Raw genomic sequence first — 66,994 nt, 5'->3', positions numbered from 1 at the left:
GTTTTGCACTGAACTGTTAATCAGAAGACGGAAGATCCGGTTTCTCTGTCGCGTCGTAGGTTGCACGTTGAACCAGGGGCTCGTGAGAAAGCCGTGAGATACTCTTCAATTTTGATTTTAATTTATCTTCATTAGGTTGTCTATTTTACACTTTCTGTAGCTGCTTGACGATTAAACTGATTTTTGTGGGTAAAAATTAGGTGAATAGTAGATAGATTCGTATTTATTAGAAAGTTGAGAATTTGCTTTAGTTTTCATGTCTGGATCTTGTTTTGGAATCCCAAGAAGGATGGATTTTTACGCTTTTATTTTTATGTAATTGAAGTAGTTTGAAGTTCTGAAGATGGGTACTGTATTTCCTAGTTAATTTGTTTATACTAGGGTTATTTATATGTCATTTGATTTTGAGTTGGATACCTTGCAGCTGCTGGCGGAAGACCCAATTCTCAAGAAATACAAATCGAATAAAGATGGTGCTCGACGGGTGAAAAGACTTGGGGATGTTCTCACAATTGTTGTTGCAGCAGGTATGCTTGGTGTCTGTTGTATGTCATGGATGAAATGGTTTATGAGTGTAGTTTAGTAAGATAGCATGAATAGTTTCACAACAACCAAGTATATGTCTCTATAATGTGGTTTAATATATTTTTGAATATGGACCGTGTAATGTGTATAACCATTTGTTCTGATTTTGGGGATATGGTTGACATTAGGTGTCTATAAATCTACAGCGTAGAAATAAACAATATTGGGTTATTGAATGGTAAAACAGATTTTAGATTCATTTTCTAATATGTATATAAATTTGAAAGACTTTGATCTTGGATATGTAACACTTTATTTTCGTTTTTTCATGATAGTGCTATTCTTGGATAGTTTAGACCTTGTAATCCTAGGCACTGCTACTAAGTTAATCCTGGGCAATAGAACTTTTTTTGCTTTGTGGAGTTTAATTACATTAGTTTGGTTTGAATAATAGGATATCCAGATAACTAATATACTGACTTTGTGAATAATAAAAGGTTTTGTAATTACAATGTCTACAGTATAATAGATGCTTCCGAGCTTATGTTGCTGAATGTGCTGAAATTGCTGATAATGCCTCTTGAAGTCCATCTTTCTAACCTTGATGAACAGGGGAAAGTTTGGCAATTATATACTCTGATATCTTCTTGGTATTATGTCATTTGTCTGTGTAGAGTTCTTACTCCATACTTCATTGACTCCTAGTTGTCATCTTCTCTGATGCAAAGTGTCTTCTCTAAAACTCTGCAAAGTTGTTTATACTATTTCTCTAGAAAATCTATTTTAGGAATTGATGACCTCAAATTCAAAATAAATTCAAGTCAAATTCTTTTGTTCTTATTTCCCCCCAAAAAGAAGGTAGCTATAAAATCAACCAAGTCAATGGTTTTGGAATTTTGTTGCAGCAGAGGAGATTCTTATTTTGTTACAGTTGGAAAATAGTCTCCACTACAGATTGTAAACTAATGGCTCTGCAGCCCAAGTTGGCTGAAGACAGAAAATATTCCAGTTATTTGTATTTGAGATCTTGGTTGCTTGCAAAGCCTACTAACACATGCATATGTGCATTCATATTCTATGTGATTGATTTCCTGTCTTGAATTAACCCACATCTTATTCTAACTAGAACCTGCTGTAATGCCCATACCATTATTTTGCCAATTCCTGTGCAAGAAAATGCTTTTTAGTGTTTCAGTTGCTTTTGTGTAATTTTGCCTGAAAATTGTATTTCCTCTTGAACTTGAGCTGCTCCGTGTCCTAAGAGCTGTCCAAAAGCAGTTATCTTTCTTCAATCAGATGGGTTATCTATTATTATAATTTTGGATCAATATGTTTTTTAAATAAGACAAGCTTGTTTGCGGGAGCTTTTGTCAACTGTTGTGTGTTTGTTTCAGGATGTTGCTATGAAATTTATGTCAGAGCAGTTATGCGAGAAGAAGCTCGGAAACAGACAGGGACTGGCAACTGAAATTTTGTGATAGTGTGTCTTTGCTGGAGTCGTTTTTTTTTTTTTTTTTTAATTTGGTTGACAACAATCATAGGCCACCTTTGATTTTGGCCTAATTGTTAAAATAAGTTGAACAAATATGTCATAAAAAGCTTGATGTTCTGCTAATCACATCTTGATTCCCACCTTTCATGAAAATAACTTATAATTTCAATTGATGTGTTCAAGCATTCTGCATTGAGGGCCTGGTGCATCTTGTCAAAATTGCCTGGATTTTAAATGTTTTGGGCCATAAATGGCACAAAGGAAGCCCTCTGTATATAATTTTGAATCAAGGTAAAAAAGCCCCATTCCTTCTTTAAATGATGACAAAATTGTCAATATTTGAATTTGTATTTAAATTTCGATATGATTATTCAGGTTGATTTCAGCTGCACCTGAGATAAGAATGTATCAACCACCATGAAAGTGAAACTATGACACTCAATTTTATTGAGAAAATGATCTAATTTATCTCATCAAAGGCCACACTATATTGTAAAATAATGTAACATTGAAAAAGAAACTTCAAATTCTGCATTGTAACAATAAAAATAACATGAAATAATAGAAAGAAAATTAGATGTTAAAGAGCCTTGAAAAGTCCTCAATGCAAAGCTAGTGACGCCTTCTCTGCCAGATCCTGGTTTGTGGATTCATTATCAACAGAGTCAGCATTTTAATGGAGGACAAAATTTATGAATTAAAACCCGTGGGAGTTCATTAACATCACTCTTCATTTATATTCTCTGCCTTTATAATAGCTACATTGCTGGCAGTTGAAGTCAACCACAAGCCTTTCAATATGGGCTCGTGTTTCATTTTAGTGGGTTCGGCACATTAATAGCGCACAGGCAAAGGCTTAACTTGAGTACTAAAAAATTTGAAAATTGAATAAGGACAGCTAAATTCCATTTGGCACAAAATATTTAGACTAAAATTTTGGCCGCCCAACATGAATAAATAAGTGCAATATTCACGACGGCTGCCGGTCCCCATTTCAACGTGCTCTTTTAGGCATTAAATTCAATAAATTTGGTCCAAGTCCAACCAATTGCTGGGTCTCTTTTGTAACTCACTAGACATTAAGAATTAGTTGGGGATTAATTTAAGACCCACTTCAGCTTTGGGGTTCAAAAGTTAGTCACAAAAACACTTGAATGAAAACGTTTTTAAAAGGTATTGATTCTGCTTTAGTCCCACTCTAATCGAATATTTAATATCGTCCTCCATCTGTCAACATTGATTTTCTCCTTTTTTTTTAATTTTACTTGAAAACTCTTCTTCTTTTATTCAGTAATCTTTGTTGAAAATCAAAATTAAAGTATCATTTTGGATTGAGAAGAGCAAAAAGAAAAAGGAGGAAGTTAGCCGGAGGTTTTTTATTTTAAAAAAAATTGAAAAGAGTTGTTGGATGGATCGTGCACGCATTCTATCTGTCAGACAGATTTTTTTTAAATAAAAAATTTCATATAATAAAAAATAAGTAATGACAAAATTATATTCAAAAGGCCAAACGACTATATTCCACCCAAACTAATATGTTCCACCCAAAGTATATTGAATTTTTAAAGTTTCCCTATTAACTATGAAAATATTGTTTATCTACCCATGATCGGTTAAATTTAACAGAATCTTAACTCCTAAAAATTTAATCTCATTTCCCCCCTAAAAGTTTTAAAACTAACATTTCTTCCATAAGTCAAGTTTGAAAAGATCATATTTTCCCCCCTAGGGTTTAGTTTCCAAACCCCTTCACTTTCTCCAGCGCCATTGCCGGCAGTCCTCCCTCTCAACAGTTTCTTTTCCACCGACAACCCTCCTCAACTCCATCCCAACCTATTCGACGTCGTCTCGTCTTCGTCATTTGGGAAGACGATCGTCTTCCCAGATGAAGACGAGTCATTTCGTCTTCGTTTGAGAAAATGATCGTCTTCTTAGACGATGAAGACGAGATTGATTGATCTTGTCTTTGTCATCTGGAAAGATGATTTCTCTTCTCAGACGAAAATGAGACGACATCAGATGGGTTAGAGTGAAGTTGAGGCAGGCCGTCGGTGGAAGAAAAACAGTCGGGAGGGAGAGACGGTCGACGATGGCGCCGGAGAAAGTGAAGGGTTTTGGAAACTAAACCCTAGGGGGGGAGATGTGATCTTTTCAAACTTGGCTTATGGGAGAAAAGTTAGTTTTTTAAATTTGGGGGTGGGGAATGAAATCATATTTAAGTTTATTTTTAATATTAAATATAAAATGATGATTTTACCTTTATTACCATTAATTTTAACTACTCATGGGTGGGTAAACGGTATTTTTATAGTTAATGGGAGAAACTTTGAAAATTCTAGGTGGAACATAGTCGTTTGGCTAATTCAAAATAAAGAACTGTATTACCAAACCCAAGCCATCCCATCCAAAGCTTTACATTAACTTGCTACGGTAATTTTAACGCGACTTTAGGGATTTCAATTCCCTCTAACCCTAATAAAGAATAATTTTTTTAATAAAAACAGGGAAAATGATTAGAATGAGAATGGAAAAAATTTCTTACAATAGGAGACAGGTCGAAGACGAAGATACATGTATTCTCTCGCTGCCCCACCCTGCGTCAGTTCTCGTCTCCTTATATTAATATATTTATTTAAAATACTAACATGTAGTTTTAGATTATTTATATTTTTTTAATTTATTTAGGTTTTTATTGTATATATCAAAATGGTTAATGCATTATATTTATAACATTTGAAATAATGAAATTGTTTTACTTTTACTTAATTTTGTTATTTAATATATTTATGTTGTATTTAAAGAGTATAAGGAGAATATTTTTCTTTGCAGGTACAAAGAAGAAATTTTTCTCTATAGAGACGAGGAAGAGATAGGGATAGGGTTTTTCTTCAAAAGAAGGGGATAAAGAATCATTTTCATCTCTATAACATAAACAAATTAGAAATGGAGATTGATATCCTCTACAGAAACAAAGATAGAGATTGAGATCTCCTCCTTGTCTTTCCTTGTTGTTATCCCTAATACTAACAATCTACATTATTAATCTCTAATTATAATTACATTCAAAAGGTGAAATTAAAATTGGATTTGAGTTTATTTTAAATTTATAATATTTAATTTGATTTTAAGTTTTTTTAATTAATATATAATATTATCATTAAAAAATAAAGTCATTAATAAAATAAATTATAGAGCATATTAGGATAAAACTCAGATGCGAAAAAAAACAGCAATATGTCCGAATCTGTGACTCGTTTCAACTATTTTGGTGAAAAGATATTAATCTACTCCAACAAGTAGGCAACTGACACGTTTCATTGTGGGGCAGCATGGTAATTTCAAACAGCTTAAATGTACCAAAATGTCCCTGGTTGAGACAGCTAGGCGCTTGTGATTGGCCATAGTTTAATTCAACACTGACCACTTCCGGGGCTTCGAAAAACAAAATTTGAAGAGGAGAGTTGTATTGATAAGACGCAGTTGCGCTCCTTCTTATCAGAACATAGTTTTAAAGTGTCTGCGTGTTCATATTTGTTGTCTCGTTAAAAGAGAGAATTTTGTGAGGAAGAAGGAAGATCTGAGATGGCAAGTTTTGGAGGAACAACCCAGAAGTGCAAGGCTTGTGAGAAGACTGTGTATTTGGTTGATCAGCTTACTGCTGATAACAAAGTCTATCACAAGGCTTGTTTTAGATGCCACCACTGTAAGAGTACGCTCAAGGTGATTCAAACTAACTCTCACTCTCTTATAAACTCACATATGGTTTTACATTCGAGGCATTTGAATTTGATGTTGGTTTTGTTTTCTTTCCTTTTGTTTGATCATGTTTACTTATCAGAAAAAAAATATATGTATATCATGTTTTTGTTTCGTTGTTCAGTGTTGGAAGTTTGGATTTTTATATTTATAGATGATGATAATCATGAGTTGAATCCGATGATGATTCACATGGAAATTAAGGCTTGGTTAAACTACGATCTTCTCGTGTTTAAGTGTACAATTACATATATGGTTTGCTTGCTTCAATGGCTTAGATTGAGTAATTTTGATGTGGCCCGCACCTTTGTCGAGATCCTTGGGATATTTCAAATTTTGTGTCCTCTTGGTTGATGATAGACCAATTAAATTAGTCAGAAAATCCTTGACACATTTTCAATTATAAGAGGATTTGATACTCGTTTAATGGTCCTTTTTTATTATATAAATTTAATATATACCTTTTGAACAGCCCTGTGCTTTTTGGCTCAATTGTAGGGCGATGCATATCATATTTCTGCATAAATGATTATGCAAATCAGTTATTTTGTTCTACTTTCTCAAATGTTTCAACACTTCCATTGGATGATAACCATAGGAATAAGTAAACATAGGAGGCGTTTTCACTGTTAAGAATTTGGATTCATTTGTTGACAGGAAATTTTTGAAATTTCCTGAGAATCATGTAAGTTCAGAGTATGGATAGAAATGTAAACAATTTGAGGACTTAAATAAATTCCAAAATTGAATTAGTTCTATCTGCTTTTAATTATTTTGAGCCTTGAGGGAGTGAGGTAGGAGGAAGAGACAAAAGGTAAGAACAAGATATCATGGCTTCCATACAGATAATAATGAGGTACTCACAGGGACTTACAGTAAATTTTTGCAAAATGGTGTTGCTTTTTCAAACTTGAAGGTTTGAGTGTTATTTAACTAGATATTTTAATATTGAGAAGTTTGTGGGAGTTTCATAAACCGAAGGGCTAATGTGTGAATATTCTATAGATGGTATCAATTTTCCCTATTCACCTTCACTTCTCATCTTCTTCTACAACAATGCAGCTGTTCAATTATTCCTCCTTTGAGGGCGTTTTGTATTGCAAGCCTCACTTTGATCAGCTGTTTAAGATGACTGGAAGCTTGGATAAGAGTTTTGAAGGTGCTTAATTGTTACTGATTTTATTGTTTGGGATATTCACCTAATCTATTATCTGCGTGTTTAAGATTATTTACAGGTTTCTTTCTTCCTGTTCTAGGGACTCCAAAAACTAATAGGGTTGAAAGATCTGCTGATCAGGTACCCAGAGAATTCAGTTTTCTGATTCTGCTTTTTTGTTCTTATAAGTTTTATTGGAACTTTGTGTTAATTTTAGTCTATGCCCTGTTAATTAAAATCTATTATGGCCATTGTATGTTGTTCTCGTGGTGAGTGGAAATTTTCAGGTAACAAATAGCAGAGTCTCCAGTATGTTTGCTGGAACTCAGGAGAAATGTTTTGCTTGTAAGAAGACTGTTTACCCAATTGAAAAGGTAAGAGTAGCAACTGTTATAAGAGCCATAGGTAACTTTGTTTGAGCAGTTCACTTTCGTAGTTGATTTTATAATTGGTGTATAAGATACATCCTATTTCCTTTGTATCTTCAGAATGGACTTTTATTTTCTGGACTATTTATATATATTAATTTAAATTTTGTAAGAATATTGTCCTCTCTTAGATTTATGCAAGTAAATTTAGTTATGCTCTCTTGAAATGCATGAACAGAATCACTTAATCTTTCATAAAGAGGATCACTTCTGATTTGAAATTTCTCTGTTAAATTAAATGATTTTGTTATATACTAGTTATTAAAGATTTTGTTTTCACTGCGTTACATACCCGATTACTGCATATTATAGGTGGCAGTCGATGGCATATCATACCACAAAGCCTGTTTCAGGTGTACCCATGGTGGCTGTGTGATTAGTCCTTCAAATTATGTCGCACATGAGCATCGGCTTTATTGTAGGCATCACCACAATCAACTCTTCAAGCAGAAGGGTAACTTCAGCCAACTTGACAACCATGAACAGGTTAAAGGGGTGACTGAGAACGCAACAGCCTAGTGATACTGTGAAATTTTCTTGTTTTAATGTGAGAATCTGTATTTGGTTGGATAGTGAGTTTCCAAGCAAGAGTCGGGTTCAACTGTTTAAGCGTACAAGAACAGCTATGCTATTTTATTTTTTTAAATATATTTATATATGTCATATGTCATTGCAAACAAATGTTTGGTAGAGGAGTTTTGTTTTTTTACTGCAATTTTGTGTGGTGAGCTCAGAATTGACAAATGTTTAAAGGAGTTGGTTGTTCAGTTTTTAACATGAATAATGTGGATAGCCATAACATGGTTTCTGTGTGCTTAAATGTTTCAAGCATGATCTGGTTATTATTATTATTATTTTTTTTTTAAAATAGAGTCATCTTTGTTCATTGTTAGCCATATTTTTCATCCTTGGTGCCTTTCTTACAGTTAAGATGCTGCTTGCCTTTCTCACTTTTCTTTTATCTCCTTCAGTTAGTAGTTGTATTGTGTGTCAAGATTCTTAGTTGTCCATATCTTTCTGAAAGCATCAACAGTCCTTTCATTTATATCAACTAAAAAAATTTCATCTGCTACGGCATATTTTGCACATGCTTGAGAGCCAAGCCCAATGTAAGTCAGCTCAGAAGGCCAAAATTTTGTGGGTCGACCTGATCATACCTACAGTAGCCGTGGAGTTATATGTCGAAATGTTTGGACATCATTGTATGGAACTTGTTGATCAATCCATTTATAAAGATATATGCATACACTTTTTAAGTATATAAATAATATGTTATTATACAATTAAATAATTTTGAATAAAAAAAAATATAACACCCAATTATATATCGAAAAGTGTTATCACATAACAATTCTCTTTTCTATTGATGAATCAAGATGTTACATATTGTTTAATGGTTTGTATTGATTGATAAAGTTTTAATCAGGGTAGCTTTGAGTGACAAAGATTGAGATTGTTTAAATATGAGAATATGAGTTTGAAATCTATTCATAATATATTGGAATTGAACTTTTGATTTTTCAAATATAATTATTATAAAATTGATTATTAGAGTCAAATTTTATTACCCGATCCAAATAAGGATTTCTTATTTTACACAAAAAAAAAAAAAATATTGACCGCCAAGTAAGTCAGTCTATCATAGCAAATAATAATGTTTTGTCCAAGAATAGATTTATATTTACAAAAAAAAAAAAGTGTGAAAATGGAATTTTTCTTTTTCCAGAGAGTTAGATATATTTTGCTCTGTTGAAATTCTAATCATAGTAGTATTGCATGCTTTAACAGTAAATTAGGTTTCTCATTGACGTCAATTCTATCAACTAACCAAAGTTTGTCTGTCCAGACCAACCACCCAAATTATTATATTAACTGTAAATCTCATACAATCATTCCCAATTTACCTCTCACTCAAGAACCTAACTTTGATCATTATCCTTCTAATTTCTTACCAACCTAATCAGAATCAGATTACTGCTTATAGAAAATTTTCAAAAGTCTTGAGTGTCCTTTCACCTTTTCACACAAATTCTAATCTTGGAAGTTTCAGTATTTATTGCATTGGACTAATGTAATTTAATATTCGGGATCACTTCTTGTTCATGGTAAGATTATCGATCTATGGAGAAAGAAAATGTTCACGGGCCTGTTGCTTGTAACTGGGTATGAGCCAGATTCAATTGTGGGCAATGAAATTGAGAGATGCCCATGTAACTTGACAATGTTAATGGAAGCTTCAAGCTTAGCTTATTCTTGCATAATTCATCAAGAATGTCAATCATTAAGTCACCAATTTCTTTAGGGTTCATGAGTGCTGAGCCTGGTTCATTGTATGGAATAGTCAAATATGTAAGACCAATAAATCATTCTCATTAAGCTCTTAAGCCATCTCAAAAGTTTGATGTAGAGATACAAGAGCAATAATAAGTCAGAAAGATTCAAGCTTTCAAAGAAGGAAGGTGTTCCTTTCTGCAATGATTATTGGTAGCTAACAATCCCTTCAAACTTTGAATGCAAGCAAATGCAAGTTGCGTAAGGTCATTGTTCAAATCAGTCAAAATATCACTCCTTGGAGTGCTTTGAAAGCTGAGCCTACATTGACAGCAAATCCATTTTGGTGAAAATAATCCGGATAAGTTTTTTGTGGTCAGAAAATTGGACGTAGCCCTCTGGACTTTAAAGTTCTAGGCACCCATTATCACCCACCCTTGTTTGAAAGCTTAAATTCTCAGGCATTTATTGGGGAAGTTCAGGTCCTGCCATGTGAGAAGATTGGGTGCAGAAATGTCAATCAGCTACAGTTGATGCCAACATCCTTATTTCATTGCACTATCATTCATTCATTCATTAGTATTGTTACACATCTAGTGGTTGTTAGGAATAGAGACAAATTTTATATCATGCTATAAAGATTTGGTATATAATGGCCAAAATTCGATGGCCCACTTGTAAAGTGTAACTGTTTGCCCATCTATGGATTCTTGGGTTCACATATTCTTAGTTTTGGTTATAAAGGAGTATTGTTGAAACTTAATATAGGTATTATGATCTGATTCGCCCTGTCTAGGTATTTAAGCTCTTTTTTTTCAGCGAGCAAATTGACCTGAAAATTCGTTGTTTCGACTAAAATTTCAGCTGCCTTTGAAGTTTAAACCCTTTTTGTTTCTTGGTTATTTTTAGCAGCTTGTACTGCTCGATTCTTCTGCTCTTTCTCTATTTCTTGTAGGTTTGTTCCTTATATGTGTACATAATTTTGTAAGTTCAGAATACAGTTGGTTGCAATCATCCATTCTATGTATTGAAGCCATATTTGTATCTTAATTAAGGGAATAAATATAATCTCCAATCTTCGATTATGCCTTAAACTATGTTTATTCCCTCTACTAAACAATTAATAATTGAGGTTAACAAATAATCAGTTCAGGATTCTTCAGCTGAAGTGGAACTACTGTGAAATGAATTGTTTTATAGTTGACTTCTCATGACATGGCCTACTTAGGCTAGCAGGGACTGATGCTTAAGGGTGAAAGAAGTGTAAACAGAATACTTCCAGGGCAGAACGGGACCGTTACTTCAGATCGAACTGATTATATTAGATAAGTAAAATTTTAGAGTTAATAATTGGTTCTATAATTTTTATATCAACTTTTATATCAAGTAAATTAAGATTTTAATATAAAAAATCACTGTCTGGGACTCTTATTGATGAAACTCTCTCTATTGCCATCTAAATTACCTATCATGGGCTCTTTGAATCTTGTTCAAACAGGAAATCGATTAACAAAATTAAAATTAAATTTGGGTTGGTTCCAATCTAGCAGGTGAAAGTTCCAGGGACATCATCATTTTATTCTGCTTAATTTTCCATAATCAATTAATTATAATAGTTGGAACCAAGTAAAAATCTTTCCAGTCTTGCAAAGCAATGATTAGAATTCCCGTTCCTTGTATAGTGGTGGCCAGGTGGCCCATCTGTCCTTGGCATGAACATACCAGATCTATGTTTATATGCCTGAAACAAAATCTGACCCACTTTTGATTATGTTCTTAGGCCATAATGCTAAAATATCTTGTTTATTTTACGCATGAGAAATCAGTAATACAGTCGCAGGGTATTATTGGTCAAAATAGTGGTGTTTGGAGCCTGAGAAAATGATCATTTCTTTCTTTTACTTGGTTTGAGAACCTCTTAATTGTTGCCAAGATTGGATTTATCAAGCACATAGCATAACTAGAGTATAATAACAACCAAAATCATAAATTTGTTTTTGGAGAAACTCCAACTACATAAACACAAGAGCACTTGATGATTACATACTTTGGATATCGATCACTATTTTCTGTACAAGTATTACGCATTACTCAGATTCCGCACTCGATGAATTTTTTTGCTTCCTTGGCAAAGTACCCACTTGTTGTTTTGTGACTTTAACAGGTTTAACAAGGCTGGATTTGTGTGGTGTTGGAGTTTCTGGCTCTTCAACAGCCTCTTACTCAGTTTTAGGAAGACAGAATCCATTAGCTTCCAGCTTCGGAGATGCTTTGTAATGAGGGTTGCCATGTTCTTGATTTGGCTGCAGCTGTGTTGGTTGATGATGTTGTTCTTGGTCGGTTTCTTTCATATTTCTTCACCTGAACAGATAGAATTAGTCATTTAGTTAGAAAAACAAGTTTCAACTGCAGAACTAGATCATCTAATGTAGAGATGGAGTAAGAATAATAATTGTTTGAAGGAATTCACCTGATGATCTTTGTCAAGTTCGGATCTTTTTGGCTTCTCATGTACCCTCTCTGGCTTTTCAGGTAATTCTGGCTTGTTCTTGTGCATCTTTGCATGCTTCTTTGCCCACAGCCCTTTCATAACATCTAAACCCACAAATAGGCATCTCAAATCAAACTCAACTACATCAAAACAAAAACAAAATAAAAATCTACCCACAAACCTTGAGTAGAGATGAGTCTGTAAACTTGTCCAAGAGCGAGAGTATCAGTTGGACGAAGAAGCTTAATCCTTGTCAACCGAACAGAATTCCCATTGTTGCTATTGTTGGTTGTGGGGGCGACGGTGGCGGTGGCGATGGCAGTGGCGCTGGTGTTGTTGGGACATCCATCAGTATTACTATTTGCTGGGCACAAGGTGGTGGAGATGAGAAGAGCTACATAGTGACCAGGGTTCATCCTCATAATCTCACCAGCATTCACAGGCCAATACAATTTATCAACTTTCCCACATGGATGTTGTATCACAAGCGTTGCTGTATCAATGGCCTGACAGTTCCCCATTTCCAGTCTTCCTTCTTCTACCTTAACACTCAAACTGGTAGAAGAAGAAGAAGAAGAAGAAAGAATATATCGAAATGAGCGAGAGAAAGAGAAAGAGAGAGAAAGCTGATGTATGCAACAGTCTCTTTATAGCCACCCACCAGCTTTCAAATGGGTTATAAATATGCTTTCAAAGTGACGAGAGGGTGATATAGGAAGTTAATCGAGATATGAAATGACGTGGTGAGCTGTGATTGGTTGTCCTAACTTACGTTACAGAATACGGACCCAAACCTCCATCAGCCGTTACTCGCCGTTAGATTTCCCAATTCAGTTTAATTCTTCGACTGTTTGTAAACTGTTGTTTTGCCAACGATGCTTTACCCTACTCGCACTCATTATGATGTGAAACACAAGCACACAACATTAATCAATTTCGTTTTCATTGGTATGAAGTTAGAATTTATAAAAGAGGAAAAGACGGTAACAATATCGATGTCCCTATTTGGGTGGCACGCTCTTGGGAGAGCGTGAGGGGAGTGGGAGAGGGGATGAGGTGGGCCAGGCTGAGCAAAGAGACGTTTCGTGGTGGCCACCGAACCGAACCCAACGATGCATGAAATTTTGTGAGGTGAAAGAAACGCCACAAACAACACGTAATAAGTGGATGTCGCGTGTGAGACATCTCTTTTTTTTATGTTTTTAATGGCGCATCCAATCTTCCCTTTTTTTTCCATTTCAAAATACTTTATTTCACTCCAGATACCATTTAAGTATACATAATCTTAAATCTTTAGGGTTTGGATGATTTAATTTCGGCCAACTGACTATTTTCCACCCAAGGTTTGGTGGCAAACCTAATTTTCCACCCATTAATTATAAAAAATTTAAATATTCATCTTTTTATTAAATTTCACTGTTATTATCAAAGATAAAAACAATTATTTAATAAAAATATTTTAAAAAATTATAAATTCATCATATTTCCTCCTCAATTTAAAAATTAATAATTTTCCTCTATCTTCCCCTAAAAAAAGACTATTTCCCCCATAGAGTTTGCACTTTTCTTTTGCTACTTCTTTGGCGTCCGGAGCTGATCAACCTCCATTCTCCTATCTCTCGGACGAGGACAAATCATCAACCAACAATTCATCAATGAAATTCCTGTACCAAACCTTATTGATCCTTATTGACAAATCATCGATTGACCTTGTCAACCAACAATTCACCCTTGTCCAAGATATGGGAGGGAGGAGGTTGGTCAGTTTCAGTCATCGGAGAAGTGGCAAAAGAGAAAATGCAAACCCTATGAGGAAAATAGTCATTTTCAAACTTTGGTTGAGGGGAAGGTGAGGGAAAATTGTTAGTTTTTAAATTTAAGAGGACAGTGTGATACATTTATAATTTTTTCAAATATTTTTATTAAATAACAATTTTACTCTTGACAATAACAGTGAAATTTAACATATGGATAGGTATTTTGATTTTTGATAATTAACAAATAAAAAATTGAGTTTACACCAAACCTTAGGTGGGAAAAGTCATTTGGCTTTTAATTTCGAGAATATATTTGGTTCAATGTAATATGTTATTTATTAGTTAGATAATATATAAGATAATTGGATTATACCTTATATTCAACTAAAATAATAATAATAAACTTTCATTCTCATTGTTTTACCTTAGTTATATGATTATTAAGATAAAAATGTTCTTATTTGAAATTAAAATTACCCTTTCATTACCCAGCACCACTTAGAGATTTATAGAGATTACTATCACGTTACCATCAGAACCTACACCATCCCCCCTTGTCGACATCACTATCACTATTCATAGCACCCCAACATAAAATATCCTTTAGTAATTTATCTTATCAAATTTGTCACATTTGTTATCATGTCATATCAAGTCGAGAAGAAGGTTGTGAGGGTTTTGGCTAGCAAACTTGCATTGTATAGACCTTATAGCAATCGCCTTGAACGCATGCACTTGCTTCAACACTCAAGCATAGTTGAACTCTTTATTTACTCTCCAGTTTTTTATTTTCTCTCCATGCCTGAATACCAAACCTTTGATTTGTTACAATTTCCCTTAGATCTTCACACATTTGACTAAATTTTAAAGGCATGTAAGTAACTTTATTTATTTTTTTTTTTTGTAAAAGGCAAAAAATGACAGGTAAATAAAATAATTTAGGGCATGAGAATGAGAGGGATTCTTCACTTCTTATCTACACTATTGACTTATCTCTTGTGCTTTTAACCATTATCATTGTTGACATATGGGGACCATCAACAAGGTTCCATGCTTGGTTGCCAAAACTGGGAACAATCAATTCATAATTTTTCATCCAGATCAAGTGCCCTGTCTTTCAATCTCATCACTCACAATTCATATTTATATATATATGGTCCCTCTAATTTTTTTCCCTACACCAAAGCATAAATAAGTAATATATATAAACCCACAAAAAATTATACAAAAGTAACCCTTTTTCACTTTTTGGGTTCCTTTTTTTTAGTTGAAAGGGTTGAGATTTCTCAATCACTTAGAGCCCAGACACATGCCATGTATTAATATTCATGACAGCTTTGACCCATTAATTACTTCATCGACGGCCTGAATCATGATTATACCATCCTCATATCATATTATTCTCTTTTTATTCCCTAAGTTTTAACATTTTATTATTGTTAATTACAATCAGAACCATCTGCTTTATCTATGATGAAGCCAAGCACATGCCCAATCAGAACCATCTACTATTTCCATTGATTCAAAAACAAGCCCGGTAATCTTTCAAGGTCATGCAACTTTTGACTCTTTTTTCAAATCCTTTTTAATATGAGTCTACTTGAGACCTGTGACAATTGAAGATTGCATATATTAAAAGGGGTTCCTTTTCCCACTAAGAAAACCCTAATTTGAGTGGCCAAATCCCAGAAAGCAAATTATAGAGAAGTCTGTGCAAGCCATGTGAAGAAGAAAACATAGTTAGTGTTATGATAGCTTCCCACCTCAAATGGGTTCATTTTCTTTGGTGCAATATACGAATTAAAAGTGGGGACTCTATGGATTAACTATTATATGAAAGATCTGAACATCTTATGTACAAATTGTACATACTTAGGTGCAAAATATGAACGTGAAAAGTCTTAACTTTTTTCCATTTTTTACGCTTTGATTTAATTTATAGAACTAGTGGGTATCATTGAACTTCTCTTCCTTTTCTTGGAATAAAGTGGGTGGGGACGATACTGGGATGTCCCATTTTCACTGCATTTGCCATTAATGAATTCAAAATACCCACCAAACAACATCTTGAGTATTTTTAGGTTTCTTGGGTGGAAATGGGTTTTGTTTCTTTCAGCTTTTGTGTACCAATTCTACCTGACAAATACCAAAAAATGAGGTTTGAGAGTTCAACAGAATTCCAATTTTTGTCATCTTATTTCTCTCAGGGCAACAAGCAGGTAGATGAAGAAGTAAAAAATTAAGAGAGTGCTGTGTTAGTTAAATAAGGGTCTCAAGTATGCGACAATTTTTATTCAGTTGGAACGACAACAATCTGGTTGTTGAGATCTTTGTAAGACCAAAATCGCATAATGGTTTTCAGATTCTAAGCAATCTCTGAGTCTGAGCAGTTGTTGCCAACTATGTATAAAGTGAGTGATATTACATCATCTATGTTTATTTTTATTATCCAATGGGTCCTGGAAGGGACTTTACTACGAAATGGAGCATCCGAGCATCTCTACGTAAAGCTGCTTTTTGCAGACGTCGTGCCCAGCTATTCTTTTCTTTTTTCCAGCAACACAGAAGCAATCACTAAAACGAACCGCAAAATTTGACACCAGGGGGTCAAGAATAACTTCTTTGCCATTTAATATATATTTGTCCTTATTACCTTTTTAGTAGATTTGCAGAGGGTTTTCTCCTGTAAATAAATTATTTTGTTTATGATAGTCATCCCAAAATTAGTGAGAATTAAATAGTGTAATTGTCAAAGAGGTATTTACAAAGTGCAAAGGGGTCTCTTATGTGTCAAAAACAGTGATGTTCAAACACGAGACTATGAGTTCAAAATTCACTTCAATATATCAGGATCAAAAAGGAGAATGTGCATATTAAAGGCCTCAAGAGTGTTTGCCTTTGATTTAACTATACAAGGGCACGTATAAAATGATGTTACTGGAAGATTTTTAGGTTCAAGTTTTAAGGAAAATAGTTTTGTAACATTTCTCTTGTAAGTTCTAAAGTGGGACAACCGTGTCCTAACTTTGATGACAATTCCACTTCTGTGCCCTCGGATTTCTAAACATAATGCTTGTTTCAAACTTCAAAGGGCTTCTGCTGGATTTAAAGCTTTTCATTTCTAAAAAGTTCTTGAAATTTTCATAATGTAAACCTGATGAAGAATTCTGGTATACCTCCACAGTATTTGAGGCCCATGAAATTTTCATAATGTAAACCTGAAGAGGAATTCTAGCATGCCTCCAAAGTATCTGAGGCTCATGAAATGATAAATGTGCATATGCTGGAATTGAATCTATAAAAGCAAATATAGAAACCAATCGAACCAAAAAAGCACAACTGCTTCATTGTTAACTCAATTCCTCGTCCTGCAGTGGATTTACAGAGAAAGAACAATTCAACAAATGTTCTGGGACATCTATAGAGAAGCAAACTATCCTTTACTTCTATATAGCGTGTGATTAGATTTCACAGGAAACAACATAATGATATTTAATAATTCCACACAGAGATTTAGAAACTTTCAGGATTTGCTAAGACCAACTTAGAACTTAGTGCTGTCTCCATCACACAGATGGGAAATATTTGTTTAAATTAAAAGGCAGGGAATAGAATTCTTCACTCCTAGAATCGCCCTTGAAGGATCGAAACTTGTCCCACCAATGTTTTCCCCTGTCTTTCCTGATTGCAACTTCCTTTTTATGAAGTGTGTTATCCAGGAAAAATGCTACGATACCCGCAACAAATGGTTCCGATGAGAAAGGAACATTTACAATGTCGTTGAACTGCCAAATAAGAGAATGAGGATTACATCAATAAAGCACAAACCAGCAATGCAAAAAATTTGATTAAAGGCTCAATTAAGATCAAGGGATTGATAAACTTTATGCATACCCATCTTGCATTTGTGTGCACTGGACCATAACCATTAGTGGCGGTGTACTCGTTGAAGTACTGTGGCACAGACAAACCAATGAATATAGAGAAGCCTAGTATGAACTTTGTTCGAAAGCTATTGAGGTTGCAGAACTGAAGGAAGCTAAGGCCTCCAGCACCTGCAATCGCATAACGGAACGAAATTTTTGCTCATGAGACCACTAAATAAGACGAGATTTACAGAGCTCTTGTTAATCATACATACCCACGTAAGCAAAGAACAGGCAATACAAAGCTGCAACAATGGGGCCTGGTATTGAAGCAAATATTGCTCCAAATTTCCCTACAAGATAACGATAAATGAACCGATCAAATGAACAAAATACTTTAAAAGAATGGCCAATGATATTTCCAACCTTTGATAAAATCAGTATTTACTAAATCAACTTACCAAGAACAGAGAAGAAAATCATGAAGCCAGCAGATATTTGGACAACCCTTCGGCTTCCAACTCTTGTTAAGGCCAAAAGACCAGCATTCTCTCTGCATGTAAACAATTTAGGTTAACATGAATCTAGATTTTCAGATTTATCAACATAGAATGTTTATCCGGTATAAAGGTAGGCCCGGCAATAACTTACACAGATACTGAAGTTCCATTCACAGTCCCAAATAATCCTGACAACAAAATGCCGACTCCCTAAAGAAGAAACAAAATATTAATTCATTAATAATAAGAATGTAATTGTCACCTTAACTATAAGACCATCAAGCAGTTACAAGGAGAAAGCTGCCCACTCCAGGAATTATGCATTTAAATTTCTATCATATACTTAACATGATTTCAGCCACAGCTTATCAGTTTTGATTTACATTTTTCAGTCATGTTTCCTTTTGTCTAATCAACCAATGTGGTGTTAAAAGAGGCAGCTAGAATCAGAGAATCAATTTTTTTTTTTAAGTTTAATGATGTGTTCCAAAAGGACAGGAAAATATGAAGAGGAAATATTAACTTGCATGCAAGAGCCTCAACAATGATACAGTTATGAAATAAATCACCTGAAAAAAATAAACTATCCCTATAAACCAGGACCAAACCAGCCCTTAAATGAATGTATTGTTCACCTCAAAAAACAAGTAGAAGAGACAAGCCTTTTCAATTACCTGCCAACCCACACCACGGCTGAGAACTGAAGGTGGCAATGGAGTTGCACTCGCATATCTTGCCACCACAATGAAAGCACCAGTGGACTGTTTAAATCATTGGATGTATATAAGAATGAGTATACTTCTATAAACAAAATAACATTTTATTAATTTATCCCACAAAAAATCAATCAAGCAAGCTAAAATGCATGTTCAGAATGCAATATAGACAACCAAAAGAATAATAATTAATGAAGCCTATAGGATAAAAAATTATGAAAAATTTTGTTTCAATCATTTTCCTATAGATTCTATGTTACCTTAATCCGCAGAAATGAGCTTTTCCAAATTATTAACAACAAATCTGTTTTACTAGTCAACTAGGTTTAGCGGCCGAAATAAAAACTAGGGCCGAAAGAAAGAATGCCAATAACAGCATAAACAAAGGCATTAAGTATAAAGCATTTTAATCCTCAATCTAGAAGCAAATAAGAAAAAGGGGAAGAGCACAGCAAAAAGACAAACGAGCAAACAAACCTCTACAAGAGCAACAAATGAGGCCATCATCATGGCAAAGGCTTCACCAGCATCAAATGAAGGTGCACCCCATTGGAAGGGATATGGAACTCTTATCCTGAAAAATCATAATAACAGTAAGGAATCAAGAAATAATAAGTCACACTCAATCCACATCACATTCTGATACTGCACACAAAGGCTTGTTAAAAAATTTATTTCCAGAAGTACAAATTATACTCTAGGTTACAAATTTAACAAGATGTACATGGTATAGAACAATTAAAGGGCAGTGATTACTGCCAATACTTGCAATAGAAAATACTCAACAGTTCATAATTCCGTGAAGGGTATGTGAACCTATTACATTAAAACCCTCCTCTAATTTGCACTGAATCAGCCAATTCAAACAAATCATCTAAGCTGAATATTTTCAAATAGACCATTTAACGCCAGTATTGTTATATCGTGTCAAAATCTAAGTAACTCAAGCGCATAATTTGACTGATTCCATTCACTTAAGATGTCAAAGTGCTGAGTTATTGGCTCTGACATCAATTAACAAAATAAGTTTGGCAATTAGGCATTGACAGCATTAATTATTCAATAACAAATTGCCAGAGATTAATAGTTACACCATGGATAGTTTTACAATATAAGCACAACCAATTACACATGAATACATCATGATGCAAGTAAAGAAATGTTGAAGCAACCAACTGCTTAACATATATAGGACAATTTACCAGGGAGCAGCTTCTATAAGTCCTGCACGATCAGTTCGACAGCTTAATTGGGTCTTAGGTCCAACATGATTGTAGGCCCCACCCACTGTGAGTAGAAGGGCATAGATCCACACAATCACCACAGAAAAAATTACAGCAAAACGATCAAAGACATTTTTTCCTCGGCCTATGATATGTGGCAAATACTGCAAAACAAGAACAAAATTAGTTAAAGAGATAGAATCACAAAAAGAAAAAGTACATAAGGTGGCCCAGACTAAGGTGAAGACCTAGAGGTGGAAATTGCAGTGGGAACCCTATTACCATGACACATAATTCAATTTCAACAAGAAACTTCATGTAACAGGTTGTTGGACATACCTGAGAAATAAATACTATAAGGAGAAGCTGAGGCAGTCCAATCTCCACGCATTTGGCAACCTAAACAAAATATAGAAACAACAGCCATTCCAGGTTAGATAATTTTATGAGTATTTGAGTATGGATGGGCAGATGATGTGCATCCTTGATAAAGCAAATGGGTAAAACAAGACTTACCCCCGGAAAACCAAACTCATACAGCCCAAAACCCACTAGAGAAACTAAAGGAACAGCTGAAAGTGGACTTAGAAACCTGAATATAGAAAGCCTAATTAGCAACACATTCAAAATTTTAACAAGAAAAACACCCATAGCAGAATATCAAAACAAATAATTAGAATCACCAACAAGAAAATAAAAACATCTTTAAGTTATCTATTCTTGTTTTAATTTATTAGCATCAATTTGAATTCTCAACTAACCTTGTAACATTACGCCAAAGCCCACTGAAGCCTAGTACAATCTGAAGAGTTGATGCAACAATGAGAGAACCCTGGATTGCCCTCATTGTTCTCTTAAATTTCTGAAAAACATCAGAGCAAGTCACGTTTACAATCTAAAAGGCAATAACTTCAACGAGAACAATGTGGTGTTAGAATGCTTAATATATCTTCCCGTTTATATATCTACTTCATTTTCTTTCTAATTGGTTCTTTAATATGAACTTCTGATTGAAACTATCCCATAATTAGGTTGAAGAGATAATGTTATTCCCCAACAGAATGTTAGCCAACAAGAAATTTGGAGGCATAAATTGCAGACATTAATACTTCTATACTACGCATATTTCATGTAGGCCAACATCTATGCAATACTGACAAACAGTTTATCATTGCAAACAAGCACCATTAATAAACAGTAACTGGTTGAGATGGTAAAACCTCAATAGGGTCAGCAGTGTCACTGAATCGACCAGCAAGGATGATTGAAATTGTTGTAGGGACAAAAGTGTAAGACCCTCCCATAACAGCTGGTAGTCGAGTCCCAAACAATGATTGCAGTAACGTGTTCAAACCAGCAACAAAGAGCAAAGTCTGAATAACATCAGCCTTCTCCTCCTACAAGAACAGAAATGTGCATTAATCATGATATATCTTGAGATCAAAGGACTCTTTTGTCTCATTCTAAATTAATTGTCCTCAGGCCTTACATTTCCACCTCCCATCTGGGGTACAAGCGCAGTAGGAATGAGAACTGTCGTCCCCAGCATCACAAGGTAATGTTGAAAACCAAGAAGAATAGCCTCAGCTGCATCAGAAATGCAACACAATTTCAATAAGCTGAGCACAGGTTATTTAATAAATTACAAACATTTTAAGATAATTAATTCCAGTAAGATATTGTAATTATAAGTTAACTTTAATTTCCCTGAACTACAACTTAATCAAAATAATAACCGAAAAAAATTCTGGGAAGTAATATTCTTTTTAAATTTTTGAAAGTTAGAATCCAAAAAGTGAGAAGAAAAATGAGGTTTATTTTGACAAATACAATATTAACTTTTTGAAAAAGAGATGCATACCAAAAGTAGAGAAGACTCAAAAGGAGGAAAGCTACTTTCAGCTAAAAGAACAACATAGAGAAAGAACATATCCTAAACAAATTAGCGTTACCAAAAACTTTACTACCTAGAATCTACTCAAATGGATCCAGAATAATCTTACTCAGAAACCAAAACAAACTCTCCCAATTAAAAAAAAAAAATCAAACACATACTCAAAACCTCAAAAAAGTAGAATCTATAATCCAAGTGAACAGAACATAAAAAAATAGAGAAAAGTACTTACGCCATGGTGGAGGACTAGTAATGCAATAAGAAATGTTGGGAAGTTGATCCTTAGGAGGATGTGGTTGTGGCTCTTCGGCTTTTGCTGCTCCGCCACCGCCTGCCATGATCTTCCTTCTCCACCCCTCTAAAACTACAAAAAACAAAGACCCAGAACAGCTAAGAAGAGGAAACAAAACACAAATCTGAGCAAAACCCAGATCCTGAATGTTGAAGCAGGTAGCAAAAGAATGACAAGAAAACGAAGAAAACACAACAACCCACATATACAGCTGTACCCAGAAAAACGGCGAAGGAGAGAATAATGGAGTCAGAGTAGTAAGAAAATAAAAGTGTAGCGTGCCCTTGCACAGACGAGGCTAGAGAGGTTTATAGATATAGTCATATACAAATACAGCTACTGAGAGAATTAAAAAAAATAGAGTCAGTTAAGTGAAACTAGAAATTGATTAGAAAGTAAGTTTGAAGGGAAGCAAGTAGAAGTATCTTTTCAAGTTTTCAACAATCTTTCAAAGCAAAAATAAGTGAAATTGCAATAAAAGTCAAGACTCTGAATAAATCATCATGCCGCACAACAAAAAAATGTTTCATTTTAAAACAGAGAGAAGAACTAAACAAAAGATTATAAATAAAGTAAAATAAAATATGTTTTCTGTGGAACGAAAATACATAAATAAAATAAGTGTTTTGTTTTTTTTATTCCTTTTATTACGTTCTTAACGCCAAGAAACATTTGTTTTTAGGCCAAAGGACATTCCTCCCCCCACCAAACCCAAAACCCCCTTACCCCTGCATATCCAGCCTCTGTCTCCTAAAACTTAAAAATTAATCATTTTTCTTAATTTAAATTTTAAAAAATAGTATTTTTTTATAAGATTTTCAATTTTTTAAATTTAATTTTTTTAGGATTTTTAGGTAACATCTCTCCCTCTCTAATACATCTTTTTTCTGATATTATACATCGTCAATAAAAATAACTTGTCTTTATCTTTGATAAAAAATCTTTGTCAAAAACAACAACGACACTGCACAACCTTATAAGGAGGACGATCAGAAGGAAGAAGTGTTAGAGAGGAAGATAAGTTGTCGGGAGATCGCCAGATAAATCTCTTTATCATCAAAAAAATTAAATTTGAAAATTTGAAAATTCTAAAAAGAAAATGTTTGGTTTAGAAAAAATTGTTAATTTTTAAAAATAAAAAAAATTATTTTTATTTTTAATATTAAATATAAAATAATAATTTTATTTATAAAATTAATTGATTTAATTACTTACATATAGATAAATAATATTTTTAATGTTAGTTAAAGAAAAAAATAATATATTTTGGGTAATAGTAAGTACATTGGCCTTGTTTTTATATTTTGTTTTGGCTCATCATGCTATCCATGCAAGCGAAAAATCACTGTAGAAAGAGAGAACCAGAGTGAGTGAGCGGAGGAGAGAAGAAAAATATATGATATCGAACAAGCCAAAAATTGAGTCTTTTAAGGACAAAAACCACGTCGTGTCAGTTTATAGACAAGTGAAGGAGTTTTCATACTGGGAAAATGACGGAATTGGGGTTGAGAAGATTGGGTAATTTGGGGAAGGGGGGAAAAGATCACGTGTTAAGCGAAATATTGAAAAGATTAGGAAAAAACAAAAAAAGGACAGCCGACAAATTCTCTTATTATCCCAAATAAGAAATCAGAAATTCAGCATAGTTCCCCAATCTCGCTCTCTCTCTCTCTCTCTCTGTGCTTGCGGCGTCTTTTCTACAGGTATTATTTTATGTATTTTACATTCTGTATTATATTTTTCTAACAATTTTTTGAAAAATATATTACCATAATTTATCTAGATTGATTTGTCGGTGACAAGGTGGGAAAGTGGGATTCCGATTGACTTAGTTGGAACTTATGTACCATCTATAAAACAAGTTTGAGTTTATGTTTAAATATAAAGGTTCGAACTTAATTTCGAATTTAAAAGTATTTGATTTGTCAAACTAATCAAATTTATAAACATTCAAAATTTTATTCGAATAGATGAAAATGAGATTTTTTTTTAATCAATATATATTAAAATGATATCATTTGAATATTTTTCGATTAAGGTATATGTACTTAATTCTTTTCAGATCGAACCAAACTTAAACTAATTTAAAAAAAACTCATTGAGCTCAAGTTTAGACTCAAGCTCAACATTTTCAAGTTGAGCCGAACTTAAGTTGACTCAAGCTTGAGTTTGCTCCGACTCGAATTTAGCCCTAGGTGTATCTAAGACAAGTTTGAGTCGAATAAGTTATTAAAAAATTGCTAACAGATTAATCTTCTTTTATGATTTTTTAACTTCTCCGACAATTTTTTTCTTCTTTAATGACTTATTTGTATCATCTCTAACGATTTTTTTTTCTTTCCACCAACAACTTAAAAACATGTTTGAATTAATTTTTTTGAATTCAAATTGATCTCAAATTAATACTGTTTCCATTTAAATTAACTCAAATTCACACTGATTTTAAATAATTTGGTAATGCAACACTTCTTACAATAATGTGTTTAATTTTCGAACTTTCGTAATAAAATATTTAAAAGCAATAATATTTGTACTCATTTTAGAGACATAATTTTGTATATATTTATATGTATTATCATTTAATTAAATATTATTTGATATTTAATTTAAAATCAATTAATTATATAATAATATATATATATAATTATATGTATATTTATATGCTTAAAATAAATACATCTAATTTTATTGAATATTTATATGTTAGAGTAATTTTTATTAATAAAAATTAAATGCCAAAATCTCATTTAACCTTTTTTAATTTTTCTCTTGTATTTACAAGCTCTCGAGTGTGGCTAAATTAATTTCTCAGATTCTAAACCGGCTCGTTGTTTTATCCTACTGAAAGTCTAATTATTATTTAGGCCAAATCCATATGTCCGACCCAAATTTTTATGCAATGTGTATACATTTATCAAGTTTAAAAGACTCAAAATTTCATTTATATGATAATTTTTATTAAAATTTTTTATTATAGATAAAGATAAAATCGTTATTTTATCAATAATATTAAAATAATATAAATTCTACTAAGTTTTAAGTTTTAAAAATTGATAATTTTATTTCTCTCCGAAGCTTTGAATAATAACATTTTTCTCCAAATTTAAGGTTCATTTTTTTACCATCTTCAGCCACTAGCAATGATGTTTGAACCCACACACTGACTATTATCTCTTCAATAAGAGAAAAAGTGTTTGAAATCGATAAAAATATGTCTTCATCGTGCACTTGAGAAGGTGAGAGATAGTGGTCAGTGTGTTATTAGGCAAAAACAACGTCGCTGATAGTCAGAGAGAGTAAAAAAATAAACCTAAGTTTTGAAAAAAAAAATTATTATTTTTCAAAATTATAAAACTTTAGATAGAAGTTAAATATTAGTTTTCTAAAATCTTACCAAAAAACTTAACAAAATTTATATTTTTTTAATATTATTAATAAAATAAATATTTTATCTTTTTTAATATAAAATTTTAATAAAAATTAACTCAAAAATAAAAATTATAATTATTTAAATTTTATAAATATATATTTATTTTACCGTTAAATCTTAAGAGAAAAATACCTTTGCCTCATTATTTATTTAACGTTACAAACCACTTTTCTCCAAACAAGAAAACTTGCTTTCACAAGAGAATTTATTCATTATTTATTACCAGCTTTATCTTTAGCCGAATGATGCACGAAAATTTAACTCATTTTTTAAATTTTGTTTTTTTTTTTTCAAAATGCTGTCATCATTGTTTGTATTTTTTTATTATTCCTTTATTAAATTGTGAAAATTTTAAATTATGATCATGATTGTTCCACGTGTCAAATTACACCAAGATTAATGAATCAACGCGTGTTATTGCGGTAATCTGGTCTAATTAATCAATTATTAATTAAATAAACATCTTATAATTATTAATTGATTAATTAGGGATTAAAAAATTTACCGGTGTGAGTTGGTTTCAAATATTAGTGAAATTCAAAAAAGCTACGCACGACACGTGTCGTTAAATAGAGTGATTGCCTTTTCCCCCTCCAGGTTTAACCTAATTGCTGTTTCCACTTATTAAATGCAATATCATATATTCTTTTTCAAAACTTACCTTATAAAATAAAATTAATTATAAAATGGAAAAATAGTAATTTTAATTCCCTAATTAAGCCACTTCAAATTAATCCATTGACATCAACACCCACAGTCTAATATTAAAAATGATATTTATTCTTTGTTTGATCGACGTAAATCATTTACCCTCTTAGTATCTCTAATTTCTATTATTTAACAAAAATCTTATTCCAGTTCTTCAAGTTTTATATACTTGAATCTTCGTCTTTGGATTTCTATTTTAAATAATCTTATTTTTATTCTTTGCTTTCGAATTATTTACTGATAATATAAGTTTTTTTCTTGTCTATAAATAGTTAGTAACAAAAGTAAAACAAATGAAAGCAATATGATATTTTAACACTTTGTACTTGTCTTTTTTTTGTCAACTGAACTAAATTTTAGGCGAAAATTTAATTTAGACAAAACTCGGGTGGCAAATGTGAATAATCGCTGTCTTCAATATAGAAGTTAACCATGAAACTACAAATAGACTAGTCAACTAACCTTACTTCTCTGTGGGTAGCTCACAGAATCACTTTATTATATAATATTTTTATATTTCCATTGTTACCCTCCATGATGTTACAAAAGAAAGCGACAAAACTGAATAATTAATACATAAATTAATATATAATATGATAGCTTATACTAATTAATCGGGTGCGTGGACCAATCGTGAAGGTTTAATAATATTATTAGCAAATAATAATTATAATTAACTAAGAAAATACAATTTCTCTAAGGTGAAATTAACAGTAATTTAAGATATTTGATTATTGTTTGAATTACGTCAAATTGAACGTTAGCCAGCTGGACATCTTTATTTGGTTCATGGCAGAAGCAACTTTGTCAATATCTGAAAAATGATAGATGCCCATGTTGAGAGGTGAAAAATGATATTTTCCAATAATAAATAAAAAAATCAAATATTAATTTTAATGATAAAAAAATATTTGTATTAATTTATAAAATATTTGTACTATTTTGATATAATTTCAATTGAAATCGTATTAGCTTTGTTTTCCATAAAAGCACATGGAATGGTCTTTAAAATTGATCATTTTAAAGAAACAGGGTTACAGGAAAGAGTGATCCTGACTTTGGAAAGAAAAAAAGAACACTTGATTATGTTTGCTTTTATGGGATTTATGTGTGAAAGAAAATTGTTGGGGATTGTGACATGTGAAGACCATAATGGCATAGATTTGATTAAAATAGTTAATCGAGATTACCTAATCTTAATCAAGAGGATAAGGATAAGGAAAAGGAGGGTAATTCTGTTGGCGGAGAGAGGAAGATGAAAACAAGAGACAGAACGTGGGTGTTGCTTTCACTTGCTTCTTTACGGGATGCCCATTTCCCAAATCACCCAATCTTCCCTCAGGAAGGGCCCACCCGTTCAGCAAATTTTGAAATATAACATTTTATTTTATTGGCGCCCTAAAAAAATAATTGTAAAATTTTACAATAATTGTTAAGTGAGGTAGGTGCGTGTAGGTCCATCTCAATGAAAATTGGGCTAGGCTAGGCTGGGCTGGGCCCAATCCGAATTGAAAACTGATACTTGGATGACGTAACAAAAGGAGACGTGTCTGTAGGTTTTATGGTGATGTGACTTGAAAATATAATTAAATTAAAAATAATAGAATATTCAACTAAGAAATCCAAAAGAAAAATAGTAATAATTATTTATTTTAGTTTTATTAGATAGGGATATTAATTTAATATCAATAGTACGTAAGATTCGGTCTTCATAATCGCAAATGCAAGTATGGGCCGATATTTCAATGGGCTCCTTGTCTTTGGTGATTTGGCTGGATCACAGCCAACTGTAACATTTACATCAGCCTTCTTTTTGATCCATTTTTATCGATGACGTGGCAGAAATAACTTTTCATCACTGGAGATAACCAGCTCCCTAAAACCTCCGGTAACCCCCATTTTCGAAAGCTTTATCTGCACCATTACTCCTAGCCGTCTTCAGGTTCGCTTCTATCTGATTCCTTTTTATTTCGATTTACGTTTTGCTATCATCTAGTTTCTGTGGCTTTTATTTGCTATTATTTATTTCATTTTGTTTGCGAACAGTAAATCGCAGTCATGTTTATGACGAGATTTATCGGGCGGTCGTTCCTGGCTGCGGCAAAGTCAGAGTCATCTGCAGCTACTGCTACGATGTCTACGTCAGGGCACAATCCTCTTGAGGAGCTTTTTGAGAAAGATAGAAGTCTTGATGATCAAAAACCTGTTTATGGTACGATCATCTATGTTTTCATTTTTCCCTCTGTGATCTTTACTTCTTCTTTTTGTTTTTGCCTAATTGCTGTTAACTTATTATTTTGAATAGAAGGGCCATGTCATTATATCTTACAATAACGAGTTTGGAGCTTGTTGACACAAACTAGGTCGAAGAAGAAAACATGGCCTGGCAACTCATTGTAGAACGCAAATTAGTTGGTGCTCGAATTTTCATGTAGAATGTTTGGTCTTTCTCTAAATTGAAGCTGTAAAAATTGTGTGTGGCATTAATTTTGTGGATTATGCCTTAGTTTTTTTTTTTTTTTTTTTTGTATTTTGCTCTCTGTTTCCACGAATTGATGATTTACTGAATTTTTACCATTTTAGTCTATAATTCTTATATCATATAGCTAGTGCACTCTTTTCTTTTAGAACCTCCATGCATTGTTTCCCTGTTTTAAGTCTAATTAAAATGCAAAAGCCAAAACCTCTGCACCTCTCTGTCTATCCATGGGATGTGGCTTACTCAGATTAAGACCTCACAATGACTAGCCAACATGAAAATTTGTGTTAGAATTTGAATATAATAATGTTTGGTCTTTCCTATGAACTTTAGTATTTGGGAATTATGGTGTTTCAGCATTGCGTTAAAGCAAATTTCACAGTAAGGTCAAGTGTCCCAAGTCCTAAAATTCCATCGCATTGATAAAATTAAGAGTTTGCATGTTTGGACCCATGTGTCTTTGTTTATGTGGATCTGCATGATTTGGCCAATACTATTGGGTCATCCATAAGCTTGAATTTTGGAATTAATGAAGTTTCATCAAATTCTCTTATTTACTTTGTGAAGTGTTGACAGAAAAAATCAGATTTAAAAACTAGAAAGCTATTGTTTTATGATATCATTAATCTTAGTGTCTAATAATTAGCTGCATATTTAACATTTTTGGTTTAGATATCACATTAAATTGTTAATATCTTTGTGTGAATTTAGCTCTGTTCTCAAATTTATTTTTTTTCATGTGGGGTCATTTTTCACATTTCATCTTATAATTTGTATCCCTGTCTGTTGTGAAAATTGTAAGTAAATTTTTAATCAAAGGTATAGATTAAAAGTTCTTTCTCAAAAGATTGCTTATGTCAGGTCGAAGTTGGAAAGCTTCGGAACTGCGCTTGAAGTCATGGGATGATCTTCATAAGCTATGGTATGTTATATTGAAGGAGAAAAACATGCTGATGACTCAACGCCAGATGCTTCATGCTCAGAACCTACGATTTCCCAATCCAGAGCGTCTTCCCAAGGTATAAATGACTTTTTTGACCTACATCATTGAGCAGCTTCTTTTCTATTATATGATACACAATCACAAATGTTGCTTGTGGCTTTGGTTAACATACTCTGGTTTTTCATAATGTGGAAAATAAAACATAGCTACAAAGTCAACATAGGGCATCAGTAAAGTAAGTCTGCTATTGATTTGCTAGTTTCTAGAAACTCTGAGTACGCTTCTATATAAATGAAGAAAAAATAAGTTGGATGACACGAAGGGTGTTTAATCTGTTTCAGACTGCTCACTTGTCTTGCTGTCAGTTAGTTTGCTGATGAAAAAACTAATTTTTTTAGAAATTATACACGCATAGCTCACTGTGGAATATTTTTATGAAACTAGCCTAAATGGATAATGAATTCAAATTTTTTGGCATTTTTGGTGCTCAAAGATATCCATCATGAGTTAAGCTTTGTGGCATTCCTCTGTGATCTGGAATGTAGTTAAGTGTGATCTGAAGGGTGGAATATTCATTGGTATGGAGTCAATGGACCTTAATTTGCAAGCATTAAAGAGTGCACTGAAGGCTGTGAGTTTGTGGTTGGGAATTCATGCTTAACCAGAAGAGACATGAATGCTATGAATACAAAGTTGCCATCTTATAATTTCAGCTCTTCAAGTTTGTAGAATCAATAAACTTTGAGAGATTAAAAGTGCCCCACATAAATTCTTTTTTAATATATTTTTGACCTTTGGAAAAATGGTTTAATCATGCTGCATGCAAAATTTTTTTGCTTTAATTTCTTACAGTGTCTAAGATTCTTCTTTTGCTTGTTTCTTCCGGCAACAACATTGCTAACAAGATTTGTGTTTTTAATCATCATGAAATTTAGGTGAGGAAGTCAATGTGCCGTATCAAGCATGTACTCACAGAAAGAGCAATTGAAGAGTCAGATCCTAGGAGGTCCGCCGAGATGAAAAGGATGATAAATGCTTTGTGATGCTTTCTAAGTTAGTATCACTTTTGTTGGTAGGATGTGATAGTGCCTATTTTGCTCGGTTAAAAAATACGGACTGGTGATTCTCCAATTTCTTTACTACTTATCCTAAATTTGTAGAAGATTTTGTTGAGTTGTGTTATGACTGCTGGATTTACTATTTTGGTAGAGATATAATTTGAATCTTGTAATTTTTCTGTGTAACAATTGAAAGTATTGTATGGTTTAGAACTAGCAACCATGTGAGCTAGCTTGGAGCAGACAAATAATTTTAAGGGACCATTGGACAAAATATATTGGTGGAGAATATCTGAATAATGCACTGCCCAGCACTCTTGAATTAAACAATTGACTTCGAAAAGTTTACTTGCAAATTGCTGTGAATAATCTGTTACTGATTATTTTGGATACACAATAAAAACTGAGAGCTGTCATCTTGTTTGTTTGTAACCCAAAAATATCAGGCAATGAGGCCCATTACTTTTACCAATGAAAGAGAGTTCTGTCGATTCAATTCAACAGTCAAAGAATATCCCCTTGAGCGATGAACTGATGCTTGGGGAAGGTACGGATCTGGTATGTGTTGATTAAAATAACTTTATTGTCCTTTATTAATTCTTAAATCACATTTCAGGCAATGATACCCAATAGTCATAATGCACACTTCATTCATTCACAAATAATCATGTGTGCCATTTTCAGAGCCTCACTTATATTGTTTAGATTCATAATTTCTTTTCACTGCCCACCTTCTGAACACTACATTGTTGGAGTTTGGCAGTATATGCAATGTCGAAACATTCTGAAGCTTTATTTTTAATAGAGTTGGAAAAGTATAAGAACACACTGTTTGCCACTGTTTTGTGTGGTCTTTGTCTCATTTTGCAGCTGCCAAAAGTTTAAAAAAAAAAAAAAAGCTGCAACAGGACATGGTCGATTTTATTTTGGGTTTGAATTGAATCAATTAAATCCATGTTTTCAGTTTTTTGACTCACCAGTAACCAATTATGGTGTTGCTGATAAGGGAGAAGAGAAGCAGAGGATGCTGCTGCTTATCTTACCTAACTCTACTCATTATTAATAAACATGCATGAATAACTAGAAGATGGAGACAAACCAACATAACTGTTGAAGCTTATTTCGAGAATCATCTTTCTGTAGAATAAAGAGAGGCAGAGGGTAATCTGTCTTCAAGTATTAAAAGCATCAAGACTTTCGACATTAGGTGCCCCGCTGTGTCTGCAAGTTGCGAGGCTTCTGTTGTGGCCATGAAATAGGATTCTGACAACTCTTCAGAACTGTCTTATGACGTGTCTTTTCATACTACTTTCTCTTCTGCTATTTGCAGAGAGCCAGAGATTTACCCAATCAAAAACCGCCCAATGGTGAGAATGACTGGCGCTTTTATAAATTTTCTCGCCCCCTTTTTAGCTGCAATTTGGCTCTAATACCTTATTGGTCGCCTGGTCAGTTCTAATAGTTCTTGTTGGATCAATAACGACTATTCTTCCCCTTGGTTGGAAACATCAATTTCTTTTTTTCCCTGAATTCTCTTTAAATAAAAAAAAGCCTCAAATATAAAAATATTACATCCTAATAATTTTACAAATTTTAAAATTTATAATTTAATCATTATAATTTAAGTTTAAAAATCCAAAATTGTTATCATTAACAATTCACCAAGACCAAGTTTAAAATTTGACAACCTTAGTTTATATATTGCTCGGGAGCTGTCAAGTACCAATGTCACAACTATATTTGTGCAAACGGTTGATTTTTTATTATTTGAGTTAGATAATTATTTTTTAAGAGAATATTTATTTTTTACTCTATCACTATCACTCGTAAAGAATGTGATTATTGTAATGTAATGTAGGGTGGCCACAAATAATAATGGTGGGAGTGTTAATAGCAAATTTACTATTTAAAAATATATTAAAATTTTTTTTGTTAATTTAATATAATAAAATAATTTAACTTTATATATCTATATAAAATTATTTTAATTACAGAATCATGCTTACTGAAGCAAAGCAGCAAAGAATCTACAAGTTGACAGAAACAGTAACAGATTTACATCACACTTTTACAACCTTATTAATGCGTGTTGGAACAAGGCAAGACAAGACAACCTTAACTTCTCATCATAATGCCCCCCTCCCACTTCCCCTCATGTGCAAATTTTCAAATCCCCATTCTACCCTCGCTTGGCTGGGCCCATCATTTTATAGTAACAACTAAATTTCCAAATACACAAAAAAAAGTCAAGGATCAGTCAGTATTCATAAAATCAATTCACCTGTGTCACATTTTCCATGAAGGCATTGCATTTTCACCATAAACTCACCGATACGTCAATTTATCATTTCCCTGTCTGCCCTGTTTGCCCGATCTGCCCTTGCCGCTGCCCGTTCTGCCTACCAAGTACCCAAGTACGCTTTTACTTTTGCTGTCTCTCTCTTCGATTTCTGTTGGGTTTTACTCTCTCTCTCTCTAAATCGACGGCTTGAATTCCATATCCTTTGTTCCAGCTCGATCACGATTCCGCGATCTGCCCTTCAATTAGATCGTCGTAGAGGATTTCTGTCGAACGAAGACGAGGAATTCGGGATTTGAATTAGTTTTTTTTTTTTTATGGTGAGGGCTGGCTAGGGTTTTGGATTTGGGGCTGGTGGGATCTATTGTAAACTAGGGAGGAAAAGAGGTTAATTTGGGGAAATTTCGAGGAAAGTGAATTGATGGTAGTCGTTTCAGGGCAAAATGCAAGGGTATTATGTGTATGCATGGGTGGAAGGCAGGTGAAGAGGAGAGAAACGGGCGGGTCGGCACATGTCGACTGTCCCATCACGTGCTAGCGTAGCTGGTGATGGTGCTTCTTCTTCTTCCAATTCAGCTAGTTCGTTTAATAAGGTATTTCACGTTTTTAGGTTTTTGTTCTATATCATTGATTGGATTTTCTTTTTGATTGCGGCCAAATTGTTGACATCGATCTATATATTTTTAAGATGCGTGTAATTTTTGAAGCTGGGGATGTGGGTTTGTTGGAGAGTTTGTACGGTATATCGGCTTTGTGAGGTTTTGGAATAATCGATGTTAAGCTATTGATAAATTCTCCGTAGTTTTGTGGTATTTACGTGTTTCATTGACGTCAAATTGGAGAAGCAAGCCAGTTTTGAGAATTTTGCTCTTAATTGATTTTATCTTCTAATTCTTCTTTCGTATAATATTCTGGAGATGTGGTCGTCTGCTTCCCATACATCTCCGTGGGGCCATTATTTAACGAACAGATTATATCTACAGGATGTAAGTAATGTGGGTTTTGCTTGATTGGAGTGTAAAAGGATTTGAATTATTGTTAGTTGCCAATTCTTGGAATATGCTGTGTGATTCAATTAGTCACTTAGAGATGAATGCAGATTAAGTAATTTGGAGTCTAGATAAATTGAGGGAAGGAAGAGATCATTTTATTCTAGGAAATTTTCTTTTCCATTGGAGTATGAAAATGAAAGCTTTGAGTTTGATGCCAAAATGCTGGAGTTAGTGAAACACAGTCAGAAGTGCTTGGCTGCTGGAAAGGGATCGCCCTGCTAGTTGCAAGAAGCAAGATGTTTAAGTTAAATCAATTGTTTTCCTTTTCTTGATATCTGTGCTCAAGAATTTTGATTATCACAAAGTTAAATGGGCTTGTAAATAGAAAGGAGTGGAGATTTATATGCCCAAACAAAATGTATAATTTGAAGGCTTATCTATTGTCCCAGTTTTAGTTCTAATTGTGAATATTGTATCAGTGCTTCTGTATCTACTTGTAATTGAGGTTTTGTTGAATCTTGTATATATGCTTGCTTTGTTATTCTTATGAATTTCTTGACACGTCAAGAAAGGAAAATGTTTTATTGAAGTTTTAGGATGTCTGGTTGAAACTCAAAATATGTGATCTGAGATTGTTTATTCTTTAAGTATTTTTTATTGAAGAAAGCCTGAGTTTATGAAAAATTGGATATTCAAGGCTTTCATCCTTTTTCTTGCCATCACAAGCAGCTTGAGTCTGCAATGAATGCAACAGAATAGTTTAGTTGGATGTTTTTATGTTAATTTATGTTACTTTGGAGCTTTTGAATTCATAACTTTATGGTATCATTGTTCCCAGTGGTTTTTCTTATTGGCTATTATCTTGACTACAACAATATGTCTGTAGGTTGAGTGGTCATGATGATGGTAGCTATCAGTAGTTGGCACTCAAATTTTCTTTTTTCATTTATTTTGTTGATCTTTACCTACTAATTTTTTTTTTCAGGTCAGTCAGTTCATTATTTTGTCTTTTAAAGTTATACATTACGTAGATTTTCTTTTAGTCAAGTCAGTATTTTGTTCACCAAACCAAATTTTCTTGTTATTCTCCACAGGATGGGCGCAAGATCAGTGTTGGAGATTGTGCTCTTTTTAAACCACCCCAGGATTCCCCACCTTTCATTGGAATAATTCGATCTCTGACTTCTAGCGAAGAGAACAAGTTAAAGTTAAGTGTTAATTGGCTCTACCGACCTGCTGAAGTAAAACTTGGCAAAGGCATCCTGTTGGAAGCTGCGCCAAACGAAATCTTTTTCTCCTTTCATAAGGATGAGATTCCTGCTGCTTCCTTACTGCATCCGTGTAAAGTTGCATTCCTTCCAAAAGGTGTTGAACTTCCGTCAGGATTTTGCTCATTTGTGTGTCGACGAGTTTATGATATTAAACGCAAGTGTTTATGGTGGCTAACTGATCAAGATTTCCTTGATGTGAGTGATGCAATTGCATGTCTTGTTCCATTTAAAATAGGTTATTGATTCTTATGTAGTAATTTACACATCTTCTTTTTCAGGGTTGGCAGGAAGAAATAGATAAGCTTTTATCTAAGACACGTATAGAGATGCATGCAACAGTGCAGCCAGGTGGCCGTTCTCCAAAGCGAATGAATGGTCCAACATCAACATCACAGTTAAAACCAGGTTCTGATAGTGTACAGAACAGTGCGTCTTCATTTGCTTCACAAGTTAAGGGGAGGAAAAGAGAGCCGGGAGATCAAGGCTCTGACCCTGTTAAAAGAGAGCGCTCAACAAAGATGGATGACACGGATTTTGGTCATGCTAGATCAGAAACTACTTTAAGATCCGAGATTGCCAAAATCACTGAGAAAGGTGGTCTTGTTGATTTTGAAGGCGTGGAAAAGTTGGTACAGCTCATGATGCTGGAGAAAAATGAGAAGAAGATAGACTTGGTCTGCCGGTCTATGCTTGCTGGTGTGGTGGCAGCAACAGATAAATTAGATTGCCTCAGTAGGTTTGTGCAGCTTAAGGGTTTGCCAGTCTTTGATGAATGGCTCCAGGAGGTACACAAAGGTAAACTTGGTGATGGTAGTAGCCCTAAGGATGGTGATAAGTCTATTGAGGAATTTCTCCTAGTTTCACTTCGTGCGCTTGATAAGCTGCCAGTTAATCTTCATGCCTTGCAAATGTGTAATATTGGGAAGTCTGTGAATCATTTGCGTTCACATAAGAATGTGGAAATTCAGAAGAAAGCTAGGAGCTTGGTTGACACATGGAAGAAACGTGTTGAAGCTGAAATGGATGCAAAAACTGGTTCAAATCAGGCTGTGTCCTGGCCTTCCAGAACACGGAATTCTGGTGGATCTTTGGATGTTGCCATTAAGAGCTCAGGAATGCAACTTTCTGGTTCAAAAAATGCTTCTGTCAAGCTTGTCCAGGGGGAGACTGCTACAAAATCTGCGTCTTTCGGGTGTATAAAACCATCTCCTTCACCTGCATCAGTGAGTACAAACCTAAAGGATGGACAGCCACGAAATGCTAGTGCTAGTGGGGCCTCTGATCTTCCTTCAACTCCAGCTAGAGATGAGAAAAGCAGCAGTTCCAGTCAGTCCCATAATAATAGTCAGTCTTGTTCCAGTGACCATGCGAAAACTGGGGGTTTCTCTGGGAAGGAGGATGCTAGAAGTTCAACAGCTGGTTCAATGACTGTGAATAAGATCTCTGGTGGTTCTTCACGGTCTCGGAAATCGACAAGTGGCTTCCCTGGGTCAGCTCAATCTGGTGGTCAAAGGGACCATGGGTCAAGCAGAAATTCTTCCTCCCACAGAAACCCAGTGTTGGAAAAATTATCAGAGTCTGGTGTGACTTGTGAAAAGACACCTGATATGCCCATAGTAGAGGGGATTAGTCATAAATTTATTGTTAAAATTCCAAATCGTGGTCGTAGTCCTGCACAGAGTGCCTGTGCCACATCGTTTGAAGAACCCTCAGTGATGAACAGCAGAGCTTCTTCTCCTGTGCTTTTGGATAAACATGATCAATTTGATCATAATTCAAAGGAAAAGGGTGATGGCTTTCAACCCAATATTCCTTCTGATTTGAATAATGAATCTTGGCAAAGCAATGATTTCAAAGATGTTCTTACTGGGTCTGATGAGGGAAATGGATCACCTGCTACTGCTCCTGAAGAAGAGCGCCGTAGGATTGGTGATGAGACTGGAAAAATGGTTGAGATTTCAAAAGCTGCCTCCTCATCATCCGGAAATGATCTCAAATCGGGGAACTTGCGTGAGGGTTCATACAGCTCAATGAATGCATTGATTGAAAGTTGTGTCAAGTACTCTGAAGCCAAGGCATCTATGCCTGTTGGGGATGATGCTGGGATGAATCTGCTTGCTAGTGTGGCTGCTGGGGAGATTTCCAAATCTGGCATGGCCTCACCAGCTGATTCCCCTCAACGGAACACCCCTGTTGTGGATCACTCTTGCCATGTCAATGATTCAAGAATAAAATCGTCTCCTCGATGTGATCTTGGTCAAGACCAAAGTAAGACTCTTGATTCTGCTGATGATGAACGTGAGAAGCAGGTTCCTTCTGGTACTGTTTGGGCTAAGAATACAGACAGTAGAAACAGTCCCTTATTTTCTCTGGAGAAACCTGCAGGGGACCTTAGTGGACAACATAATGGAATTTCGGAAGATGCAACTGAGGTTGCACAAGTTGCACCTTCTGCTAGCATTGGAGAGAAGAACTCTGCTGGTGAAGAAGGCAAAGAACTTATAGTGAAAAAGGCAAGTGGAGTGCCTGCTGATAGCATTCCAGGTATCAAACAAAAGATAAGTGGGTCTTTGTTAACCGAAGATAAGGTCTCTGAATCAGGTATAGAAATTGAAACAAAAGGCTTTGAAGGATCATCTAACCCATCTTTTGAGATTGATAGTGAGAAGAATAAAGTGATGTCTTGTGAAGGGTTAAACGATGGTGTGCGAAATGAGTCCAAGCCTGCTACAGTGATGCATCCTGAGTTTGGGAAAAAAACAGATGAAGGGCTGCCGGTTCCCTCTGTTTCTTTTAAGGATATAGATTCAGTGAATGTTGATGATGTTAAGTCTGAGAAGGCTGATGAGACAGATAGCCGGAGACATGTAAAAGACACTGAAATTCAAAAAACTGAATGGGACAGTAATGCTTCTATAACTCATGAGAGCCGAGTTGTAGCTGTTTCAGGTTCAGCTTTTATAGAGCACAAAGGTGAGACTGCAGAGGAAAGTCCAGAAGCTAACAAGGTTAATGTTCAATGTTCTGGTGGACCAACTCCTTCCAAGGCATCTCCTGCATTACAAGTTCAAGAAGTAGAACAGTGTGCAAGATCTAGGGGGTCTAAGACTGAAGTAGACGAATCGGAGGAATCTACATCTGCCACTGCTGATGCTTTTTCTCCTGCTGCAGGGGTTTCAGATATGAATGCAAAAGTGGAATTTGATTTGAATGAAGGCTTTAATGGGGATGATGGGAAATATGGGGATTCAAATAACAATATAAGCCCAGGAGTTACAGGTACTGTTCAGTTAATTAGCCCATTAGCATTTGCTGTTTCTTCTGTGTCAAGTGGCTTTCCTGCTTCAATTACAGTGGCTGCGGCAGCAAAAGGGCCTTTTGTTCCACCAGAGGACCTATTGAGGAGTAAAGGTGCTCTTGGTTGGAAGGGATCAGCAGCCACAAGTGCGTTTCGACCTGCTGAACCAAGAAAGGTTTTGGAGATGTCTCTGAGTACAAGTAATGTTTCTCCTCCTGATGCCACTGCTGTCAAACACACTCGGCTTCCATTGGATATTGATTTGAATGTGCCAGATGAAAGAATCCTTGAGGATATAGCTTCCAGAACTTCTGCTCAGGACGCAGCTTCTGCATCTGAGCAAACAAATAATAGGGACTTGGCACGTGAACCTACCAGTTCTGCACCTGTGCGGTGCTTTCGGGGACTTGATCTTGATTTAAATAGAGTCGAAGAGCCTACCGATTTGGGTAATCTCTCAACATGCAATATTCGTAGACCAGATGTACCACATCAGCCTCTAAAATTGTCATCGGGTTGTCCTAATGGTGAGGTGAGTGTCTGCAGGGACTTTGATTTGAATGATGGACCTGTTGTTGATGAGACTAGTGCTGAACCATCCCTGATTAACCAGCACCTTAGAGGCAGTGTGCCATCCCAGCCATCTGTTTCAAGCCTTTGGGTGAATAATTCAGAGACAGGGAACATTTCTTCATGGTTTTCCACTGGGAACTACTCAGCCATATCAATTCCGTCTATTTTGCCTGATAGAGCTGAGCAGCCTTTTCCCATTGTTGCAACTGGTGGGCCCCAAAGGATGTTGGGTCCCCTTACTGCTGCTACTCCATTTAGTCCTGATGTTGTCAGGGGCTCAGTGCTGTCATCTTCTCCGGCAGTGACCTTTCCATCCACCTCATTTCAGTATCCTGTCTTCCCTTTTGGTAACAGTTTTCCTCTCCCCTCAGCAACCTTTTCTGGTGGTTCAGCAACATATGTGGATGCATCATCTGGTGGGAGGCTGTGCTTCCCTGGAGTCAATTCACAATTATTAGGACCTGCTGGTGCAGTCTCGTCCCATTACCCTAGGTCTTATGTTGTTAATCTAGCAGATGGCAGCAATAGCGTTGGTGCTGAGAGCAGTAGAAAATGGGGAAGGCAGGTCCTAGATCTGAATGCAGGGCCTGGTGGCCCAGACATAGAAGCTAGAGATGAGATGTCTTCTCTTGCACTGAGGCAATTGTCGGTTGCCAGTTCTCATGCACAAGCAGAAGAGCAAGCAAGGATGTCTCATAGTGCAGGTGGCATTTTGAAGAGGAAGGAACCTGAGGGAGGGTGGGATGGCTACAAGCAGTCCTCGTGGCAGTAGCAATTTGTAGTTTTACAACCCAATGATCCATGAAAGCTTGTAAGTTTTCTAATTAATTTTTCACTTGTGAAGGCCACACTGTTCTTTTGGCCACCTGATTTCAGGGCAAAAGAAAAGAAAACGTAATAGAAATAAAATAAAATGAAGTTCACGACCGCTGTTGGCATTTCCTCTGCTATCACCTCTTTGTTTGTCTTTTTCGGTAACACTTGAGCGATGTTGGATGAGTTATTTCAGAAATTCTGTGCTACAGCTGCTTTTTTATTTCCTTTCTTCTTGTGGGTTAACTTGACAATCGAATCCTTGTACATATGTTTAATTTGTTCAGTAGTTGGATTTGTTGCCACTTTTTTTGTTTATATTTAGTTTGACTCTTTTCCAGCTCCCCAGCTTTTTGAGGATGGGCATTGGCTAATCCTGAGAGGTCATCATCTAGCTTGTCTGCACTTGGAGGATGGGTGTTAAGTGAGTTCTTTGATGTTGTTATTACTCGTCTCCAACCCCCAGCCTTCCGCTGTATCAATCGTATCGTAAAAGAATCTGTTCTGGGTCTTTAAGCTGGGTTTGTTACTTGAGTTTGTCCTGGCTGGCTGCAGATCAGTTTCCCTTTTGTAGATATTTAACTGTTGGAAAGCTTGCACTGTATTACCCTGACATTCAAGTTGGTGTCCATACTGATGTTTAGTATCTTCAGAATTATATACCATTGGACCAACCGCACCTTCCTCTTTCAACCTCATGATATTGGGAGGTTGGTTTGGCTATCTGCTTTAAACGGATTTATTTTATTTTACTTGTCTTTGCTTCCTTGTATATCTTCTCTGCTTATTCATTTTTCTTCTTTTGTTCTTTTATAGACAATATGGCCATTGTACCCACCCTACCTGTCGTGAAAGTACATTTTTCTTGTATTGATAATCATATAGCCTGGGGTTATGAGACTCAGGCTATATTCACTAGTTATTCAATTAGGGACATTGTAGTGGTAGACAAGGTACTATAATTTAAGTACAAACGGAGCATATGTTAGCCTTAGCTGATTATGTTTTCTGATTCTTTTACTTGTATCGATTTGCCGGTTTCTCTTCCTTTGGATTTTCAATTCTTCTGTTGAATGTTAAGTTCAAAATTTCTTGTCATAGTTTTCCATTTTCATTTTTTTTGAAGCTTCTTGATTATTCTAACAATTATTCTGGCCATTGCCATCACCACCATTGCAATCTGATTATACTCATCCATAAATTTGTATGTGAGACGAACCTTTATGATTCAACTTTCTGAGTTTTGGCTATGACCCAAGACATAAAATATGGTTGATGTCAAACTCAGAATTATAATTAGAAAGAAAAAAGGCAACTTTCTACAATACAAGAAAAACAAATAAAATTAGACTTTTCAAGGAAAATGCAACAATTGGAGGTATGGTGAATGGAATTGAAGTGCCTGTAAACGTGATGCTGCTCTTGTTGGAAAACCAAATACACGAGATTGAAGGAACTATTGTGCATGTGTCTTTTTTGTAATCCAAATTTCAAGGAACAGTAAGCCCATCTTTCTGGGGTTGAAACTGATGTTACATTGTATCGAAATAGAATTTGTCGATTCAATCAAAGCAATCTGAGCACCTCTTTTCTCATAATTAATTGCCGAGGCTGGACCAATCTAATTACTTGCACCAAAGCCATGACAATGACAAGTCTGTGTTTAATACCAAGACTTGTCATTTCTTCAATTTTAAATAAAATAAAAATAAAAATAAAAGGTAAATAAATGAATTTATTAAAAGGAAAAAATGATACCAAAACACACAAAAAGAAAAAGGGTGAAATTTGCCAAATTTGTCACAAGGCTGACGTGGAACTGTCAAACCAATAACAACTCACCAAGTAAAACACGTACACATCTGCTTTTTGCCGTCTCTCTCATTCATTGTTTTGTTTCATTTTCTCGCTTCGGGCTACTTTCTCTCTCTAGTTCTCTGTTTCTTTTCGAAGAGGAGAAGTGAGGTCAATCGTTTCGTCGCCTTTCTTTCTGGATCTCGTCTTCAGTTAGATCAGTTTTACATTTGGGATTGGGGTTTAATTTTTTTATTTGTTTAGGTGTTTGATGATCTAGGGTTGGGTTGGGTGTGCTTAAAATCGTGAATAGGTGACAAAAGGAAGGGGTAAAAAAAGGGATTGATGGTACTCGTTTTAGGGCAAAATGCAAGGGTATCATGCGTATTCGTCTGCATGGATGGCGAGCTGGTGAAGGGGAAGACCGCCAGAGGAAACGGCACATGTGGACTGTCCCTCCACGTGGCTCCCCGATTTTAGATGCACTTGCTCATGGTGCTGCCTCTCCTCCTTTGTCTTCTTCTCCCAATTCAACTACTTTCTTTTCTCAGGTATTCACTCTGTTGGGTTTTTGGGATTTTCTGGGGCTTCGTTCATTTCTGTGCAAATGTTTGAAATTCTTCTAGTTTTGTCGATTTCCTGTACTTTCTTTTAGATTGTTGATTGATTGCGGTTCCGGTATTATATAAGAGCCTCACGTTTGTAAATTTCGTGGCTGTTGTAAAATTGACGAAATTTTTGAGAATTTGGTGTTAGGGCTTAATTATGAAAATTGAAGGGAGTGAACTGATTATGTAATGATTATATTCAAGCTTTAAGGTTTTTCTTTTTTTGGTGTCTCTGGAGTTTGTTTATAACGAGTAGGCCTCAAATATGTCGGGACTTTGTGGCAGAACTGATCTAATATGATTCGTGTTAGGCTGTGCAGTTGACAACAAAACTAAATTTGCAATTCATATTCGGAATATGAATATTTCTTTTCTCTTTTGGACTCTTTTGGAGATCTCATTTCATTAACCTTCTTTGGCCCCTGCGTTTTACCATTAATGAGGTCTTCTAATTTGTGTTAAGGTTTTTTTTTTTTTTCACCTCCTAAATATATCAGTCTCATTTTTGGGTGTCATGGCCTTAAATATTTGGAGGATTTTGTGACAATGTACTGAAAGCTGATTCAAATTACTGTTGTAAGAATTAAATTGTCAGCAGTTAATTTAAACCAGTTCTAATATATGGCTTACTCAATCCAAATATCTTACCTGCTTCTGGTATTCCTTGGATAGACAATGGAAAATAGTGATCAGAGTGGAAAATCGCTAAAATAAGGTTGATTCCGAATGGTCCAACTTCAACTTCACAATTAAAGTCTGGTTCTGATAGTGTGCAGAATAGTGCTTCCTGTCATCCACCACAAGTTAAAGGGAAGAAAAGGGAGAGGGGAGATAAGGGCTCTGAGGCTGTTAAGCGGGAACGTTCTTCAAGAATGGAGGATGGGGATTCTGGTCACAATAGATCAGATAGTCTAAAATCTGAGATTGCCAAATTTACTGATAAAGGGGGACTTGTAGACTATGATGGCGTAGAGAAATTGGTGCAGCTCATGATGCCTGAGAAAAAAATAGATTTGGTTTGCCGATCAGTGCTTGCTGGTGTGGTGGCTGCGACAGACAAATTGGATTGCCTTAATTGGTTTGTGCAGCTTAAGGGTTTACCTGTTTATGATGAATGGCTTCAAGAGGTCCACAAAGGAAAGATTGGTGATGGTAACAGCCCCAAAGACGGTGATAGATCAATTGAGGAATTTCTCTTAATTTTACTTCGTGCACTTGATAAACTGCCTATAAATCTTCATGCACTACAAATGTGTAACATTGGCAAGTCTGTTAATCATTTGCGTACACACAAGAATTTGGAAATTCAGAAGAAAGCAAGGAGTTTAGTTGACACCTGGAAGAAACGTGTTGAGGCTGAAATGGATGCAAAACCAAATCAGGGTGTCTCCTGGCCAGCTAGACGCAGGCTTCCAGAAGTTACTCCTGGTGGGAACAGACAATCTGGTGGATCCTCTGAGGTTGCTGTAAAGAGCTTGGTGATGCAGCCTACTGCTTCTAAAACTGCTTCAGTCAAGCTTGTACCGGGGGAGACCACTGCAAAGTCAGCATTTGCATCACCGGTGTCTGTGAAATCAGTACCATCACCTACATCAGTGGGCACAAACCTAAAAGATGGACAATCTCGTAATTATGCTGTTGGTGGTGCAATTGAACTTCCTTCAAATCCGGCAAAGGATGAGACTAGCGCTGAACCATCCCTGGTTAACCAGCACCTTAGAGGCAGTGTGCCATCCCAGCCATCTGTTTCAAGCCTTCGGGTGGATAATTCAGAGACAGGGAACATTTCTTCATGGTCTTCCACTGGGAAGCACTCAGCCATATCAATTCCATCTATTTTGCCTGATAGAGCTGAGCAGCCTTTTCCCATTGTTGCCACTGGTGGGCCCCAAAGGATGTTGGGTCCCCCTACTGCTGCTACTCCATTTAGTCCTGATGTTTTCAGAGGCTCAGTGCTGTCATCTTCTCCGGCAGTGACCTTTCCATCCACCTCATTTCAGTATCCGGTCTTCCCTTTTGGTAACAGTTTTCCTCTCCCATCGGCAACCTTTTCTGGTGGTTCAGCAACATATGTGGATGCATCATCTGATGGGAGGCTGTGCTTCCCTGGAGTCAATTCACAATTATTAGGACCTGCTGGTGTGGAGGATGGGGATTCTGGTCACAATAGATCAGATAGTCTAAAATCTGAGATTGCCAAATTTACTGATAAAGGGGGACTTGTAGACTATGATGGCGTAGAGAAATTGGTGCAGCTCATGATGCCTGAGAAAAAAATAGATTTGGTTTGCCGATCAGTGCTTGCTGGTGTGGTGGCTGCGACAGACAAATTGGATTGCCTTAATTGGTTTGTGCAGCTTAAGGGTTTACCTGTTTATGATGAATGGCTTCAAGAGGTCCACAAAGGAAAGATTGGTGATGGTAACAGCCCCAAAGACGGTGATAGATCAATTGAGGAATTTCTCTTAATTTTACTTCGTGCACTTGATAAACTGCCTATAAATCTTCATGCACTACAAATGTGTAACATTGGCAAGTCTGTTAATCATTTGTGTACACACAAGAATTTGGAAATTCAGAAGAAAGCAAGGAGTTTAGTTGACACCTGGAAGAAACGTGTTGAGGCTGAAATGGATGCAAAACCAAATCAGGGTGTCTCCTGGCCAGCTAGATGCAGGCTTCCAGAAGTTACTCCTGGTGGGAACAGACAATCTGGTGGATCCTCTGAGGTTGCTGTAAAGAGCTTGGTGATGCAGCCTACTGCTTCTAAAACTGCTTCAGTCAAGCTTGTACCGGGGGAGACCACTGCAAAGTCAGCATTTGCATCACCGGTGTCTGTGAAATCAGTACCATCACCTACATCAGTGGGCACAAACCTAAAAGATGGACAATCTCGTAATTATGCTGTTGGTGGTGCAATTGAACTTCCTTCAAATCCGGCAAAGGATGAGACTAGCGCTGAACCATCCCTGGTTAACCAGCACCTTAGAGGCAGTGTGCCATCCCAGCCATCTGTTTCAAGCCTTCGGGTGGATAATTCAGAGACAGGGAACATTTCTTCATGGTCTTCCACTGGGAAGCACTCAGCCATATCAATTCCATCTATTTTGCCTGATAGAGCTGAGCAGCCTTTTCCCATTGTTGCCACTGGTGGGCCCCAAAGGATGTTGGGTCCCCCTACTGCTGCTACTCCATTTAGTCCTGATGTTTTCAGAGGCTCAGTGCTGTCATCTTCTCCGGCAGTGACCTTTCCATCCACCTCATTTCAGTATCCGGTCTTCCCTTTTGGTAACAGTTTTCCTCTCCCATCGGCAACCTTTTCTGGTGGTTCAGCAACATATGTGGATGCATCATCTGATGGGAGGCTGTGCTTCCCTGGAGTCAATTCACAATTATTAGGACCTGCTGGTGTGGAGGATGGGGATTCTGGTCACAATAGATCAGATAGTCTAAAATCTGAGATTGCCAAATTTACTGATAAAGGGGGACTTGTAGACTATGATGGCGTAGAGAAATTGGTGCAGCTCATGATGCCTGAGAAAAAAATAGATTTGGTTTGCCGATCAGTGCTTGCTGGTGTGGTGGCTGCGACAGACAAATTGGATTGCCTTAATTGGTTTGTGCAGCTTAAGGGTTTACCTGTTTATGATGAATGGCTTCAAGAGGTCCACAAAGGAAAGATTGGTGATGGTAACAGCCCCAAAGACGGTGATAGATCAATTGAGGAATTTCTCTTAATTTTACTTCGTGCACTTGATAAACTGCCTATAAATCTTCATGCACTACAAATGTGTAACATTGGCAAGTCTGTTAATCATTTGTGTACACACAAGAATTTGGAAATTCAGAAGAAAGCAAGGAGTTTAGTTGACACCTGGAAGAAACGTGTTGAGGCTGAAATGGATGCAAAACCAAATCAGGGTGTCTCCTGGCCAGCTAGATGCAGGCTTCCAGAAGTTACTCCTGGTGGGAACAGACAATCTGGTGGATCCTCTGAGGTTGCTGTAAAGAGCTTGGTGATGCAGCCTACTGCTTCTAAAACTGCTTCAGTCAAGCTTGTACCGGGGGAGACCACTGCAAAGTCAGCATTTGCATCACCGGTGTTTGTGAAATCAGTACCATCACCTACATCAGTGGGCACAAACCTAAAAGATGGACAATCTCGTAATTATGCTGTTGGTGGTGCAATTGAACTTCCTTCAAATCCGGCAAAGGATGAGACTAGCGCTGAACCATCCCTGGTTAACCAGCACCTTAGAGGCAGTGTGCCATCCCAGCCAACTGTTTCAAGCCTTCGGGTGGATAATTCAGAGACAGGGAACATTTCTTCATGGTCTTCCACTGGGAAGCACTCGGCCATATCAATTCCATCTATTTTGCCTGATAGAGCTGAGCAGCCTTTTCCCATTGTTGCCACTGGTGGGCCCCAAAGGATGTTGGGTCCCCCTACTGCTGCTACTCCATTTAGTCCTGATGTTTTCAGAGGCTCAGTGCTGTCATCTTCTCCGGCAGTGACCTTTCCATCCACCTCATTTCAGTATCCGGTCTTCCCTTTTGGTAACAGTTTTCCTCTCCCATCGGCAACCTTTTCTGGTGGTTCAGCAACATATGTGGATGCATCATCTGGTGGGAGGCTGTGCTTCCCTGGAGTCAATTCACAATTATTAGGACCTGCTGGTGCAGTCTCGTCCCATTACCCTAGGCCTTATGTTGTTAATCTAGCAGATGGCAGCAATAGCGTTGGTGCTGAGAGCAGTAGAAAATGGGGAAGGCAGGTCCTAGATCCGAATGCAGGGCCTGGTGGCCCAGACATAGAAGGTAGAGATGAGATGTCTTCTCTTGCACTGAGGCAATTGTCGGTTGCCAGTTCTCATGCACAAGCAGAAGAGCAAGCAAGGATGTATCATATTGCAGGTGGCATTTTGAAGAGGAGGGAACCTGAGGGAGGGTGGGATGGCTGCAAGCAGTCCTCGTGGCAGTAGCAATTTGTAGTTTTACAACCCAATGATCCATGAAAGCTTGTAAGTTTTCTAATTAATTTTTCACTTGTGAAGGCCACACTGTTCTTTTGGCCACCTGATTTCAGGGCAAAAGAAAAGAAAACGTAATAGAAATAAAATAAAATGAAGTTCACGACCGCTGTTGGCATTTCCTCTGCTATCACCTCTTTGTTTGTCTTTTTCGGTAACACTTGAGCGATGTTGGATGAGTTATTTCAGAAATTCTGTGCTACAGCTGCTTTTTTATTTCCTTTCTTCTTGTGGGTTAACTTGACAATCGAATCCTTGTACATATGTTTAATTTGTTCAGTAGTTGGATTTGTTGCCACTTTTTTTGTTTATATTTAGTTTGACTCTTTTCCAGCTCCCCAGCTTTTTGAGGATGGGCATTGGCTAATCCTGAGAGGTCATCATCTAGCTTGTCTGCACTTGGAGGATGGGTGTTAAGTGAGTTCTTTGATGTTGTTATTACTCGTCTCCAACCCCCAGCCTTCCGCTGTATCAATCGTATCGTAAAAGAATCTGTTCTGGGTCTTTAAGCTGGGTTTGTTACTTGAGTTTGTCCTGGCTGGCTGCAGATCAGTTTCCCTTTTGTAGATATTTAACTGTTGGAAAGCTTGCACTGTATTACCCTGACATTCAAGTTGGTGTCCATACTGATGTTTAGTATCTTCAGAATTATATACCATTGGACCAACCGCACCTTCCTCTTTCAACCTCATGATATTGGGAGGTTGGTTTGGCTATCTGCTTTAAACGGATTTATTTTATTTTACTTGTCTTTGCTTCCTTGTATATCTTCTCTGCTTATTCATTTTTCTTCTTTTGTTCTTTTATAGACAATATGGCCATTGTACCCACCCTACCTGTCGTGAAAGTACATTTTTCTTGTATTGATAATCATATAGCCTGGGGTTATGAGACTCAGGCTATATTCACTAGTTATTCAATTAGGGACATTGTAGTGGTAGACAAGGTACTATAATTTAAGTACAAACGGAGCATATGTTAGCCTTAGCTGATTATGTTTTCTGATTCTTTTACTTGTATCGATTTGCCGGTTTCTCTTCCTTTGGATTTTCAATTCTTCTGTTGAATGTTAAGTTCAAAATTTCTTGTCATAGTTTTCCATTTTCATTTTTTTTGAAGCTTCTTGATTATTCTAACAATTATTCTGGCCATTGCCATCACCACCATTGCAATCTGATTATACTCATCCATAAATTTGTATGTGAGACGAACCTTTATGATTCAACTTTCTGAGTTTTGGCTATGACCCAAGACATAAAATATGGTTGATGTCAAACTCAGAATTATAATTAGAAAGAAAAAAGGCAACTTTCTACAATACAAGAAAAACAAATAAAATTAGACTTTTCAAGGAAAATGCAACAATTGGAGGTATGGTGAATGGAATTGAAGTGCCTGTAAACGTGATGCTGCTCTTGTTGGAAAACCAAATACACGAGATTGAAGGAACTATTGTGCATGTGTCTTTTTTGTAATCCAAATTTCAAGGAACAGTAAGCCCATCTTTCTGGGGTTGAAACTGATGTTACATTGTATCGAAATAGAATTTGTCGATTCAATCAAAGCAATCTGAGCACCTCTTTTCTCATAATTAATTGCCGAGGCTGGACCAATCTAATTACTTGCACCAAAGCCATGACAATGACAAGTCTGTGTTTAATACCAAGACTTGTCATTTCTTCAATTTTAAATAAAATAAAAATAAAAATAAAAGGTAAATAAATGAATTTATTAAAAGGAAAAAATGATACCAAAACACACAAAAAGAAAAAGGGTGAAATTTGCCAAATTTGTCACAAGGCTGACGTGGAACTGTCAAACCAATAACAACTCACCAAGTAAAACACGTACACATCTGCTTTTTGCCGTCTCTCTCATTCATTGTTTTGTTTCATTTTCTCGCTTCGGGCTACTTTCTCTCTCTAGTTCTCTGTTTCTTTTCGAAGAGGAGAAGTGAGGTCAATCGTTTCGTCGCCTTTCTTTCTGGATCTCGTCTTCAGTTAGATCAGTTTTACATTTGGGATTGGGGTTTAATTTTTTTATTTGTTTAGGTGTTTGATGATCTAGGGTTGGGTTGGGTGTGCTTAAAATCGTGAATAGGTGACAAAAGGAAGGGGTAAAAAAAGGGATTGATGGTACTCGTTTTAGGGCAAAATGCAAGGGTATCATGCGTATTCGTCTGCATGGATGGCGAGCTGGTGAAGGGGAAGACCGCCAGAGGAAACGGCACATGTGGACTGTCCCTCCACGTGGCTCCCCGATTTTAGATGCACTTGCTCATGGTGCTGCCTCTCCTCCTTTGTCTTCTTCTCCCAATTCAACTACTTTCTTTTCTCAGGTATTCACTCTGTTGGGTTTTTGGGATTTTCTGGGGCTTCGTTCATTTCTGTGCAAATGTTTGAAATTCTTCTAGTTTTGTCGATTTCCTGTACTTTCTTTTAGATTGTTGATTGATTGCGGTTCCGGTATTATATAAGAGCCTCACGTTTGTAAATTTCGTGGCTGTTGTAAAATTGACGAAATTTTTGAGAATTTGGTGTTAGGGCTTAATTATGAAAATTGAAGGGAGTGAACTGATTATGTAATGATTATATTCAAGCTTTAAGGTTTTTCTTTTTTTGGTGTCTCTGGAGTTTGTTTATAACGAGTAGGCCTCTAATATGTCGGGACTTTGTGGCAGAACTGATCTAATATGATTCATGTTAGGCTGTGCAGTTGACAACAAAACTAAATTTGCAATTCATATTCGGAATATGAATATTTCTTTTCTCTTTTGGACTCTTTTGGATATCTCATTTCATTAACCTTCTTTGGCCCCTGCGTTTTACCATTAATGAGGTCTTCTAATTTGTGTTAAGGTTTTTTTTTTTTCACCTCCTAACTATATCAGTCTCATTTTTGGGTGTCATGGCCTTAAATATTTGGAGGATTTTGTGACAATGTACTGAAAGCTGATTCAAATTACTGTTGTAAGAATTAAATTGTCAGTAGTTAATTTTAACCAGTTCTAATATATGGCTTACTCAATCCAAATATCTTACCTGCTTCTGGTATTCCTTGGATAGACAATGGAAAATAGTGATCAGAGTGGAAAATCACTAAAATAAGGGTGATTCCGAAACAAATACATATGTTCTTTGCCATATATTATGTATATAAGTTAAAGACATGCATGCAACAATACTCTTAATTGCTAGTTGATTTTGATTTTTGATTTTTGATTTTTGATTTTCTAAACTCTTGTTATGTTTTGGGTAACTGGTGCAATAGATAATTGGGACAAGGTTTGACAGGGGATGTAAAGTTTAACAGATCTGTGTGCTGAGGCAGTTCATTATCTTATCTCTGCCTTTCTAGAGAAATCAGGAATGCTTGAATAATTAATGATTGAAGTATTTCAGTTTCTTGCCTCTTTCCACATGATATTCTTGAATAATTTTTTCATGCCTGATTGTGGATAAGTTGCTGCTTCACTGTGACATGATTTTGTTCTTCATGCACCGATCATAGTATATGATGCAACCACAACTGCTTAATAGGGACTGCTTTAATTAGGGAGATTAATTGCATTCATTCCATTTAGAAATATTTGAATCCATGGAAGTTCATGATCATATTTTATTTGATGATAGCTGCTGTTGAATGTTGCTGTTTTAGGGTTTCATAAATGAATGTAATCAGCTTTATTGATAATGAAGATAATACTGATTTTAGGGAAGACGTATCATTATAAAATTTTATGTTTTTGTGTCATTCCAAAGAGTTGGTCAATTGTGGAATTCTCTATTTTTTTTTCTCATGCTGTTAAGTCATTCTTTAGTTCACCAATCCCAAAAATATTATCCACAGGATGGACGCAAAGTCGGTGTTGGTGATTGTGCACTTTTCAAACCTCCCCGGGATTCTCCTCCCTTCATTGGAATAATTCGTTCAGTGACTGCCATTGAAGAGAATAAGTTGACATTAAGTGTAACTTGGCTTTATCGACCTGCTGAAGTAAAACTTGGCAAAGGCCCATTGGAGGCTGCGCCAAACGAAATTTTCTATTCCTTCCATAAGGATGAGATTCCTGCTGCTTCGTTACTGCATCCGTGTAAAGTCGCATTTCTTCCAAAAGGTGTTGAACTTCCATCAGGAATTGGCTCTTTTGTTTGCCGGAAAGTATATGATATTACCAAACAGTGTTTATGGTGGCTAACTGATAAAGACTTTATGACTGTAAGTTTTTTACTTTTATATTTTTCTTTCTAGATACTGTTTCTGGGCTTTTTTCAGGTAATCGATATCTTTTATTTTGCAGGACCGACAGGAAGAAATAGATCAGCTATTGCACAAGACTCGTGTAGAAATGCATGCAACAGTGCCACCAGGTGGTCGTTCCCCAAAGCCTATGAATGGTCCAACTTCAACTTCACAATTAAAGCCTGGTTCTGATGGTGTGCAGAATAGTGCTTCCTCTCATCCACCACAAGTTAAAGGGAAGAAAAGGGAGAGGGGAGATCAGGGCTCTGAGCCTGTTAAACGGGAACGTTCTTCAAGAATGGAGGATGGGGATTCTGGTCACAATAGATCAGATTGTCTAAAATCTGAGATTGCCAAATTTACTGATAAAGGAGGACTTGTAGACTATGATGGCGTAGAGAAATTGGTGCAGCTCATGATGCCTGAGAAAAAAATAGATTTGGTTTGCCGATCAGTGCTTGCTGGTGTGGTGGCTGCGACAGACAAATTGGATTGCCTTAATTGGTTTGTGCAGCTTAAGGGTTTACCTGTTTATGATGAATGGCTTCAAGAGGTCCACAAAGGAAAGATTGGTGATGGTAACAGGCCCAAAGACAGTGATAGATCAATTGAGGAATTTCTCTTAATTTTACTTCGTGCACTTGATAAACTGCCTATAAATCTTCATGCACTACAAATGTGTAACATTGGCAAGTCTGTTAATCATTTGCGTACACACAAGAATTTGGAAATTCAGAAGAAAGCAAGGAGTTTAGTTGACACCTGGAAGAAACGTGTTGAGGCTGAAATGGATGCAAAACCAAATCAGGGTGTCTCCTGGCCAGCTAGACCCAGGCTTCCAGAAGTTACTCCTGGTGGGAACAGACAATCTGGTGGATCCTCTGAGGTTGCTGTAAAGAGCTTGGTGATGCAGCCTACTGCTTCCAAAACTGCTTCAGTCAAGCTTGTACCGGGGGAGACCACTCCAAAGTCAGCATTTGCATCACCGGTGTTTGTGAAATCAGTACCATCACCTACATCAGTGGGCACAAACCTAAAAGATGGACAATCTCGTAATTATGCTGTTGGTGGTACAATTGAACTTCCTTCAAATCTGGCAAAGGATGAGAAAAGCAGTGGTGCTGGTCAATCCCACAACAATAGTCAAATTTGTTCCATTGACCATTCGAAAACTGGGGGATTCTCGGGGAAGGAGGATATTAGGGGCTTTACTGCTGTTTCAGTGACTGCGAATAAGGCCTCAGCTGGTTCTTTGCGGTCTCGAAAATCTGTTAATGGTTTCCAGGGTTCAAATTTTTCAGGGGCTCAAAGAGAAACTGGGTCAAACAGAACTTCCCAGCACAGGAATCAAACTTCAGAAAGACCATCACAATCGAGTTCAACAAGTGAAAAAGCAATTGATGTACCTGTTGTTGAGGGGAGTAACCACAAGCTGATAGTTAAGATCCCTAATCGAGGTCGCAGTCCAGCTCAAAGTGGCAGTGCAGGATCTGTTGAAGACCCTCCAGCCATAAACAGCAGGGTATCTTCTCCTGTGCTTTCAGAGAAGCAGGATCAATTTGATCATAGCCTCAAGGAAAAGAATGATGCACTTGTTGGAGCTGGTGAGGGAGATGGGACACCTTCTATTGCTCCTGATGATGAAGGCTGTCAGATTGGTGATGATGCAAAGGCATTTACTGAAATATTGAAAGATTCTTCTATACCATCAGGAAAAGAACATAAAAATACAAAGTGGCAACAAATTCCTTTCAGTGCTTTGGTTAAGTATTCTGAAGTTGCTGCATCTACCCCAGTTGGGGATGATATTGGAATGAATTTGCTTGCAAGTGTGGCTGCTGGAGAGATGTACAAATCTGATATAATTTCACCGCCTAGTTCTCCACAAAGAAACACTCCTGTACATGAGCAACTCTGTGATGACAATGATTCAAGAGTACAGTCATCTCCGGGAGCTGATCTTTCACAAGAACATAGTCAGTCTATTGATGGTGCTGACGATGAACATGATAAGCAGGTTGATCGTACTTTGCCGGCCAAGAATGCAAATGCTAATGAGGAGAAATCTGCAAGAGATCCAACTGGACATATAAATATTTCTCCAATGGATTTGCCAGAGACTGGAAATTCTTTTCCAGAGAACCATGAGAATTTGAAACAGGAAATAAAGGGGCAGATCTCAGACGCAGCAGCCAAAGATCTTGCGGGAAAGGCAGGTAGTAGAGTGGAAGTAGATGGAATTCCAGGTGCTAAACAAAAGATGAGTAGCTCTTTTTTAACTGTGGATACGATCTCTGAACCTGGTGTAAAAGTTGAGAATGAAGCCCTTGAAGGATCATCATCATATCAAGCTTCAGAAATTGATGGTGAGAATAAGAAAGATGTGAATGATGGATTTAATAGCATACAGACAGAACAAAAACTTTCTCCTGTGGCAAAACACTTTGACTTTGCGAAAGAAATGGATGTGAAAGTGCTGCTTACGTCTAGTGGTAAAGATATAGCTTCTGAAAATGTGGATGAAGTCAAAGCTGAAAATGTTGTTGAAGTTGATGTGACTAATCTAAATGATAGTGAAAAGCTGAAAACTGAATGGAGAAGTAAAGCTCCCATGACTTGCAAGGATGAGAATGAACTGAATTTGGGCTTAGCCGACTCTGTTAACAAGTGTGAGCATGTTGAGGAATCTGTTGAACGCAATGAGGTTAAAGAGCGTCATTGTACTGGTCCAGCTCCTCCAGAGGCATCCCCTGACTTGCAAGGGCAAGAAACAGGACAGCATGTGAAGCTGGGGGAACCTAAGTTGGCTGGGAGTGAGGGAGATGAAGCAGAGGTGTCTTCATCAACCACTGCTGATACATCTTTCTCTGCTGCTGGTGTGACTGACAAAGAAGCAAAAGTTGAATTTGATCTAAATGAAGGTTTTAATGGGGATGATGGAAAAGATGGGGCCCCAGAATGTTCAGGTGCTGTGCAACAGTTGATTAGCCCATTGCCTTTCCCGATTTCTTCTGTCTCTAGTAGCCTTTCGACATCAATTACAGTAGCTGCTGCTGCAAAAGGGCCTTTTGTTCCACCGGAAGATCTTCTGAGGAGTAAAGGGGCACGTGGTTGGAAGGGGTCTGCGGCAACAAGTGCATTTCGTCCAGCTGAACCTAGAAAGGTTCTAGAGATGCCGTTTGGTGCAACTAACATACCTCTTTCTGATGCCACTCCTGGAAAACACAGTCGCCCTCCATTGGATATTGACTTGAATGTACCAGATGAGAGAATATTTGAGGATTTGGCTTCTCGGGGCTCTGCTCAGGATACATTTTCTGTATCTGACCTTACAAATAATCGTGATGTGTCACATGAACAGATGGGTTCTACACCTGCTCGTTGCTCTGGTGGACTTGACCTTGATTTGAATAGAGCTGAGGAGCTTACTGATAATTTCTCAACAAGTAACGGTCATAAAGCAGATTTTCCTGTTCTTCCTGTCACATCATCATCAGGTGGTCTTTTCAATGGTGAAGTGAGTGTTCGCAGGGACTTTGATTTGAATGATGGACCTGTTGTTGATGAGATGAGTATGGAACCAGCATTGTTTAACCAGAACACCAGAAGCATACCACCCCTGTTTAACCAGAACACAAGAAGCATACCACCCCAGCCACCGGTTTCTGGCCTTCGGGTGAATTCTGCAGATTCAGGAAACCTTGCATCACGGTATCCCAGAGGGAACCCTTATTCAACCATCACAGTTCCATCATTGCCTGATAGAGAGCAGCAGCCTTTTCAAATTGTTGCACCAGGGGCACCCCAAAGGATGTTGGCCCCCCCTTCTGGTGGCAACCTGTTTGGTCCTGATATTTACAGGGGGCCAGTATTGTCATCTTCTCCTGCAGTTCCCTTTCCATCTACTCACTTCCAGTATCCTGTCTTTCCCTTTGGAAGCACCTTTCCTCTTCCATCAGCCACTTTCTCTGGTGGTTCAACAACATATGTGGATTCATCATCTGGTGGGAGGCTATGCTTCCCTGCAATCAATTCACAAATATTAGGACCAACAACTGCAATCCCATCTCATTACCAAAGGCCTTATGTAGTTAGCCTCCCTGATGGTAGCAACAGTTCTAATACTGACAGTGGCTGGAAATGGGGAAGACAGGCTCTAGACTTAAATGCAGGGCCTGGAGTCCCAGATATAGAAGGTAGAGATGAGACATCACCTCTTGTGCCAAGGCAACTATCTGTTGCTAGTTCACAGGCCATGGCAGAAGACCAAGCAAGAAGCGTTCTGAAGAGGAAGGAACCTGAAGGAGGATGGGATGGCTACAAGCGACCTTCATGGCAATAGGAATGCATATTTCATCATTTGCTGACCCATGAAATCTTGTAAGTTCTTCATTTATGTTCTCCATGCATGTGCAATATTTTTTTGCCTATTGACAGTGGTCCAACTTAATATGTGACTTTGTGCTGAGTTAGCTAGTATTGGCTCTAAGCTGGATCCCACCTTTAATCAACTAGGAAAGAAATAGGAAATTGATTTTTGAGATGTCTGACTTCTTTTGCCGCCTTCAAATTTAAAATAGACGTGCTTCTCTTCTTTTTTTAGGGGTGAAATATCATTCTTATGTATTGTCTTGTATTCTTGTAGATGCCCTTTGTTCGTAAAATTTTATTTTGGCTCCTATTTGCTTCTTTTAATGTCCTTTTTGTTTTCTCCAGTTCTTCAAGGATGGGCAGTGGCTAACCCCCAGAGGTTGACTAACTTTTGCTCTTGGAGGTTGGGTGGTAAGTGAGTTATTTGATGTTGTCCATAGTCTCCGACCCCCACCCTTCTGCTGTATCAACTTTGTCGTAAAGATCTGTTTGGGTCTACAAGCTGTTTGTTCGTTGAATTTGTTCTGGGTGGTGCAGATCAGCATCCTTCTTGTAGATATTTTAACTGTTGGAAAGCATGCACTGTGCTGCCTAGATATTCAAATTTGGTGCCCAAGAGGTGTTTATGCATCCAGAAAATACTGCTGGACCCAGAGTCACCCTCCTTTTCCAATCCTTATTATGGAGGTTGAGATGATCTGCTTTATGCAGAAAGCCCTTTTGTACTTTGACGTTAATTTATCTTTCTTTGCTTCTTCCCAGTTCGTTTTCTTTTAATCACCTATATATAAGCAGAGTGGTCACTGAATTTTGATACTCAAAGCTTTTCTTGATCTGGCATGGTTTAGTTGCTGTGGTTGATCTTGTATTCTTGTCTTAGCTTATTTTATTTATTAACCCTCATTGTAGTTCATCTACTGTGTTCTAAATATGTGCCCATTTTAGCTATCAGAAATAAGATTGCTTATAATCATCCTGATTACTGACAACATTTCTTTTGTCCAAGCTTGTGCATTTTGTCTGCAAATTGCATCTTTGTTATCATTTTGGATTTGATGGTTGCTATGATTGTCAATGGACTTGCCTGTGAAGATGACTCTGGTAACATGGAGAAATTGAACTACTTGTTATAAAGATTCCCTTTGATAATGTTGTTCAGTTGGGTCCAATTGTCAAAATTTTTTTTAATGCCTAATTTGAAAATTAAACTTTGACGAATATTGATGCTATGTGATATTTTTGGCGTAGTTACTCATGGTATAATGAATTCTATGGTTAAGTTTACTGGATTTTGATTGTTGCTGGTGGTGATGAAGTCTTGATCCTGGAGAAATTTCATAAATGAATGAAATTCAGGTGCGAATTATTGATCTGAAATCTTGGAGAAAGATCAGGTTTGATTTTTCAAATGTTTGCGTTTATTGTTGGTGATCTGTCACTCTTGACACTCCATCATAAGCCATTAATGTAACCTGGTAGACAAACAAAATGTTGTTTTTAAGACCCCACTGGTTCTTGGTATCTGTTTCTCCATAAACCCATCTAGGTTTAGTCATGTTAGATATTGCTTGGCAAAACCAGAATATTGAATGTAGGCTTTGTTCTGATGTCTATTTATGATTTCTTTTTTGTTTTTATTTAGGCATGACCAGGATCACAGAGAGGGGAATCAATGGCAGAGATTGAAATTGAATGATGAAACAAATGAACGGATGTCCCTTTTCTGTTTTTCTGCCACATTTTGCTTGATGGGCAGGATTCTATGTTTAAGGCCACCATAATTTGCTTGGTTCACAATGGATACATTTTGGCACCAAGGACATCACAAATTATACATCTCTTTGTCAGCAAATATTTTTTGCGATGGTGAATATTTGTGGATGGTCTTGATCCTGTTGAAATATGGATACATATGTTCACTGCATGATTATCATAGCAAATGCCTTTTCACTCTAATCTGTCTTTCACCAATAGCAATCCAGACTGCAGAAATGAACAAGTCTCTTGCAACAAACTCAACTTTCATGGTTTGCTACCGTTAACTAAAAACAAGCACAGCTATAATGCAAATTCTCATTAACACAACTGAGCCTTTTAACTCTACAGCAAATTTAACAAACATATACATCAGTGTCTCGATAACATCTTTTCTTCACAACGAATAGATGACACAATTATAAAACGCATGAAACAGCTGCAAAGTGAGTGACATGTCTACCAAACAAACAGAATCTGAGATGGGTTGCATGGATGAAACCGAACAGTGAGGACGCCAACTGCTGCGTGAAGAATCTCGAGGCAGTCATTGGTAGATCGAAACAAGCTAGAAATCAATTCATAATTATTCTGATGATTAACATCTTCATTTCAGACCCACCAGGTTCCTCCCACAAAAGACATTTCTGCAAGTTCAATGATCATTAGGTAATGCCCCCAATAACAAGTACAGTAAAAAAACCCGAATAACAAAGTATATGGAAGCAGAAAAATCTCACCAAATATTTTCTCCATGTTTAAGAAAAGAGGTTCTAAAACATTCATTAGCTGTCTTTCTCATTCCACAATCTTAATACAGGCATTACATATCTAACAGCTGACATATTTATCTTCAATCTATCTACTTTGTTGATAATTATTATGGGTTTAGCCACAAGCATGTATTTTTAACATGGACTTTGCTTATTCCAAGAAGCAGGACAATAAAACTACTATTCCCAGTTCAAAACTGCTATTGCTTGTTATGAAACAATTTGAGACAGAATACGGTAGGAATAGCAAAAGAACAATTTAACTGATATCTGTAGCATTGAAAACAGTGGAAACTTTTACGCACACACAAGACGAGAAAAAACATTGATAAAATGTTAAGAGAATCTTAAACTAACATCTATCTTATTTGAAATTCCCAACAGCATATTAGAATATGATGCAAAAGAGTTATCAAGATGCAAGAACCGAGTCTTAAGGAAGACTGAAATAAAAATACTGACATTAGGCATCCCCGCTGCTGCTTTTTCTTCTTCTCCTTTTGTTTCTGTGGAGGTTTTATAACTACCCTGATTGCTGCATCAAACACTGCCTTCACATTCTGCAATGGAACAAACTCAGGTCATCTGTAACTTAGTATCAACGGTATAATACAGAGGTGTCTTTGGGTAAATTTAATAGAGACTGCCTCCAAAAGCAACCTAAGTGTGTGTTCTAGTTGTCAGGGGAATAAATCCCTGGTCCATGTTTAGGTAGGAAATTTTAAGGCAGGGTACTGGATTTATATTTTTTAAATATTAAATAAGTAAAATATATTATTCAGTCATATTGTCACTGACAGGCCAAAGTTGATCAATTTGTTTAATTTCCCATTTCAATAAGCATGCAATTTATAAATTGATCACCATCATTAGTTCAATATGTGTACCCAACAGCACTGGATCATCATTTGGTACTTTCACAAAAGAAACATCTAAGTTAAATAAATTTAGCCAAGTATTCAATTGGTGTGGAAAAAATACATAGAGCCTTACTAATGGGGATATCAGCATTAAACAAGCAGAGTCAAGATCTTCAAAAACATCCACAAAAGTTGGGAGGATATCAGTTTTAGTGTAATAGCACCATAGCTATGATATTACTCATGGTAAAGACTTTGGCTCAGGAAATATTTTGTCTCAAAGGGACTTAATTTTTCTTTTGAAAATCAGACAAAATGGGCACTGCTGAGTTTTAGCACTAACTTTCCTGCCAAGAATTGACATACCTGCTGAGTTTTTGAGCTGCATTCAATGTAATATGCAGCACCAATCTGTTTACGGAGTTCCTCTCCCTGCTTATATAAGAAAGATTCAACCAAGAACTTAGTGCACCAATTGTAATGTTTCCAAGACAGAGATTAAAGCAAGTGATAAACAAAATCATACTTGTGCAGTGGTTACAGGCACCATTCCTGGGTGATCAGCCGAATAATGTTTATCCTCGCGAAGATCTGCATGTTGTAAACCACACATTTGTTGAGCAAATTAAAGTTGATACAAATAACTGATTTACCATGATAAATAAAGATAAGTGTAAATGCAGCTCATAACTTGTTCCCACCATAATATAGGATGAGAATGCAAAAAATAAATAATAAAGTTAATAGTTATGTAAGGTGCTGCAACTTCTTGTTCATTTTAATTCAATAGACCTAGATAATACTTTTTTTATAGGAAAGTGCAGTACCATCACTTCTTTGTGGGAAGATTTGCCTTAAACTTGGTGAAAAAACTGGAAAAAAAAAAAAAATGGAGTTCCCTACTGAATTGGAACACTCAAAAATAATGTGAAGAGAAAAGAGAATAGAAAATGGTGTTGAGCAGTCAAGAAGCAAATCAGTCCACCTTTGTATACTCACTCAGCAAATTAACTAAATACTAAACGCAGTTCTCACATCTAAATAAGGGAGATGTTTGAATACTAATTGACCACAGAGACTTATCAAAGATGAGAACAAGGAAAAACTTTCGATGAAAAATATTACAAAATTGAGGTCTTCCAGCATTATCGCAAGTGCTTACTCAAATACCTTTGTCCTATGCATCTTGTCCATGATCTAAATTATGCCTCTTGTATAAACCACTTGATTACTTGGAAATAACTTATCATATTTTCTGGGAAAACTAGAGAATTAGTATAATTTGCCTGTAGTACATGTTTGTAGTCTTCATTAATAGTCAGTTTAAGTTGAAACTGTTGATGTCTAAAGCTGTGTGTTTGACAGTCAGTATCCGAAAAGCCTTTATTTAAATAGTAAGAACCTGGACTTTTTCAAATGGTACAGCACCCAATCAAGAGTTTCTTCCTTCAACAGTAGTTAAAAATATCAAAACCTAGATTAAATCACACTACAGAGTGATTGTTGCAGCTTGAACTATGGAGATTGACAAGTTAATACTGTTCAAAAGCCCTGTCTTGGATCACACAATAAGGTCACAAACCTCAACAAATCATCAAAAACTTCACCACACTGTCTTGGATTAATGAAACCCTCTTCCTTTCATGTCTAAGGATGTGTTTGCTGTCAGATAATTTGCCACTAATTGTTTGTTCAGTGTTTCGGTAAACAACACATTTTTCTTCCTCCAGTCCTCAAATGCCTAAAAACTGAATTACCTCCATGCCAGTGCATTTGCTCTTTAACTATGTACATGAAGAAGTGATATAAACAATATTGCTTCAATTTGATATCAATAGTCTTCAGTGCTGCAAGCTTCTTTAGTTGTATTTGTTTCTATTCTACTGCTTCCCTTATAAATTATGGCCAGAATAGTGCATGCTGCTTTAGGAAAAGCATTATTTGTGATTAGGGCAGTTCATGTAGATTGCTAATCTATAAGAACAAATTACTTTATAGGTTCATCATTTGACACTCTTCTATGGACAAGATCACTATGATTTCATCTCCTATGTAAACAAGTAAATTAAAATGACAGACGAGCCATCTCAATATCCCTTGCCGTCAAATATATCCCTGAAACCACTGACATCTGCAGATGGGCAATAATTGGAAAACGGTAAACCCAACTCTATTATCAAATCATTCTTCATCCAAGAAACAAGATGGGATCTATCTACCAAGACATTAATAACAATGAGTGGCACTAAAGGATGATTTATTTTCACAAGCAACTGACAACAACCAGAAATAAGTTACAAATAGCACTGCATTGGGGCAATATTATAGATTTTATGCTTTCTGACTAACCTGATTTGGTTCCAACCAATACAACTGGTACTCCAGGACAGTAATGCTGAAGTTCAGGGATCCACTGAACAGGTAATCACATATTAGAAAACGGCAATACAAGAACATATTCTCAAATGAAACAGAAACAAAATTCAGGTCAATGCACCTTTTTCAGAACATTCTCATAGCTGGCCCGACTAACTAATGAGAAAGCTAAGACAAAAACATCTGCTCCTCTGTAGCTCAAGGGCCTCAACCTGTTGTAATCCTCTTGCCCTATGATATTCATTGAAGCTTACATAACGTAATAAATTGCCTAATTTGGCTGACATGCTATCTTTGCTGTAAAACAATGAAGAAAACTCATGAAGCTGTGACTGGGAATCAGAAAAATCATACCAGCTGTGTCCCAGAGGCCCAAGTTGACAGTAGTGCCTTCAGCTATCACATTTGCACTGAAGTTATCGAACACTGTTGGTATGTAATCCTGAAAAGCACAATAACCATTTAAATTCAAATTATTATAATCTACAAATAAAAAGAGCCAACCAGAACAACGAAAGAATTTCCTTCTCCTTTAATCAGTTTGTCAGAAACAGAAGTAAAGTACACATAAAAGAATGCGTAAATCATCCATGAAAATTTTAAAGGGGAAATAAGTCACAATTAATAGGCCAAAAGGCAAGTTCACACAGAAGCAAATATTTTTAATTGTTATAAAAATAAGTCATGAAAAGCACAGAAAAGCTGCCATCGCCTGAACCCAGATGCATAAAAACACTAAATAATACACCCAAAGAGGGAAAAAAAAAAAAACTGACAAACCCAGATGGATGATGTTGAAGAAGGAAGAGTACATACAGTAGGAAACTTGTTACTTGTATAGCAAATAAGCATGCAAGTTTTGCCAACAGCTCCATCACCAACTGTCACACACTTGATGAACCTTGAACCACTAGAAGCCATTGCAACCAAAAACAAAACAAACCAACAACAAACAAACAAAAAAGAGAAGAAAGAGAGGTCTTTTAAGAGTTAACAGTGCTTGTAAACACTGAAAAAACTTTCCCCACAAGAGAACATAAACAAAACAAAACAAAAGGCAGGATTGTTGGTGGACAAATTTATGACTTCTTTGATTAGTGGTGGATCACATGATTCTCACTCATTTACCATTTCTGTAGCAATTTTCTTTACTTTTTTGGTTTTGTAATTCAAGCCTCAAGATCGGGTTTTTATTGCTTAGACGATTGTTTATTTTGATTTTTGAATTTAACTTTCCTTTTTGTTCAAAGTACATTATATACATATGTATGTATGTATAGGCATTGCATTTATTTTAGTCCCAGAATTAAATTTGAAGGCAGGCTTTTGTAGTTTATACTATAGCCTTTAAGAATTGGACAAAACACTGACCGTCTAACCCCGTGATCGTTTCCCCAGAGTGTGATAAATACAAGCCATCAATTCAGAAATATTAATAACATTTTATATTTTATTTAATTAATTGTCATTTTAATCAGTCATCAAATCAAGGACCACGAACAGGGAAATAACAGGGTAGCTTACAACCACTCACTCTTGTTTGTTTCCTGAGAAAATTGACTTGGAAAAAGAGGTCTTTGTTTATAATAAAAATGGAATCTTTTAGTTAAATATAGAGATGTTGAACCTAACATTAATTCGAAATTATTCCTTTGGGGCCATGGACACTGGAGCTGAATCATTTAATTGTTCCTTCAAGTGGGAATTTAAAGAATTAATCAATTTAGAATTTTTATGATCCAAGATTGAAATATATGTATGAAGATGAAGATATTAAATTGATAAAAAGGAAAAAAAGGGTGGTTGGCTACTCCACTATTTGTGTATAAAGTTGACAGATAAAAGCCAATTCTAAAGCAAGAAAATGGGGCAGGGAGGGACTTGAATTATTGCAGGCTTCAAAAGGCAGAGGAGCTGTTCATTGAAGGTATAAGTAAAAGTTAAGTAACATAATAAAGAAGGATTTGCCAAAAAGATGAAATTAAAATCTTTTTAGACTATTGACAACAAAAGTTGGTGGAGGATTCTTTGATTCTATAGTGCAGTTTCATGTAGGGCAAAGGCTTTTCTCTTTCTTTTGTGCTTATTTGGCACTACCCAGTTGCATTTTGACCATTATTTATCTCTTTTTTAGCAGTTTTTCATTCATCATGAGACTAAGAAACTCTTAACAAACAAGAATGCTTGTGCTACAATTTTTGTTCTTCTTGTTATTAATTCACAAAGGCTCAGCAACACTATAATGGCACCAAATCTAAGGATCTTTGGTGAACATTTAAATGCAATTATAAACAATCTTCCAACCTTAATTTTAGCTTCAAAAGAATATTAGGTGTATTTATAATAAGTACCGATTTTGTGATTAGGTGATTTTAAATTAAGAATAAAATAACACTTAATCATATGATAATAAAGTATTTATTTACCTATTTTATGTATTCAAAGTATATACATATAACATTATTCTTATTCAAATTCGAATTAATTTTAACTTATAACAAGGAAATCCTAATACATAATTAAAAGCCCATTATATTGGCCCAAAATGAATTGTGGGTCATCAGCCCACCCCAACTATTTACAATTTTCTTTCTCTTCTTCCCTCCTCCCAAGTCACTGACTGTAATTAAATTCTTAATTATTTACAATATTCCTTCTCTTCTTCCCTCTTCCCCAAGTCACTGTAATTAAATTCTTCTTTCGAAATCCTTCTTCCTTCCTCTCTCCCTCCTTGCCTCTGTCAACCATATGAATAGATTGGAAATCTTTTCCATTGTTTGAATCTAATTGAATATAACGCTTTACTTGATATCCCAAAATGTCTCAAGTTAAACCTAAACGTGGCCGCAAACCTAAAATCCCCACCACACAAGAAACCCTAGATGCTTCCTCCACCTCCATTATCGCCTCCTCCGCCGTCATGGATGACGTTTTCTCCGTTTCTAATGTTGAAATAATCCCCATCACTAATCCTTCCACCCTCGCCACCGCCACGACGATCGCGACAACCAGTACCAACCACCAGAAGCATCCAGATCACCGTCCTCGCCGAGGCCGTCCCAAGAAAATTCTGAAACGCGAAAACCCGGAGGAGAAACCGCCCCCACTTCCGCCCATTTCCACCTTGGGGGTTTCTTGGCCGTTTGAAAATGGCGGGGATTCTGTTGGAGGGGGGCCCGCCGTGGCCAGAGTCGTACCGGCTATGGACGCTGTTGTGAAGGTGTTTTGTGTCCACACGGAGCCAAATTTTTCGTTGCCGTGGCAGAGGAAGCGACAGTACAGTTCGAGTAGTAGTGGGTTTGTTATTAGTGGTCGGAGGGTGCTGACAAATGCACATTCTGTGGAGCATTACACGCAGGTTAAGCTCAAGAAAAGAGGCTCCGACACTAAGTACTTGGCTACTGTGCTTGCTATTGGGACAGAGTGCGATATTGGTATGGGATGTTTTTTTAGCTTATTTCTGGAAAGTTATCTGTAGTTGAAAGTTGGAAATCTTTCTTAACTAGTTATAGAGTCCGGTGTAGTTGCTTCAGTTTTTATGTTACCTGATCAAAGATAAATTTCGAATCATTGATATCATATATGGGATCCACTTCTTACATATCTTAACATTGGGATCCGCTTTATAGGCCATTCTTTGAATAAAGTTAGTACTTAAGCTATGATGTTATAATTGGGAAATTTATGTGATTAGGATTGTTATATTGTTTGAACAATAGAATTGGTTAGTTTCATTGAGGGCAAGAATTGTTTGGTGAATATTATAAATAGTCTAGAGGAACTAAAATGTGGAAACATGTGATTGTTATGCTTAAAAAGAGGATGGTAGGTTTCATCATTCATGAGTGTATTTTGTGAGATTGAAGTTCTCTTGTTATTACTGAATGTTGTAAATCTTTCTAACTATGTTTGGATGATATTTGGTGTTGAATGTGAGTTTTGGTTTGCAATATGTGGCAGCCATGCTTACAGTCAATGATGATGAATTTTGGGAAGGAGTATCACCTGTGGAGTTTGGAGAATTACCTGCCCTTCAAGATGCTGTAACAGTTGTGGGTTATCCAATTGGAGGAGACACCATTTCTGTGACTAGTGGTGTTGTATCACGTATAGAGATCCTATCTTATGTTCATGGGTCGACTGAGCTCTTGGGACTACAGGTTTTGGGATTACATTTCAGGATATTGGTTGATTTGTTGCCAGCCATCTGAGATATTGTTCTCATATCTGTTCCTGCTCTTGCTTTTGCAGATAGATGCTGCTATAAATTCTGGAAATTCTGGTGGGCCTGCCTTTAATGATAAAGGCAAATGTGTAGGCATTGCGTTTCAGTCTCTTAAGCATGAAGATGTGGAAAATATAGGTTATGTCATACCAACGCCAGTCATTATGCATTTCATCCAGGATTACAAGAAGAATGGAGCATATACAGGTTACTTGGTTACATCCTTGACATGCTTGCTTGTTTTCAGATTTTTCTGGTTTGATTACTGTACTTTTTTTTATATGTAATTAAGTTTAATCTTTAAATTGTTATGGTATATGCTGCTTTAGCATCTCTTGCACTGAATCTTATGCACTTTATTTACACAACATAGGGTTCCCTATTCTTGGAGTTGAGTGGCAGAAAATGGAAAATCCTGATTTGCGTATGGCAATGGGCATGAAACCTGAACAGAAAGGTGTTCGTATCCGAAGAATTGATCCTACTGCACCAGAGTATGAGATTTTGAAACCATCAGATATCATTTTAAGCTTTGATGGGGTTGATATTGCCAATGATGGGAACTGGTAACTGTAGATTTCTCATTATGGTGGTTTGTATTCGATATATGCATATTTATTCTTTTATATGCATGTTCATATCTTAGTTTTGTGTGACAAATTGAAATACTTCCAATCGGTGCTCTTAGTGACTTGGTTCATACCTCCTTGCTTGATGAATTTTCAGTCC

General features: G+C 36.3%; 10 protein-coding genes across 18 annotated transcripts in view; 7 read left to right on the top strand and 3 right to left on the bottom strand.

Moving 5' to 3' along the window:
• LOC123207792 (succinate dehydrogenase subunit 7B, mitochondrial-like) overlaps positions 1–2,186 on the top strand; it is a 2,411-nt gene extending 225 nt beyond the window's left edge. Inside the window, exons 2-4 of the mRNA XM_044625268.1 lie at positions 25–93; positions 425–527; positions 1,920–2,186. Of these exons, the coding sequence (XP_044481203.1) occupies positions 25–93; positions 425–527; positions 1,920–1,993 (246 nt within the window). The 3' untranslated portion in view covers positions 1,994–2,186. The remainder of the gene's footprint in view (positions 1–24; positions 94–424; positions 528–1,919) is intronic.
• Positions 2,187–5,458: 3,272 nt separating this feature from the next.
• LOC123207791 (LIM domain-containing protein WLIM1-like) lies at positions 5,459–8,038 on the top strand. 2 transcript variants are annotated; one of them, XM_044625266.1, is made up of 5 exons: positions 5,463–5,737; positions 6,836–6,932; positions 7,030–7,070; positions 7,217–7,303; positions 7,670–8,038. In XM_044625266.1, the coding sequence occupies exons 1-5, from the start codon at positions 5,600–5,602 to the stop codon at positions 7,874–7,876; spliced, it is 570 nt and encodes a 189-aa protein (XP_044481201.1). In that variant the 5' UTR covers positions 5,463–5,599; the 3' UTR covers positions 7,877–8,038. The 2 variants fall into 2 exon arrangements, with proteins under 2 accessions (XP_044481202.1, XP_044481201.1); XM_044625267.1 differs by lacking the exon at positions 7,217–7,303 and having other exon boundaries at positions 5,459–5,737.
• Positions 8,039–11,594: 3,556 nt separating this feature from the next.
• On the bottom strand, positions 11,595–12,790 carry LOC123207795. Its single transcript, XM_044625271.1, has 3 exons — positions 12,301–12,790; positions 12,099–12,223; positions 11,595–11,989 (listed from the first exon to the last, which is right to left on the bottom strand). The coding sequence occupies exons 1-3, from the start codon at positions 12,638–12,640 to the stop codon at positions 11,876–11,878; spliced, it is 579 nt and encodes a 192-aa protein (XP_044481206.1). The 5' UTR covers positions 12,641–12,790; the 3' UTR covers positions 11,595–11,875.
• A 4,408-nt stretch (positions 12,791–17,198) lies between these two features.
• LOC123207805 (nucleobase-ascorbate transporter 6) lies at positions 17,199–22,944 on the bottom strand. Of its 3 annotated transcripts, none has more exons than XM_044625284.1 (15): positions 22,567–22,944; positions 22,308–22,439; positions 21,671–21,768; positions 21,402–21,578; positions 20,943–21,043; positions 20,698–20,773; positions 20,521–20,580; positions 20,161–20,345; positions 19,436–19,532; positions 18,917–19,003; positions 18,394–18,452; positions 18,204–18,295; positions 18,018–18,095; positions 17,771–17,931; positions 17,199–17,661 (listed from the first exon to the last, which is right to left on the bottom strand). In XM_044625284.1, the coding sequence occupies exons 2-15, from the start codon at positions 22,411–22,413 to the stop codon at positions 17,443–17,445; spliced, it is 1,596 nt and encodes a 531-aa protein (XP_044481219.1). In that variant the 5' UTR covers positions 22,414–22,439; positions 22,567–22,944; the 3' UTR covers positions 17,199–17,442. The 3 variants fall into 3 exon arrangements, with proteins under 3 accessions (XP_044481219.1, XP_044481217.1, XP_044481218.1); XM_044625282.1 differs by having other exon boundaries at positions 22,571–22,944; XM_044625283.1 differs by having other exon boundaries at positions 22,585–22,944.
• A 5,351-nt stretch (positions 22,945–28,295) lies between these two features.
• Positions 28,296–31,201, top strand: LOC123207793 (39S ribosomal protein L47, mitochondrial-like). Its single transcript, XM_044625269.1, has 4 exons — positions 28,296–28,447; positions 28,552–28,717; positions 29,846–30,003; positions 30,863–31,201. The coding sequence occupies exons 2-4, from the start codon at positions 28,564–28,566 to the stop codon at positions 30,968–30,970; spliced, it is 420 nt and encodes a 139-aa protein (XP_044481204.1). The 5' UTR covers positions 28,296–28,447; positions 28,552–28,563; the 3' UTR covers positions 30,971–31,201.
• A 2,214-nt stretch (positions 31,202–33,415) lies between these two features.
• Positions 33,416–41,329, top strand: LOC123207801. Of its 2 annotated transcripts, XM_044625277.1 has the most exons (5): positions 33,416–33,877; positions 35,371–35,742; positions 35,826–38,826; positions 38,902–40,229; positions 40,573–41,329. In XM_044625277.1, exons 1-4 carry the CDS (start codon positions 33,797–33,799, stop codon positions 40,188–40,190), a joined length of 4,743 nt encoding a protein of 1,580 aa, XP_044481212.1. In that variant the 5' UTR covers positions 33,416–33,796; the 3' UTR covers positions 40,191–40,229; positions 40,573–41,329. The 2 variants fall into 2 exon arrangements, with proteins under 2 accessions (XP_044481212.1, XP_044481211.1); XM_044625276.1 differs by having other exon boundaries at positions 33,417–33,877; positions 35,826–40,229.
• Positions 41,330–42,116: 787 nt separating this feature from the next.
• On the top strand, positions 42,117–48,754 carry LOC123207802. Of its 2 annotated transcripts, none has more exons than XM_044625278.1 (3): positions 42,117–42,576; positions 43,403–47,654; positions 47,998–48,754. In XM_044625278.1, the coding sequence occupies exons 1-2, from the start codon at positions 42,506–42,508 to the stop codon at positions 47,613–47,615; spliced, it is 4,284 nt and encodes a 1,427-aa protein (XP_044481213.1). In that variant the 5' UTR covers positions 42,117–42,505; the 3' UTR covers positions 47,616–47,654; positions 47,998–48,754. The 2 variants fall into 2 exon arrangements, with proteins under 2 accessions (XP_044481213.1, XP_044481214.1); XM_044625279.1 differs by having other exon boundaries at positions 42,118–42,576; positions 43,306–47,654.
• Positions 48,755–49,528: 774 nt separating this feature from the next.
• Positions 49,529–58,232, top strand: LOC123207800. Of its 4 annotated transcripts, none has more exons than XR_006500514.1 (5): positions 49,529–50,001; positions 51,513–51,881; positions 51,964–56,285; positions 56,622–56,687; positions 57,919–58,232. XR_006500514.1 is itself a non-coding variant. In XM_044625275.1 (4 exons), the coding sequence occupies exons 1-3, from the start codon at positions 49,831–49,833 to the stop codon at positions 56,245–56,247; spliced, it is 4,824 nt and encodes a 1,607-aa protein (XP_044481210.1). In that variant the 5' UTR covers positions 49,530–49,830; the 3' UTR covers positions 56,248–56,285; positions 56,622–57,267. The 4 variants fall into 4 exon arrangements, 1 of the variants encoding a protein (XP_044481210.1); XR_006500513.1 differs by lacking the exon at positions 57,919–58,232 and adding an exon at positions 56,814–57,267; XR_006500512.1 differs by having other exon boundaries at positions 49,530–50,001; positions 56,622–56,963.
• Positions 58,233–58,280: 48 nt separating this feature from the next.
• On the bottom strand, positions 58,281–63,310 carry LOC123207803 (rac-like GTP-binding protein ARAC8). The gene is made up of 8 exons (XM_044625280.1): positions 62,857–63,310; positions 62,395–62,482; positions 62,162–62,271; positions 62,014–62,077; positions 60,191–60,255; positions 60,031–60,096; positions 59,267–59,364; positions 58,281–58,678 (listed from the first exon to the last, which is right to left on the bottom strand). Exons 1-8 carry the CDS (start codon positions 62,959–62,961, stop codon positions 58,639–58,641), a joined length of 636 nt encoding a protein of 211 aa, XP_044481215.1. The 5' UTR covers positions 62,962–63,310; the 3' UTR covers positions 58,281–58,638.
• A 1,361-nt stretch (positions 63,311–64,671) lies between these two features.
• Positions 64,672–66,831, top strand: LOC123207807 (protease Do-like 9; the record flags this gene model as incomplete). Its single annotated transcript, XM_044625285.1, has 4 exons — positions 64,672–65,474; positions 66,001–66,200; positions 66,292–66,472; positions 66,639–66,831. Coding segments are annotated over exons 1-4 (1,190 nt in total), but the record flags the coding sequence as incomplete, so codon positions are not given.
• Positions 66,832–66,994: the final 163 nt, after the last annotated feature.

This window comes from Mangifera indica, unplaced genomic scaffold, assembly GCF_011075055.1.
Source record: "Mangifera indica cultivar Alphonso unplaced genomic scaffold, CATAS_Mindica_2.1 Un_0105, whole genome shotgun sequence".
NCBI lineage: Eukaryota > Viridiplantae > Streptophyta > Magnoliopsida > Sapindales > Anacardiaceae > Mangifera > Mangifera indica.
This window is presented reverse-complemented; position numbering and strand designations above follow the sequence as displayed.

Excerpts from the sequence above, each read along its gene's own strand:
- LOC123207801 (XM_044625276.1), top strand. The coding sequence starts at position 33,797 with ATGTCGACTGTCCCATCACGTGCTAGCGTAGCTGGTGATGGTGCTTCT. Across the intron at positions 33,878-35,370 it reads CAGCTAGTTCGTTTAATAAG|GATGGGCGCAAGATCAGTGT; the intron begins GTATTTCACGTT and ends TATTCTCCACAG. Across the intron at positions 35,743-35,825 it reads CTGATCAAGATTTCCTTGAT|GGTTGGCAGGAAGAAATAGA; the intron begins GTGAGTGATGCA and ends CTTCTTTTTCAG.
- LOC123207795 (XM_044625271.1), bottom strand. The coding sequence starts at position 12,640 with ATGGGGAACTGTCAGGCCATTGATACAGCAACGCTTGTGATACAACAT. Across the intron at positions 12,224-12,300 it reads CAGACTCATCTCTACTCAAG|ATGTTATGAAAGGGCTGTGG; the intron begins GTTTGTGGGTAG and ends TTGTGGGTTTAG. Across the intron at positions 11,990-12,098 it reads AACTTGACAAAGATCATCAG|GTGAAGAAATATGAAAGAAA; the intron begins GTGAATTCCTTC and ends CTATCTGTTCAG.
- LOC123207803 (XM_044625280.1), bottom strand. The coding sequence starts at position 62,961 with ATGGCTTCTAGTGGTTCAAGGTTCATCAAGTGTGTGACAGTTGGTGAT. Across the intron at positions 62,483-62,856 it reads CAAGTAACAAGTTTCCTACT|GATTACATACCAACAGTGTT; the intron begins GTATGTACTCTT and ends TGTGCTTTTCAG. Across the intron at positions 58,679-59,266 it reads CAGCAGCGGGGATGCCTAAT|AAATGTCTTTTGTGGGAGGA; the intron begins GTCAGTATTTTT and ends TTGAACTTGCAG.
- LOC123207791 (XM_044625266.1), top strand. The coding sequence starts at position 5,600 with ATGGCAAGTTTTGGAGGAACAACCCAGAAGTGCAAGGCTTGTGAGAAG. Across the intron at positions 6,933-7,029 it reads CTTGGATAAGAGTTTTGAAG|GGACTCCAAAAACTAATAGG; the intron begins GTGCTTAATTGT and ends TTCCTGTTCTAG. Across the intron at positions 7,304-7,669 it reads CTGTTTACCCAATTGAAAAG|GTGGCAGTCGATGGCATATC; the intron begins GTAAGAGTAGCA and ends TGCATATTATAG.
- LOC123207802 (XM_044625278.1), top strand. The coding sequence starts at position 42,506 with ATGCACTTGCTCATGGTGCTGCCTCTCCTCCTTTGTCTTCTTCTCCCA. Across the intron at positions 42,577-43,402 it reads CAACTACTTTCTTTTCTCAG|TGTGCAGAATAGTGCTTCCT; the intron begins GTATTCACTCTG and ends TGGTTCTGATAG.
- LOC123207805 (XM_044625284.1), bottom strand. The coding sequence starts at position 22,413 with ATGGCAGGCGGTGGCGGAGCAGCAAAAGCCGAAGAGCCACAACCACAT. Across the intron at positions 21,579-21,670 it reads CCCAGATGGGAGGTGGAAAT|GAGGAGAAGGCTGATGTTAT; the intron begins GTAAGGCCTGAG and ends CTGTTCTTGTAG. Across the intron at positions 19,533-20,160 it reads CTTATAGAAGCTGCTCCCTG|GATAAGAGTTCCATATCCCT; the intron begins GTAAATTGTCCT and ends ATGATTTTTCAG.
- LOC123207793 (XM_044625269.1), top strand. The coding sequence starts at position 28,564 with ATGTTTATGACGAGATTTATCGGGCGGTCGTTCCTGGCTGCGGCAAAG. Across the intron at positions 28,718-29,845 it reads TGATCAAAAACCTGTTTATG|GTCGAAGTTGGAAAGCTTCG; the intron begins GTACGATCATCT and ends TGCTTATGTCAG. Across the intron at positions 30,004-30,862 it reads ATCCAGAGCGTCTTCCCAAG|GTGAGGAAGTCAATGTGCCG; the intron begins GTATAAATGACT and ends CATGAAATTTAG.
- LOC123207800 (XM_044625275.1), top strand. The coding sequence starts at position 49,831 with ATGCGTATTCGTCTGCATGGATGGCGAGCTGGTGAAGGGGAAGACCGC. Across the intron at positions 50,002-51,512 it reads CAACTACTTTCTTTTCTCAG|GATGGACGCAAAGTCGGTGT; the intron begins GTATTCACTCTG and ends TATTATCCACAG. Across the intron at positions 51,882-51,963 it reads CTGATAAAGACTTTATGACT|GACCGACAGGAAGAAATAGA; the intron begins GTAAGTTTTTTA and ends TTTATTTTGCAG.